This window comes from Pan paniscus, chromosome 1, assembly GCF_029289425.2.
Source record: "Pan paniscus chromosome 1, NHGRI_mPanPan1-v2.0_pri, whole genome shotgun sequence".
In the NCBI taxonomy this organism is placed as follows: Eukaryota; Metazoa; Chordata; class Mammalia; order Primates; family Hominidae; genus Pan; species Pan paniscus.
Window position 1 is genome coordinate 195,305,497 of NC_073249.2, and position 72,089 is coordinate 195,377,585.

The following is a 72,089-nucleotide window of genomic DNA, read 5'->3' on the forward strand; positions in this document are numbered from 1 at the left end:
TTTTAAATTTTTTCAATCCTAAAGTCCCAAGGTTTATAAAACACATCAAATGGCCTATTCTTCCTCCCACATCCTCAAGGCTCTTCAGCAATATGGTTGACCATGCAACACATCATCGCATCTGAGGAAGAGCCTAAGAAAATAATTCTAATTGCAATGATCACCTCTTTTCTCCATAACGTGAGGAGATATTAGCATGACAGGAGAGCCTCTCGCATTCTGAAAGGAAATATAGGAATTTTTGCATCCTCACTGACAAACCAAATGACAGAACTTCATATAGGAGTGAAAAATAGAACAAGGGCACTTAAAAATTGCAATTTGATTCCCCTATGCCCTATAATTCCAAGCAAAGGGGACCTGTCCTCTTCAAATCCATCAGATATATTATTTGGTTTTCAAAGTCCTCTTTTGGAGAATTTAACCAAAAGGGAAAGATTGTTAGAAAAAAGAAAATCTGAAAGAAAAAGTTTTAAAACACAGCCCAAGATGGCTGCAGGCTGGACAAATAGGTACTAATATAAGGCCTATGAACTAAAGCTGAAGTCTCGCCTGCTAGGGTGGAGTCTGTCAAATATTTCACTGGCATGACTGATTGTAATCTTGCCTATCAGATGAAGCACAAATGCAGGGTAGAATCAATCACCCCTCTCCAGACCTTAAGACCCCTACGTATTCCACAACTTTTTACTCTATATATGTTAACTGCATATTTCTTTATTTATGCATAATGTCACTAAGCACCAATCAGAATTGTAAGTGTCACCTTTCCTTCAATGCCCCTGTGGAGACAGGAAGTGACTCCATCTTGGATATGAATGTGCCATGTTGTATTCTAATTAACCCCAGTCCTGCAAATGCCTTCTGATTCTTACTTTATTTGCTATCCTTAGTGTAAGAAGATGACAATCTGGATGTCATCACACAAATCATAGGCTATGATGCATGTAACATTCTTGCCTGTTCTGGAGGCTGCCTTTTATTGTCTTGCTGGACACACACGGCCTTTCCCTATGGTACAGAAGCCCCGGGTCTGGGGAGTAGCAGTGTGGAGATCTATCTTCTGCCTTGCAGCTAAAATCCCAAGACTACGCTTCTGCCTGTAAGTTCTCCCCCAGTAAAACACTCTAGACCAAACTGAATTTATTTCCCTCCTTTTCTGGTTTCCAGCTCCCTTGGCATTTGGGGGTCATTTTGGATATAAGGCCCTTTCATGGAACAGCCCCCTTTTCCCATTTTCTTTCTTTTGTTTGTTTGTTTGTTTGTTTGTTTGCTCTGTTTTGAGACAGGGTCTCACACTGTCGCCCAGGCTGGAGTGCAGTGGCATGATTTTGGTTCACTGCAACCTCCGCCCTTGGGTTTTGTTGAGACAGAGTCTGGCTCTATCACCCAGGCTAGAGTGCAATGGCGCAATATTGGCTCACTGCAACCTCCACTTCCCGGTTCAAGCAATTCTCCTGCCTCAGCCTCCTGAGTAGCTGTGACTACAGGCGTATGCCACCATGCCCGGCTAATTTTTGTATTTTTGTAGGGAAGGGGTTTCACCATGTTGGCCAGGCTGCTCTCAAACTCCTGATCTCAGGTAATCTGCCTGCCCCGGCCTCCCAAAGGGCTAGGATTACAGGCGTGAGCCACTGTGTCCAGCCTAAATTTTTAAAACATATATTGAGAGAACTGAAAAGAGGAAGCAGGGAGATATAACAGAAACAAGGACCATCCCTCATATGGAAAGTCAATACATGACATTTGAAGCAAGGGTCGTGAAATCGCATCACGAGCTTGTTATTTGGAACTATTGAGATAAATGCTAGAAGAAATGCCTAACAGAATTCGAAGTATTGGCCTTGGAGGTCAGGAGTCCGGGAGTTGGGAGCTGAGGAGACACACTCGTGAGTCCATTTTTGATAAACTTCAACTGTGCCATGCATCCTTTAAATTTGAAATTTTTGAAAAGTTAAAGGTTAAAACAAATCAAAAGGGCCTTGCAGAGCTGTGTTCTCACCAGTCCCCATGGCAGTCCCTTGGCAATTCACAGATAGGGCTCCCACTACCCAGGTTAGCTCAGGCCACAAGCCCGGGTGCCTCCTCGTCCTTCTCATGTGGGAGGTTATGTAACCCATCCAAGGTCACAGAGGCAGTGGGTGTCAGTCCACAGTCACGGCTCAGGGCTTCTGTCAGAACAGGGACCTCCTCGGGGTGGGGCATGTGAGTGCCCTTGTGCTGTGACTCAACCCAGTTCCCCGTGTGACTCCACAGGGAGCTCAGAGAAAGTCAGCCCACACCCACTTTCACCTGAGGACACCCCAGTGGGGCAGAGCGGGCCTTCCCTGCTCCACCCCAAGCAGGACTCATGCCCCAGCCTTTCTGGGGCACATTGCTACATATTTCAAAATGAGCAAATAAGTACTTTCATGAACATGGCTAGTGGGGAAGAAAGGAGATTATTGCCCTCATTTTGTGGATGAGAAAATTGAAGTTAAAAGAGGGTAATGAGCCGGGTGTGGTGCTCACGCCTGTAATCCTAATGCTTTGGGAGGCAGAGGCAGGTGGATCACCTGAGCTCAGGAGTTCGAGACCAGCCTAGGCAACGTGGTGAACCCTGTCTCTACTAAAACACAAAAATTAGTTGAGTGTGGTGGCACGCACCTGTAGTCCCCAGCTACTTGGGAGGCTGAGACAGGAGAATCACTTGAACCCAGGAGAGAGAGGTTGCTGTGAGCTGAGACTGTACCACTGCACTCCAGCCTGGGTGACAGAGTGAGACTCTGTCTCCAAAAAAATAAAACAAAAAAGAGGATAATGATTTGTTCAGGGCACACCACTGATCCCACCCCTGATTTGGATGCAGGCCTGACTCTAGCACCTGGGTTCTTGGGTCACTGAGGTAAAGCACACTGACTTAGGTTTGTAAAACGTGGGCCAAATAGCAGCTGAGTCACTGGGTTGCTGTGAAGGTCAAATGAGGTCAGGTAGATATGGGACTCTTGGGAGGGTTGTTGGTACATCCCAACCACCTCACACATTTCAGCTGTTAATGGTGATGATGATGTCAGAGCTGGGAGGGCTGGAGAGATGCCCCAAACCTGGGGTTCAGGTGTAGCCTGTTGAGGCTCCCTTGAGAATCTAATGAAAGCAGATGACCCTCTGTTCTGCAGGCAGCCTCAAGACAGTGTTTTGCACGTTAAGACCCTCCTAGGTGCTCTAACATCTTGCATTTCCACAGATGATAAAATGAAGCCTCTGGCTGATATTTCCTTGGATCTGTTTCCCAGCTCAGGAAGGTGTTCTTGAATTCTGAAGCAGACATCTGGAGCCTGCGACTGAGCAGCTGCCATGATAGGAAAGGGGAAAGACCTCTGGTTACCTTCCAGAAAGACGAGAGAAGGTGTCTGTCTCCTCCACGACCTAACTGTACACAGCAGGATGCAATTACCTCTAGAACCACTGAGGAAGCAGACAGTAAACTGGACATCCATCTGTCCCGAGGCACAAAAATATTTGCAGGCATGAAAATATTTGCAGGCACCTCCCCTGTCCAGATTCAGACTAGGCCCTTCCACCACAGCAGTCCCCACAGCTGGGTGGAAGCCTGGAGGTCAGGAAGGAGGAGCACTAGTTGCTTTCAACACTTTAATGGTGAAACCATGCAGAGAAGCACTTCTCATGTTAATCCATCTCACACACATTCCAAGAGCACCTACTATGTGTAAGGCACACAGTGGGACAAGCAGATGAACAAACAGAATCTCTGTGGGAAGTGGTGAGTGATATTCTAGCAGTTCTCATACAATGCTGCGGGATGTAAAACACACTCTAGCTGGGGGAACTGACCAGGAAGGAACACGGGCTTGTTGAAACACATGATATTGGAAGTGACTATATCAAGATGCCCCAAAGTCAACTCATGACTTTTACCACCAACCTGACCTTTCACTGCCCAGTGAAAGTTGCCATCATCTGATTCAGTTACATGTCACACTTCCCACACTCTCACTCTCCATACACATCTAGGGTCTTGCTGACTTTTCCTCCTCTATGTCTCTGCTGTCCACTTCTCTCCATCTTTAACATCTACTTCAGCAGCTTCTCCTTTGGTCCACCCTCCAATCTAGCTTCCAATCTGAACGACCTCATCTAAGAACAGATGTGATCATGGTTAATCCCTTTTGAAAATCTTTCAATGGGCCGGGCACGGTGACTCACGCCTGTAATCCCAGCACTTTTGGAGGATGAGGTGGGCTGATCACCTGAGGTCAGGAATTCAAGACCAGCCTGGCCAACATGGTGAAACCCCGTCCGTACAAAAATACAAAAATTAGCTGGGTGTGTTGGCATGCACTTGTAATCCCAGCTACTCAGGAGGCTGAGGCAGGAGAATCGCTTGAGCCCAGGAGGCAGAGGTTGCAGTGAGCCAAGACCATGCTATTGCACTCCAGCCTGGGAGAGTGAGACTCCGTCTCAAAAAAAAAAAAAAAAAAAAAATATATATATATATATATATATATATATATATATATTTCAGTGGTACTTCTATTGTTATCTGTTTTTTTGTTTGTTTGTTTGTCTGTTTGAGACGGAGTCTCGCTCTATCACCAGGCTGGAGTGCAGTGGTGCAATCTTGGCTCACTGCAAGCTCCACCTCCTGGGTTCAAGCAATTCCCTTGCCTCAGCCTCCCAAGTAGCTGGGACTACAGGTGTGTGCCACCATGCCTGGCTAATTTTTTTTTTTTGAGTAGAGACGGGGTTTCACCATGTTAGCCAGGATGTTCTCGATCTCCTGACCTCGTGATCTGCCAGCCCTGGCCTCCCAAAGTGCTGAGATTACAGGCGTGAGCCACTGCGCCCAGCCTGTTATCTGTTTGAACAAGTCCCAGTCTTCCTTCCAGGTCTGGTTCAAATGGAACTTCTCCCCAGTTCGCCAGTAGGGTGTGTTCTCTCTCCCGCAGTATTTCATGAGAACGTCAAGAACAGGGCTTAGGAGCCCCCTCTTAGTCTGGCCCAGACCTTTCTTTCTGCCTCATCTTGCATTGTAGCCCTCCTCATTATCCACCCCTCCGCAGAGCTGCTCTGCTTGTAATAAGTCATATTACCTAGGCTCCCTCTCATCTCACCTTTTTGCGTACGTTCTTCCCCATCTCTGGCCAAGTCCATTTTTCTTCCCCTCTTTGCCTGGATGATTCATTATTTATTTTTTGGCTGCTCAGACACTCATTCGTAAGAGGTGCTAAAACCTGAGAAAATGAAGTGTTGGAAGGATTGTTTGATAAGCTGCTTGGAATGTCAGTGAGTTCTCTAAGAGGCATGCCTCAATCATAATGGCTGGGAGTTGATTGCCTTCCTAGAAGATTCCGTCTGGGTAAATATTAGGCTCTTGCTTTGCTAGTAATTAGGGTGAGCAAATGTGGGCCACAGCTGAATTGTTTAGGACAGGAAAGAGAAGCCAAGGACTGTCAAAAGAAACCTTCCTTTTTCTAAACCTTCCTCCACATAATGTTGTTCCTCCTCCAAATAAATGTTAAACTAGTTTTAGTTGAAATTGAGAGCAAAACCCACAAACAATAAAAAGGAAGTCGGGAGAGGCAGAAAAAAATGCACAGAACAGAAGAATGTGTCATTAAGAGTTAAACATCATCAGAAAAAGAAGAGATATGCATAAAACAAGAACACTATGCTATGGAAAAGAAACAATCAGAGAACAAGAAAGAGCTCTTAGAAATTAAAAATGTAGGCCAGGCGCAGTGGCTCACGCCTGTAATCCCAGCACTTTGGGACGCCAAGGCAGGTGGATCACCTGAGGCCAGAAGTTCAAGACCAGTCTGGACAACATGGTGAAACCGGTCTCTACTAAAAATACAAAAAATTAGTTGGGCCTGGTGGTGGGCACCTGTAATCTCAGCTACTTTGGAGGCTGAGGCAGAAGAATCTCTTGAACTTGGGAAGCGGAGGTTGTAGTGAGCCGAGATCATACCATTGCATTCCAGCCTGGGCAACAAGAGCTAAATTCTGTCTCAAAAAGAATTAAAAAATAAAAATAAAAAAGAATAAAAATGTAATAGCTGTTTGGTCAGGATAGGGTCAATGCTGTAATAAACCATCACAATCTCAGTGGGTTGTGACTATGAAAGCTCATTTCTTGTTCCCATCACAGTCCCATTCTTCCCCAAGTCACAGGAAGGAATTAGCTCCATGTAGTCATTCAGGGACCCAGGTAACTTCCTTCATGAGGTCTTGCCATCTCCTAGGGTATTGAAGTACCCTACTTCTAGCCAGCAGATGAAAAAGAGCAGGAGAAGAAAAGAAGATACAGAAAGAAAATAAAAGTTACTGGGCACCACTGGGGAAGTTGGGGCACCAACTTATTTCTCTAAAAATTGTTAATTAAAGGAAAAGAATTAAGCATTTTTTATGCCTAACTGCATTTTCTGGTAATTAAATAGCCAAAATGAATGAAGGAAAGCTCTTCTATGCAGAAGAATCTCAGCTACTACATGAAGAAAAAATTAGAATTAGAAAATTATCATTTTTTAAGCCCGTAAGAAAATAACTGATTCAAGCAATGGTTTTCAATGAATGCCAAAATCACTCAGTGAAAGGTTGATGGAGAACTTTTCAGTGAAGGGTAAGGATGCCATTGCCTGAACCTAAAGATAGATCTTAGCATCATTAAAAGCAAGACCAGCAGACATCATATGCCTCCAGGTGTGATGCACTGGAGACTTACAAGGTATCCCATGAAGTATAAAGAAACAAGTGACTGTATCCCTAGTGTAAAAACTCTACATGAGAATTGACCCACTTTCTTCAGGAAGTCAATAGCACTGAGAACAAATATAGGAAGAGGAATTAATTTATGTTAAAAGAGAGTTAGAGGCTGGGCACAGTGGCTCATGCCTGTAATCCCAGCAATTTGGGAGGCTAAGGCAGCCAGATCACTTGAGGTCAGGAGTTTGAGACCAGCCTGGCCAACATGGTGAAACCTTATCTCTATTAAAAACACAAAAATTAGCCAGGCGTGGTGGCCCACACCTGTAGTCCCAGCTACTCAGGAGGCTAAGGAGCGAGAATCGGCCGAACTGGGGAGATGGAGGTTGCAGTGAGCCAAGATCACATCACTGCACTCCAGTCTGGGTGACAGAGCGAGACTCCATCTCAAATAATAATAATGATTTTTAAAAAGTCAACTAATAACATAAGGTGATGAGTCTGGAAAGGATGGCAAGAAAGCACACTTCATAAATATGAAGGAAAATGAAGAAACCACTTGTGTTAGGGTTCTCTAGATGGACAGAACTAATAGGAGATATATATATATATATATATATATATATATATATATATATATATATATATATATAAAAGGGAGTTTATTAAGTATTAACTTACATGATCACAAGGTCCCACAATAGGCTGTCTGCAAGCTTGAGGAGCAAGGAGAGCCAGTCCGAGTCTCAAAACTGAAGAACTTGGAGTCCGATGTTCAAGGGCAGGAAGCATCCAGCATGGGAGAAAGATGTAGGCTGGGAGGCTAGGCCAGTCTTACCTTTTCACGTTTTTCTTCCTGCTGTATATTCGCTGGCAGCTGATTAGATGGTGCCCACCAGATTAAGGGTGGGTCTGCCTTCTCCAGCCCGCTGCCCCAAATGTTAATCTTCTTTGGCAACACCCTCACAGACACACCCAGGATCAATACTTTGCATCTTTAATCCAATCAAGTTGACACTCAGTATTAACCATGATAAGTCCACCCCTTGTCAAGCTGAACCCATACACATCTCCTGAGATCATACATAATCTTCAAATAAAGACAATAATAAGGTCATAATTATGCCTAAAATAATACAACTATCCTTGGTATAACTGGAAACCCACCAATCCCCAACCCAAATATTATTACATAAAGTTAATAATACTTAAATGTTGATATGAAGTCAGTAAATCTTATGTCACATGATAAAGGAAAAGGAAATAAAATGGATATATTTTCTTCGTACAAGTGTATACATGCACAAACATGTTTTTAGCCAAAGAAGGAGGAAATACTCATGATAGTTACAGTCCTCATTTCTGCAGCTGGTCACATGGTCATAGGTGGTATTGATGACTACCTTCTTCTACTACCCATTCTGTATTCCCTTTGCCTTCAGCAAGCACCTCAGCAGGTTGTGTTTTTTTTCCTGGTGGAGTGACCCAAACCTTCATTCCTGAGGGCTCTGGGCTATTTGTAGTCCTGCCTGGATTGGGCTATTGTAGTTTCCCATTGACCTTAATCAAAGGGCATGGTAATACTAAGAGATGCTCTAAAGGATGTCCTGTATTCCATGCATACTCTTCCTTACCTCTGTTATGGAGTAGTAGACTGATTTTATCTTGATAGTTCACCTTCCCACTCCATCTCCCTTCTGGCTCCCCCATCTGCTGAGAGCTACTTCCACTCAATAAAAACTTGCACTCGGTCCCTAAGCCCACTTGTGATCTGATTCTTCCAGTACACCAAGGCAAAAACCCTGGGATACAGAAAGCCCTCTGTCCTTGTGATAAGGCAGAGGGTCTAATTGAGCTGATTAACACAAGCTGCCTACAGATGGCAAAACTAAAAGAGCACTCTGTAACACACACCCATTGGGGCTTCAGGAGCTGTAAGCATTCACCCCTAGACGCTGCCTTGGGGTTGAAGCCCCACAACCTGCCCATCTGCATGCTCCCCCTAGAGGTTTGAGCAGCAGGGTACCAAATAAGCGAGCCACACCCCCATTGCAGGCCCTGCGAGGGGGATAAGGGAACTTTTCCCATTTCACTTGTGCTGTGATTCAGTTCCCTGGGTGACTCCGCAGGGAGGCTGGAGGGAGAGAGTTCTCCCAGAGGGACCATCCCACACCCACTTCCACGTAAGAACACCCCAGTGGGGCAGAGCAGGCCCTCCCTGCTCCACCCCAAGCAGGGCTTGTGCCCTGGCCTTTCTGGGGTGTGCTCCTGCATACTTCAAGCTCAGCCAACATGAGATACTCTGACTCAGGTGTAGGGTCAGGTGGGGAGAAATGAATGAGACTGGAACAAGCCAACCCAGGCCTATGCACCGAGTTAAGGGTGTACACACTCACTGGGCAATGGGGCAGGGTATTATCGTCCCCATTTTATGGATGAAGATATTAAAGTTCAAAAGTTTAGATGGCTTGCCCATGGTCTCACAACTGCTGTGGAGTGTGGTAGTGAAGTTCATGGACTCTGCAACCAGACTGCCAACCTTTGAGCCTGTTCTGCTGCTGATCTGGGCAAGTACTTGACCTTTCTGTGCCTCCATTTTCCTCTGCCAAATGGTGAGGCTAACACATGCTACTTGGTAGGGTTGTTATGAGGACTGAATAAGCCAATACACATGAAAAGCTGAGGATAACTTTTCCTTTGTAGTCACAACTATGCTGTTTGGTATAAGAGGCCTACCTTTCGGCCTATTTTGGCTTTCAATACACTTACCTCACTAAGTTTAATATTTCTAATTTTTGATTTAGAGCAAGAGATGTGTGACATTTTCACTTAAACATGTAGAGACCATTTTAAGGTTATTCATTGGCCTAATTTTAATATTGTTGGGTCTCAGGGAATTGAGAGGCCTGAGGAGAAGGAGAGAGGAGTAGAGGAACCACTGATTGATGTAGTAGTTAGAACACATGCAATATTTCTTAAGTTCTCTGTCTTATATGGGTGCAATTTGTGGCACCCCAAAACAATTACAATAGAAACATCAAACATGAGTGATCACAGATCACCATAACAGATACAGTAGAAATGAAAAAGTTTGGGCTGGGTGTGGTGGCGCACACATGTAATCCCAGCACTTTGGGAGACAGAAATGGGCAGATCGCTTGAGGTCAGGAGTTCGAGACCAGCCTGGCCAACATGGCGAAACCCCATCTCTAATAAAAATACAAAAAAAAAAAAATTACCTGGGCGTGGTGCCTTGCACCTGTTGTCCCAGCTACTTGGGAGGCAAAGACACGAGAATCAGTTGAACCTGGGCAGAGGTTGGGGTGAGCCAAGATTGCATCACCATACTCCAGCCTGGGTAACAAAGCTAGACCCGAAAGGGAAAGGAAAGGAAAGGAAAGGAAAGGAGAAAGGAGGAAGGAAGGAAGGAAAAGAAAGAAAGAGAGACAGAAAGAAAGAAAGAAAAGAGTGAGTTTGAAATATTGTAAGAATTACCAAAACATGACACAGAGACACAAAGTGAGCACATGCTTTAGGGAAAAAGGTGTCAGTACACTTGCTCAACAAGGGGTTGCCACAAACTTTTGCCACAAATATTCAATTTGTAAAACAAAACAAAACAAAAACACAAAAAATATCTGCAGGTGCAACAAAGCAAGTGCAATAAAATGAGGGGTGCCTGTACTGTAAATTGCTTTTGTAAAGATGCACAGCTCTACCAAGTGCCACGAACAATGAGCATAGCTTCCCTTCCTCCACTCCTGACCCTGAACACCCCTGCCCAAGGGTTCTTCTTTTTTGCCACTGTGATGAGCAACCAGCTCAAGCCAGCCCAAGTCAGCTCAAATGGCAAAAACTGGTCCAAACTTGCCAAGACCGTCCTTGGCCTCCCGAGTCCGTACTGTATTGGATCCAACCAGATAAAACCAGCTCAAACTGGCCCAAACCCAATCAGCCATGTCAGTCCAAGCTTACATATTCTTGCAACCTTTCCAACTTTTGTCCAAATCTCCTCCTGGCTTCCTGAGAGCCACCACTTGAACAAAAGCACACACTCCCCACAGTACGCAATGTCACTCAGGCCCTGGGCAGCCTAACTCACATGGGCTCTATTCAACACATGCTGCAGAGTCAAAAATCTACTAAAAGAGATAGTTGGGTTGTTTTGTTTTGGTTTGGTTTTGCCTTAGCCAAAGTTTGTTTGTTTGTTTGTTTTGATTGCACTTTGAACTTGCACTTTTTAATTTTGATTTGCACTTCACTCTGAACAGACTAAAGAGGAAATTTCTTGGCAGGAAAGTGAGGGATCTCAGAGAAAGCAGGCGAAGAATTCAGCCTCAGGAAAGACAGGAAACCAGGAACTGGAAAGCCCTCAGGAGTTTCAGGGACACTTCTCTCATTCATGTCTCCATCCTGAAGTGGAAACCGAGGCAGGAGAGCAGCTTGTTCAAGGCCAACAGCCCTTTAGAGCAGAGCCTTGTCAGGGGCACTGGGGCCCTCACCGCGGGGGCCTGGAGATCGGAGGCTGATGCTGGCTGGCTCAGTCTGTGACCAGGGACCTGACCCACCAGGAAGCCCTGGGTGCCCACTGACTCCACCACAGGCCCACAGCGACCTGGCTATCCTCCTCAGGACCCTGGAGCCCTGAGAGGTTGTGTGGGATCAGAAGCTATACAGATCGGGGGCTCTCTTTAAGATTTAAGGGACAGAATGCAAAATTATTAAAACAGAATTGCTGAGCCCATCCCTGGGTCTTGAAAGGGGTTGGAGAAGAATGAAGACCACCGGGGGTTCAGCCGCATTTGCTTTATGATGAATCCGCCCCTGTGAGAAGCAGCTAGAGGCAGAGCCCAAAGAAGAAGCCCTTGGCAGAGCCGCAAGCACGACACCGCATTCCTTGGACACTGCTCTCCCATGAAGGCCCAGAGGGCCTTGCTGAGGTCTGAGAGGGGCTGGCCACCAAGGGAATGAGAGACTTGGTGTTAGACAATCCTCCACTGTCACCAGCTGTGTGATGACAAGCACATTAGTTCAGTTCTGTGAGCCTCTCTTTCAGGAAGTGATCATAAAAGCACCCCCTTCCACCTCACAGGTGCTGAGAATGTAAGAGAAGAAGGTCAGCTCTCCCTCTGCTGGTGGGACAAAGGGCCCAGTGGTGGCCTGCAGGCTCAGGGGTGTCTGCTCCCGCTGCCTGGCCTCTATCTGCTCCTGGCACCTGCTCCCATCTCAGAGCGGGGTTGGGGCCAAGCCCTGGGGCCTTGAATGGCAGCGGGAGGCAGACAGAGTCCTGGGCAGAAGGGGGCAGGTCCCCAGTAAGACCCCACTTTCAGGTCAGGGAAGGCCTGAAGGCTGCGGGCCAGGCTGCCAGTCCCATGGACTGGAGTAGGGACTCATGGTGCCTCTTCCAGCCCACCCATGGCTGCCCGTGGACCAATTGGCATGGACTTCCTCCCCGATAAAAGGTCCATAAAAGCCCTAGGCTCAGCCAGAGCAGATCAGAGGATGGCCAGAGGATGAAAAGGGCAGAGAGACAATGGCATAACCAGCTGCAGAGAGGAGTACTCTCTGCTGATAGCTGGAGATGATGGGATGACTAGCTGCAGAGAGGATCTACCTTCTCCACTGAGAGCTACAGAGACAACCTGCTGGCAGGGAGGAGCCACCCTCTCCAAGGCCTCCTCTCTGCTGAGAACTGAACACTGGACAGATGACCTGCCTGCAGAGAGGAGCTACACACTGCCAGTCTCTGAGCTGTTGTAACACTAAATAAAACTCTTCTTCATCTTGTTCGCTCTTTGCTTGTCTGCATACCTCATTCTTCCTGGACACAGGACAAGAACTTGGGCAAAGGTGCTGTGGCCACAGATGTTTCCAGCCAAAAAATTGACACCCCAAAGATCCCATAACACTAGGGCACTTGGACTTTATCCTGCACGTATGGGCTGCCACAAATGGGATTACACAGTGGGCAGCAGGCTCAGGAGAGCACATTGGAAGGGGCTCTGTGGTGGCCAAGTGTGGTGGCAAATGCCTGTAATCCCAGCACTTTGGGAGGCCAAGGCAGGTGGATCACCTGAGGTCAGGAGTTCAAGACTAGCCTGGCTAACATGGTGAAACCCCATCTCTACTAAAAATACAAAAATTAGCCAGGCATGGTAGTGCATGCCTATAGTCCTTGCTACTCAGGAGGCTGAGGCATGAGAATCACTTGAACCCAGGAGGCAGAGGTTGCAGTGAGCCAAGATCATGCCATTGCACTCCAGCCTAGGGGATAGAGCGAGACTGTCTCCAAAAAAAAGAAAAAAGAAGGAGCTCTGTGGGGTCATGTGGTCAATGGATTAGAGAAAATGAGACCACAGCAGGGAGGCCACCAGGCTGTTATGCTGGCTCTGGAGAGAACTAGTGAGGGGCTGGAACCTGACAGTGACCTGGGAGAGAGGGGAGAAGGGAGGGGCTGTGTGCATGAGACATTCTGGGAGTAGAACAGGGAGGATTTAAAAAAAAAAAAAAAAAAAGCTGTTGGCACACAGTAGGCTTTCTCTACCACCTCCAGTGTGAATGACTTGGTGGCCCATTGATGAGGGAGGTGATGGAGAAGTTCAAAATGGAGGACAAAGCCCAGATTTCTAGCTGAGGAGTGAGGTACACTCTGGCTAAGGGAAGCAGCCCTTCTGCTAGATGGGGGCCCATAGCGGGCTCCCTTTGGCTTGTGTTGAATCTGAGTGAACTGTGGTACATCCTTGGGTCGGTGATCAAGAGGTTGTGAGATTTTCAGGTCTGGAGTGTGGGAGAGAGGTCACAGCTGGAGAGAGAACCTGGGAACCACCAGCAGAGGTGAATCCTGGTGCTATGGAAAGTAGACACAGACGACCCCAGGCTGAGAAGTGAGCTCCAGCCTCAAGACTTGGAGGCCATAAGGGCCAAAGGGTGACCTGCGGCAGGGGGTTGGAGGTTGAAGTTAAATCATGCCCCCACAAAATTTGTGTCCACTGGATGACTGGTGTCCTTATAAGAAGACGAGAGGTCGCAGAGACAAAGAGAAAAACGTTGTGAGGCAGAGACTAGAGTTATGCTGCCGGAAGCCAGAAAAGGCCTGGGGCTACTGGAAGATGCAAGAGGCAAGGAAATATTCTTCCCTGGAGGCTTCAGAGGGAGAGTGACCTTGCCAACCCTTGGCTTCAGACTTCGAACCTCCAAAACTATGAGAGAATACATTTCTGTCATTTTTATTTTATTTTATTTCATTTTTAAAAATAAGACACGGTCTTTCTATGTTGCCTAGGCTGGCCTTAAACTGCTGGGCTCACATGATCCTCCTGTTGGATACAATGAGTTCAAAATTTCTCTTCAAAGAATCAATATGTCAATATGTTCAGTTCTTTGTCCTCCATTTTAAAGTTTAACTTCCCCGTAGTTTCAGTAAACAACATTTCCCCCCAGTTTTAATCAACAGTTCACATCTGTTCCCCTGGTTACCTGCTCTGCGTCCTGACTCATCCCAGTCGCCTGCTTTGACCTGAATCACCCCTGGTCACCTGCTCTGACCTAAGTCACCTTTAGTTACCTGTTCCTAACTGTCCTTCCCACCAAACTACTCACCCCGCCACTGGTTGGTTAGACCTGGAGACCTGTGACTTACATACTCAGACCCACTCACCCTCTCCCACCCCCCAGGGGCAAAGAAAACTCACTGGAATGTCTTCCATCTGGAAAGAGTTCACATTTCCCAAAGCCTGCTCACACCCCTAAGTATCGTACCCATAATCCGTGCTTCTTATATCCTGAGTGTTTGGGCATAACCAAGACCATTTTGCAGGTGGGAAATTTGATGTTCTGGGATGCCCTCATGAGATGCACCTGACTGGATGGGCTGTTGAGCTCCTCTAGCTTCTCTGAGTGGCCTCTGTTACCCCAATCTGCTCTTTGCTTCCCACATGTCAGGGGAAGTTCCTCTTCAGCTCCAGGGACTCTGGGATCCCTGAGGACCTGGCTGAGTTGAGTGGTAGCAGAGAGGGTGGGAGAGGCCCTGCTGAAGGGAGGGGAGACACCTTCCTTGGCTGAGCTGAAAGCTGAGAAATCAATGGCTGTACCTGCTATAGCTACAGGAATGTGGCCTTGGGGTGTGACGAGCTCCTCCTCTCCCTCCTCTCCCTCCCCAACCATCTGGTTTGCCTGAGACTCAGGAGCTTCCTAGGACTCAGGATTTACAGTGCTAGCACCAGGAATGTTCCAGACAAATCCAGGCAAACTGGTCACCTTGTGTCCCCAGGCTCTGCAATCTCTGTTTCTCATCTCCAATCCTGGCCACTCACTGTTCTCTGAGCAGAGGCTCATTCCCATGCCTGAGCCAAGTTGTTCCCACACCTGAGCCACGCTTCCTACCCACTTTTACCTACTGAGTCTGCTCTGCCTCCAGGTCCCACCATTCTCCCTCCAAGAAGCCACCCACTCCTCCAAATGGATGGCTTCCACCTGAACTGTCCTCAAAGTATGTCCCATGTTCCTCCCTGTGCTGCAGCCAGCTGCGCCTGCCTTTAGCTTTCCACGGGCCTCAGGACAACTCGAAGACTGGGTCTGTACCTGCCTCCCCTGTCCCCCTAGCATTGGGCACACATCCTGGCTTGGCCTGAGTGGGACACCCTACCAACACTCTATGAAAAGACCCAGGATGCACGGTGGGGTCTCTGTGACATCTAGACTCCAGGAGGAGAGCCAGCAAGAACAGGGTGGCCGAAGGAAAGGCTGGCCCTAAATGATATATTCATCCCTCTCTTAATCCCAACAACCCTATGGGGAAGTTAAAGTTATTATTATTACCACTATTTTACAAGGAAAACTAGAGTTCAACTAAGTTAGTTAACCTGCCCAAATTCAAAGCTAGTAGCAGTGGTGCCTAAATTTGAGCCCAGTTCTTCCTTATTCCAGTGACATGCTCTTAACCACTATGATATGTTGATGAACTTTATAGAAACGCTTTCTGGGACAAGGCAAGGGCATGAGTAAATAAAAAGCGGGGAGGAGCGGCAGGATGAATTTAAGGATGTAAACTGACACCAGTTAGGTATGAATTGAGCAGGTGTGTGGGCTGCATTATTTAACATAAAAGATCAATAGCTCATTTTTTGTAGTCACTCTGTGAAGAAGTAGCTTCTAATGCATCCCCTTCAACCACCGTTCAAGAGAGTGGGAAAGGAGGGATGCAGAGGCAAATGACAAGGAGGGTGGGCAGGGCAGGCCGCTGCTGAGAAAAGTCAGTGTAAGACCTGACCAAAGACACAGGCATGCGGTGGCTCACACCTGTAATGCCAGCACTTTGGGAGGTTGAGGCAGGCGGATTGCTTGAGCCCAGAAGTTCGAGACCAGCCTGGGCAACATGGCAAAACTCCATCGCTACCAAAAATATAAAAATTAGCCGGGTGTGGTGGTACACACCTATAGTCCCAGCTATTCAGGAGGCTGAGGTGGGAGGATCACCTGAGCCCTGAGGGGTCGAGGCTGCAGTGACCCGAGATCATGCCACAGCACTCCAGCCTGGGCGACAGAGTAAGACTCTGTCTCAAAAGGAGAGGAAAGAAAGAGAAAGGGAATGGAGGAAGGGAGGGAGGAAAGAAAGAAAAGAAAGAAAAAAGGAAAGGAATGGAAAGGAAAGGAAAATGAAAGAAAGAAAAGAAAAAAGAAAAGAAAAGAAATGAAAAGAGAAAAGGAAATAACTGACCCAAAATGACAGCAAGATGTTTTTGGAAGGTCTGCATAGGATTTCATAGTTACCCAAACCTCTGCATCCTCCCTGCCATCCCAACTCCCAACTGTTCCCAGGGGCCTACCTACCAGAGTGTCTTAAAGCCCTCCAGCCTAGCTGGCTCTGGGTTAAGCCTCTGCCTCCAGAAGGCTCATGGGGAAAGGACATGGGGTACAGGGTGGGTGTCAAGGCCTTTGCCTACAGCCCTGAGGCTGCACACACAGCAGCAGAGCTGGGGCCTGGAGGCAGAGCTGGGGCAGTGGGCGTCTGAAGCAGGAGTAGGGCCAGCCAGTGGCTAGAGAGCCTGGGGATCTCTTTGCAATTCTCCACCTCCCTGGGAGGGGGGCCAGAGGCAGATCAGAGTCCAAAGGTCAGATGGACACTTTGACTTCAGTGAGTCAACAGGGGAAGGGAGATTCCCTGGGGCCAGTTCCCACCCCAAGCTCAAATGAGTGTGAGGTTTCCTGCTTCCTCTTCAACCCCAACTCCTAGGCACCTGAGCTGGGGGCCCATGGTGTAGCAGATGGTGGCGGGCAGGAAGCCATTGAAGCTGGAGCTCATGGAGGACATGTAGGCGCCCATGGAGGGGAAGACCAGCCAATCACCTACGTCCAGCTCAGGCAGCCGCCCATCCTCCAAGAAGAGCCTGTCAAAGGCATCGCACATGGGACATAGAGGGTGCAGGGGAAGAGGGGCGGCTCTGAGCAGAACTCCTGTGTGACATAGGAAAGGGGGTCAGAAAAGACAGCAGGCTGGGCTATCCCACCCCCTTATCTGGAAGGCACTCAAAGACCCGGAAGGACACTCCCAGGGGCACACGGGTGTATACTGGCTGGGACCCATCCTCCATGGCCCCTGCCCAGCCTGGCCAGGTCTGATGTGCCTACAAGTAAGGGCTCAGATTCCTCCTCTGCAAGTGGGGCTGTTGTCTTCAATAATTGCTATAAGGCAGCAGTTGAAAACTCAATTACCTAGAGGTCAAGCAGGTAACACAAATGAGTGAAATGGGCCAGGTAAGTCTTACAACAAACTGGAAAGTCAATGTCTGTCCAAAGGGGAAAGCCACTGCTGGAAGTCCCGTTCCAGCAGATCACAGTGCCTGACATGCTAGACTAATTTGTTGAATTATTTGTTGCCTTGTTGTTCTGCAGGCCATGTATCATCAGATCTCTCAAATGTTTGAGAGGAGCTAAGAAAATCCAGGCTTTTATGAAATATGTCTAGGTTTTTTAATATGGGCAACTAAAATTGAAAACTATTGTGGGAACCAAACACAGGGTCTCCTACTGGTTCCTCCACATCCAGAACTCACTCCTTCCGATGAGAAGAGAGGCAAATACACACACGAAGACACACACCCAGAAACACTTCACACACGTACACACTCGCACATGCATGCAGACACATGTCATATACATGACCAAATGTGTGCACACACCAAGACGTTCACTGTCTGGGAGAAACAGTCAAGATATTTACAAAGCAGTGTGGCCCGGACACCAACCCATCACATTAGGAGACAACTGCTGTAGAGCTGGAGGAAGATCCTGTTGGCCCTACAGGGTCAGGTATTGAAGCTTTGTTGCCAGATCATGGGAGGGACTGAGCAGCAAGGGTGTCGGCAGGGAGGCCCCTGGTGGACTCGGGGGAATAGCTCTTTAACCACTAGGGAGAAGGAATGGCTCTTAAGCCACCAGGGAGAAGAACTTCAATATTTTGGAAAACAGCCCACGCCTTTGTGTTCTGGTGATCGCCCCTTTGCCTGAGGAGGCCCACATATCCAGCTGCTGCACATGCTTTGATCTGTGAGCACACATCATGTACGTGTCCACGTGTGCTCTAAGCAGCAGGCCAGGACCTGCCTCTGGGGTCCAGCACAGCCACTGTTCCCAGTGGGGGAGGCACAAGGCACCTCAAGGTAAGGGAATAGACTTGGGGCTGGAGTGGCCCCCTTACCTTCACCACGATGGAAACCCTTGGGACAGGCTCTCGGTGGCAGAGGCGGAAGGAGCCATAGTGGCCATCGTTGAGATAATACATCAGCTTCTGGCTGCCTCCTGGGGAATACTCAGTCACTACTCTGACCCCCAGCTCCTGGGACAGAGCTCAACCCTCTGCCCTTCCTCTCCTCCAGGGCCTGGGGACACCTGGACAATGGCCTCCCCACCCAGTGCCATCCTGGCCCACCCACCGGGCTCCAGCACAGCCCTCTTGGCACTGATGTTGACAACGGCCGTGCAGACAGACTCCACATAGAAGCAGCCAGGCTCTGCGATGACCTTGACACCACGCTCCTCAGGGAGGTCCTGGGCCAGGGCAGCACTGATCACTCTCACCAACCGGAATGGGGTGGAGGGACAGCAGGAAGAGGTTAACTCATCCAGCACATGTTGATGTGCCAGCACCTGTGCCAACGCCTTACCTGCATCAGTCCTTTCATCCCCGAGGCACCCTGCAGGGTAGGCATTAGAATTATCCCTGTTTACCAAAGAGGAAACAGAAGTTGAGAGACAGGAGGTCACTTGTGTGGGGTTGCTGGCCACCAGGCTCCCTGAGAAGTCCAAAGGTGCAGCAATTTAATCTGATGCACCGTAAGAAGGCGAGTGTCTTGTGGACCCGGGGAATGTAAACTCCCAACTGTAACTGTAACTGTATTGGTGATGCTAACAAGAATTCTACATTCTACAGGAAAACATATACATATACAGACACACAGACACACAGAGAGGCACAGCCCCCAGACACCTTGCTGCAGCTGCAGTAGACACCCTGTGCCACCTCCCCTCAGCCTACCTGAGCTCATCTGCCCGTGCAAAATGATTTCCAGCCTCCAGCGCCTGCCTCCCTTTGCTTCTCATTCTGTGGGCTTTCTCCAGCACCCTCGGAAACTAGCTGGAATGTGAGGAAATTAACACCCCCAGACCACAGCCTTCAACCAAAGAGGGACAGGAGTTGGTGAATAAAGGACCAGCCCCATGTCCTCTAGTGGGATGATTCTGAGGTTCTACATTGTCCCCAGGGGGACTGGTGCAGCGGCCCACAGTGGTAACCAGCTCATAGATGAATTTTCTTTTGACTTTTCTCCCTTCTATCTGTCTTTCCTGACTTCCTCATTGGCGCTTCCACAGATCATCTCCAAAAAAACTACTTGTATCCAAGTGTTTGTCTCAGAGTCTGCTTTTGGGGGACATCAAAGCCAAGACATGCACATACACACATACCCACCTGTGCACACAGAGCACAGAGATACACCAGAGAGGCCTAAACACACAGAGGTACATGCATGAACACAGACTCCCCACACACACCCATGCCTGGGCACACATGCGGACCTCCCTGAACACCCCCAGCGCCCGTGCCAGCTCACCTCCTCAAACTTGGGCCTGGAGCCCTTCATTCTGGGGAAGCCCCCTCCAATGTCCAGGCAGCTCATATCATGCCCAGCCCTGTGGCCCATTTCCAACATGCACCGGCAGTCAGCGATAGCTTGTGTGAAGCTCTGGGGGCGTCTGGCAGTTGGAGCCCAGGTGGAAGCTAGCACAGCCAGTGCATGTGACATGGTGAGAGATATGTACTGAAACACATGTTCCAAACCACAAAGCCACACAGACTGTGGATAACCGCAACAGAGACAGAGAGGCACAGTCACACATAAGGCATGAAGCCACTGGGGCCAAATGCAGAAACAAACAGTGGAAACATAACTGATTACACTGGCATAAGTGTGTGCTTTCAGATAGCTGCACACTCAGGCCAACGAGGCACCTACGAAGGGGCACTCACCCTGAGTATTCACACGTACACACACTTAGACACACACTGCCATGGAGCCCATGATCCCAGCACTGCCACATGGGCTGCCCTTCGCCTCATGGACACTTCACAACAAGACCCCAAACCCCAGGGCCTCAGAGCAGGGAGGCCTTGAGTAACCTTCACATCATATCCTGCCCCTTTAGACAGATGGGGTCTCACAGGCCCAGAGAGGGGCCACAGCTTGCCATGGGCCCCAACTGATTACACTTATGCCAGTGTAATCAGTTATATTTCCAGCTGTTTGTTTCTGCATTTGGCCCCAGTGGTTTCGTGCCTTATGTGTGACTGTGTCTCTCTGTCTCTGTCGCAGTTATCCACAGCAAGGGAAGGACCAGAACCCAGGGCTCCTGGAGTCCTCAGGCGTCACTCACCTGGCTCCGACCACAGCCAACCCCAGGTCTCTGGCAGACGTGAGCAGGTGCCCACATGCTTCCAGGCTGGCCCCGAACTTGGTGCTCAGAGGGAAGGTGTTCTGACTGTCCTGGGTCCTCAGCCGGAGGAGAAGTCCGGAGGAGGGACACCGAGGATAGGGAGGAGGGAGAGAGCACTTAGCTAGAGATGGCAAAGGGCCCAGGGCTTCTTATACCACCCCCACCCGGGCCCAGCTGATCCCCACATCTGGGAGGTTTTCCAATGCCACCAATTCCATGTGGCCATCACACCAGCCCAACACACGTGTGTGTACATCTACTTTTCCCCAGGTACACCCAGAGAAGGGAGGGTAGAAAAATGATAGTATTGGTAAGCACCTACTATGTGCCAGACAACATGCCCCCATGTTGTAAATGAAGGAACCGAGTGTTAAAAATGTTAAAAGAGACTTGCCCAGGCGGGGCACGGTGGCTCAAGCCTGTAATTCCAGAACATTTGGAGGCTGAGGCGGGTGGATCACCTGAGGTCAGGAGTTCGAGACCAGCCTGGCCAACATAGTGAAACCCCATCTCTACTAAAAATACAAAAAATTAGCCAGATGTGGTGGCAGGCACCTGTAATCCCAGCTACTCCGGAGGCAGAGGCAGGAGAATCACTTGAACCCAGGAGGTGGAGGTTGTGGTGGGCTGAGATTGCACCACGCACTCCAGCCTGAGCAACAAGAGAAAAACTCTGTCTCAAAAAAAAAGAAACTTGGCTGGGCACGGTGGCTCACACCTGTAATCCCAGTACTTTGGGAGGCCAAGGCAGGCGGATCACAAGGTTAGGAGTTCAAGACTAGCCTGACTAACATGGTGAAGCCCTGTCTCTACTAAATATACAAAAATTAGCCAGGCATGGTGGCACGCGCCAGTAATCCCAGCTACTCAGGAGGCTGAGGCAGGAGAATGGCATGAACACAGGAGGCAGAGGTTGCAGTGAGCCGAGATCGCACCACTGCACTCCAGCCCGGGCAACAGAGAGAGACTCTGTCTCAAAAAAAAAAAAAAAAAAAAAAAAAGGCTTGCCCAATGCATACATCAGGTAAGCAACAATGCCAGGATTTGAACCTGGGCTGTCTCACTCCAAAGGCAGCTGCCAGACCCTCTTAAAATGGCTGGGCCTTGAGGGTCCTCCCCTTCACTTGTCTCAGACCAGCATTTGTCAGGGGTGTGCTGTGTTGGGTGATTCGTTCTTTACTGCTGACCCTCACCTAGCTGCCTGCACCCCTGCTGGTCTCACCTGGCCCTGGGGTGGTGCTGGGCCACCTTGGTGAGCTCCTCCTCGCTGTCGAAGGTCAGGAGCTGCACCCCGTGCTGGGCAGCATACCGGATGTGGGAGGCAGGCTTGCAGGGGTTGGCATAGATGATGCGCGAGGGGGCCACACCCAGGCCCAGCACCTGCTCCAGTTCCACCTGGGGTGGCCAAGAGCCAGGGTTGGGGGCTGCCTCACTGCCCCCACCCCAACTATGTGGGGACAGAAACACTGTGCGTGAGCCAAAGAGGCTGCCCTGATAAAACCCCGGGTTGGGTCTCACCCCCTGCTCCCTCACTTTCAGGCAGGAGCCCTGCATGGGGCTGACGGGGTGCTCATTATGGAGTCCCTGCAGGGCAGGGAAGGGCAGGGCAGGGCTCATAGTCTCAATGTGCCGGGCACTCCAGGTGCTCATAGTCTCAGTTTAGAACCAACCCCCCTCCCATCAATTTCAGCTGCAGAGAGAGGAGATGGCCTGGCTTCCTAGAGGCAGCAGGTGCGCTTAATCCTGCTTAATGGAGGGCTCCTCAGAAAGGGAGGAAGGGCTGGTCCGAAGGCAGTGAGTTATCTCAATTGACTGTTAACAGTCAGTTACAGATGAACTCCTTGTTCTACTCTTCTTCCCCACTTCTCACTACTACACTTGACTAGTCTTAAAAAGAAAGGAAGGAAGGAGAGAGGCTCAGCAAAATACTCCCATCCTGAGTTCTCCCCCTTCCCACCCTTGGGCTTCGGCTCTACCCTTCCTCAACATTGCTGAATCCCTTTCTGCTAAGAACCCCTTGGAATGTTTCACCCCTGGCGTAAGAAAAAAATGCCAACTTTGGATCGGTCATCTCTGTCTCTTACCATATGTTGGCCCATGGGCAAGTGATCTCCCTAAGGCTGTCTCCACCTCTATGAAATGTGGATCCCCTGACTACCTTGCAGAGCCGATGGGAGGATCAAGGAGAATGCATGTTAGGCCCCCTGCAGTGTGCTTAGCATATTTCAAGTGCTGTGCGGGACAGGGGACGCTTATTCATGACCTCAGCAGCAGCAGCATGGGATTCACCCCCTTCCAGCTGGCCTGGCCTAATCCTCGGTGGGCACAGGCTTACCTGGCTGGCGCAGTCAAAGCCGGTGCCCAGGGCGGCCAGGACACGCAGCACCCAAGGGCTACTGTTGCACTTCACTGCATAGAAGGGCGAGACCTGTGGCAGGGCTTGGCAGAAGGCCTGATGGCGGCTGGCCAGTATGTCCAGGTCAGCCAGTATGAAGGGGTCTTACTGGTCCTACGGGGCAGGGAGACAGGGAGGAAAGGCTGAGGGGCTGGATTATCTCACTTAATCCTCATAACAGCTCTATGAAGTAAAGGCTGCTGTTATCCCCATTTTGCAGATGGGGAAGCAAAGGCTCAAAAAGGTGGTCACTGGCTCAAGGTCCTATAGCAAAAGCATGGCAAAGACAGGGTCTGAACCCAGGTCTCCTAAGCCTAGGGAGACCGCCCTTGACACTGTTCCATTCTGCCTTGCCACGGTCCTGGGTAGGAGAGAGGAGCCTGCTGGGCTGGGGCAGCTCCAGGCTATTTGTTCTACAGTCATTCAACAGGGTTATCCAGCACCTACTCTGTGCCAGGCTCTAGTCTGGGTACTGGGGAAAGAGCAGTGAAGAAAACAGATCAAAAATCCTCGTCTTTGTGGAGCTTCCATCCAACTGAGCCACAGAGAAAAAGGCGTGGACTCAGGCAGCATGAGCTGATTAATCAACTATCATGAGCCACACACTGTGCTGGGGGAAGGGATGGAGATACTATATAAATCATTCCCATTGCACAGATGCAGTCACTGAGGTGCAGAGGGCTGGAGTGCCTCACCCAAGTTCTTACTGCTGGACAGCAGCACAGTTGACATTCAATCCCAAAAAGAAATGGCTTCAGGAACACCTGTAGGCCAGGATATTTTTGAGATATCTATTTTTTTCTTCTAATTTTCTCTCTTCTTCTCCCCCTTATTGATGCCAGTGTCTGGCTCTATAATGTCCCTGGGGAGAGATGTGGCCAGGCAGGAGGCAGATGTGGCCAGGCAGGAGGCGGACTTCTTAGGGAAGCTTAGCCCTTGGGAGAAGAGGATGCCAGGGTACAAGAAGAATGTCATGGTGACACCGATAGAAGGCCCTCCCTGACCAGGAAGAGGGTCCCCTGACTGGCGGGGATGGGGTGGTGAAGATGGTAAGAGAGCTGAGACTTTGTGCCCTAAGGGAATCTGAGGGGTGGTAGGATGGAGCCCCTGGAAGCCAGTGGGGAAATGGTAAGTCACCGGGTGAGTATAGAGCAGGCCTTCCCAGCCTTCATGTGCAGGCAAATCCCCCAGGATCCTGTCAACTGTGTGCTCCATGCAGTCGGTCTAGGGTGGACAAAGAGTCTGCACTGCCAACAGGTTCTCCAGTGATGGTGACAATCAGGTCCAGACGAGAATATGCCCAGAGGCAGCACAGCCCTAAAAACCCAGGGAGCCGGGGAAGCCAGGAGGACAAGCAGACAATCATCTTTGTAGACCAAAGCTGGAGGACCCCACAGCTTGGCACTGGGTAAAACCCCCAGTGGTGGAAGCAGGCAGGGCAGGAAGAACAAAAGTCAAGCTTTCCCATTAGCCCCAGCACAAGAGAGCCTTGAGAGAGACGGCCTAATGGCGTTACAGAACGGTGAAACAGAAAGCCTTATTTCTTGCCACTAAGGAAGACCTGAGGCTCACAACTCCCTGTCTCTCACCTCCCTCCATACTCAATCAGAAAGCTCCTGGATCCTCCGCAGGACCATCTGCTGGGCAGATTCTTCTGGCCCCAGGGCGATGAGCTTCTTTGGCCATGGCCTTCCATGGGCTTCCTTCAGGCCCCCGAGGCGGGTGCTCATCCCTGAAACTCCAACTGAGCCCTCTACCGGGCATGGTCCTGGCATCCTGGAAAAGACTTGCTCTCATGACCCAGCCTCCTCCCAGCCCCCAGCTCCCCACTTCCCACAGGCCCTGGGAGCCAGAGCTCCCAAATAAGTTTTTTGTGTGTTTTTGTTTGTTTGTTTTGTTTTTAAGATGGAGTCTTGCTCTGTCGCCCAGGCTGGAGTGCAGTGGCGCAATCTCGGCTCACTGCAACCTCCACCTCCCAGGTTCAAGAAATTCTTCTGCCTCAGCCTCCCTAGTAGCTGGGACTACAGGCACCTGCCACCGCACCTGGCTAGTTTTTGTATTTTTAGTAGGCACAGGGTTTTGCCATGTTGGCCAGGCTGGTCTCCAACTCCTGACCTCAAGTGATCTGCCCACCTTGGCCTCCCAAAATGCTGGGATTACAGGCATGAGCCACTGTGCCCAGCCTGGAGGCCAGTATTCTAAGTGAGGTAACACAGGAGTGGAAAACCCAAAACCGTATGTTCTCACTTACTAGTGGGAGCTAAGCTATGAATATACACAGACAAACAGAGTAATATAATGGATTTCAAAGACTCAGAAGGGGGAGGCTGGAGGGGTGCTAGGGATTAAAAAAAAACTACACGTTAGGTACAATTAACCCTACTCAGATGATGGGTGCACTAAAATCTCAGAATTCACCACTGTATAATTCATCCATGTAACAAAAAACAAAAACAAAACAAAACAAAACAAAAAAACACTTGTACACCAAAAGCTAATTTTTTTTAAAAAAAGCAGCAATATGGAGTCAGCTGTGTTAGATTTCTCTCGGTGTTTTAATTTTGCAAAGGCAGTTTCAGGAGTCAGATCTCCGGTGTTCCTGGGCTTCAGGTAAATCCCTATGGGAAGAGCAGAGTCCAGCCCAGATCTTAAGGGATAGGGGAAGTACTTCCTAGCTGTCCCCTCTAAACCTCGGCCACCCTGGACTGCTCAACCCAAATCTCCCAGCCAGAAAAATGTACCTTCCTAGGTCTGCCCGCAGGACAGGTGCACAGAGAGGAGTCCGACCCCTGTTATAAGCGAATGCCGGCAATGATGAGAAATGGAGGGAACCTAGAAACTTCCCATCCACTCTTTCCACTCTGCAGATGGAAAGCCGTGGGGCCCAGAGATCTCCAGATCATTCAGCAAACCAGGAGTGAAACTGGGAGTAGGACCAAGGCCTCAGACTCCAACAGGGAGCTGTTTCCACCGCCTCAGAGACCAGTTGCTGTCTCCTGGGGTCGTGTCTCTTGCCCTCCACTGCAGATTTAAGCATCTCACTGGAAGTGTCTTCGAATGGAAGTGGGAGCCTGTGTGCGTCACTCAGGGTCTAGTCATCTCCCCACTCTCTCCCCACCCTCCCTCCCCACGTGGACTGCTGAGGTCTCACCTGAGCTCTTCTGGCCCTCCCAGGCTGAAGCCACCACCTTGGGGCAGCCCCACCGCAGGGATCAGCTGTAATCTCCTGCAGGCTTACACCCCACCTCTGTGCTGTGACCCAGAACCTCCTCTGCCTGTTCCAGTGAAGGACAATCAACAGGGAGTGGGCTGCTCTCCAGGTTTTTGTCTGCCAGCCATGCCCAGGGCAGGAGGTGGGGAGGAGGGCAGAGATGACAGGGCTGTGAACCCCAAATATCTGAGACAGATCTCAGTCAATGTAGAAAGTTTATTTTGTCAAGCTTAAGGATGCACCCATCACACAGCCTCAGGAGGTCCTGACATGTGCCTAAGGTGGTCGGGGTACAGCTTGCTTTGATTCATAGGGAGCCAGGAGACATCAATCAATATGTGTAAGATGTACATTGGTTCAGTCTGGCAATGTGGGACAGCTTGAAGGCGGCAGGGGTGCTTCCAGGTCATAAGAGACAAAAGGTTGATAAGCGATGAAAGATTGCATTGAGTCCTTGATCAGCCTTCCACTGAATACACAATTTAATCTGACTCAGTGAATCTGCATTTTTACATAAACAATAGGGCAGAGGAAACAATCAGATATGCATTTGTCTCAGGTGAGCAGAAGGATGACTTTCTGTCTGCACCTCTGAAGATCAGCTATTAGTTTACATTGCCAGGGTGAAATTCAACAGAACTGTTTTAGGATAAAGACCTTGAGGCCCACAACGAATTTTCTTGTGGGCAGTTTGTGAGGGAGGTATGTAGCTATCTTATTTAGGAATAAAATGGGAGGTGGGTTTGCCTGACATAGTTTCCAGCTTGATTTTTCCCTTGGCTTAGTGATTTGGGGATCCTGAGGCTTTATTTTCCTTTCAAAGGGCCCAAGTCTTCTTCTGCCTGGGGCAGCAGAGATAGGGGTCTTTCCCCAGAAACGAACCTGTTCTGAGACCTTGGACCAGCTGTTCTTCCTTTCTCCCGGCCTGCCTCTCGCTCACTGGCCCTCTATGGCCCTTTCTCCTTGGTATAGCAGAGGGCTTAATCCCAAGGGCTCGACATCAGCCTTGTTTACCACTTACCAAGCCTGGTGTGCCACTCGCAATGAATTTGCAACGGGCAAGTTAGTTGACTGCTCTGAACCTCAGTTTTTTCATCTGGAAAATGGGGCCTTAAGGCCAGTTATGAAGATTAAGATATAAAAAGAAAATATATACAAACTTCCTCACTCTCACTGCTGCTGTTTGTGTCTGTGTTTCTATCCATAGGAACTTTCCCTGCCAGATTGTATTGGTCCCTCTGCTTAAAACAGGGACCAAATCTGCATTGCTGGGTCCCCAGTGCCTAGGATAAGACTTGGGCCGGGGCGTGGTGACTCATGCCTGTAATCTCAACACTTCGGGAGGCCAAGGTGGGTGGATAGATTGAGCCCAGTAGTTGGAGACCAGCCTGGGCAACATGGCAAAACCCTGTCTCTACAAAAAAATACAAAAATTAGCTGGCTGTGGTGGCACACGCCTGTGGTCCCAGCTACTTGGGAGACTGAGCAGGAGGATGGCTTGAGCCCAGGAGGTTGGGGCTGCAGTGAGCTGTGATCATGCCACTTCACTCCAGCACTCCAGCCTGGGCAATAGATACCATGTCTCAAAAAAAAAAAAAAAAAAAAAAAAAGGCTTGGCACAGAATTCAGTAAATATTTGTAGGATAAATTAATAAATGGATGTCACAGCTAACACATGAGATCTGGGATTTAGATCAACTCCTATCTGACTTCACACCCTATAGGTATCCTGAACAGAAACATCAATGGGGCAGAATTGAGGGCCCAGAAGCAGAGCTGATAGCAAAAATCGGAACATATCACCAATCACCAAAGAAGGTGAAGGGGACAGAGAAGTGGTGCTGGGACAATAGGTAAACGGTTTGGAAAGTAAAGTCTGTTCGGAACCTCACTTCTCAATAGAATAAAAGTGAAATGGTTTAAAAAGTTAAATAAATAAATATATATATGATCATATGATTCCATTCATATAAAATATCCAGAATATACAAATCCACAGAGACAAAGAGTACATTTGTGGTTGCCTATGACTGGGGAAAGGGGAGAGAGGAATGGGGAGGGCCTGCTAATGGGGACAGGGTTTCCTTTTGCGGTGGTGAAAATATTCTGCAATTAGATAGAGATGATGGCTGCTCAACTTGGCAAACATGCTAAAAACCACTGAATTGTATGCTTTGAAATGTCAAATTTTATGGTATATGAATCATATCTCAACAAAGTTGTTTAAAAAAACAGATTGTGTGCTCGCTTCGGCAGCACATACACTAAAATTGGAACGATACAGAGAAGATTATCATGGCCCCTGCACAGGGATGACACGCAAATTCGTGAAGCGTTCCATATTTTTAATGATCAAGTGGGCTTCATCCCTCGGATGCAAGGCTGGTTCAACATATGCAAATCAATAAAAGTAATCCAGCATATAAACAGAACAAAAGACAAAAACCACATGATTATCTCAATAGATGCAGAAAAGGCCTTTGACAAAATTCAACAGCCTTTCATGCTAAAAACTCTCAATAAATTAGGTATTGATGGGACATATCTCAAAATAATAAGAGCTATTTATGACAAACCCACAGCCAATATCATACTGAATGGGCAAAAACTGGAAGCATTCCCTTTGAAAACTGGCACAAGACAGGGATGCCCTCTCTCACCACTCCTATTCAACATAGTGTTGGAAGTTCTGGCCAGGGCAATCGGGCAGGAGGAAGAAATAAAGGGTATTCAATTAGGAAAAGAGGAAGTCAAATTGTCCCTGTTTGCACATGACATGATTGTATATTTAGAAAACTCCATCGTCTCAGCCCAAAATCTCCTTAAGCTGATACGCAACTTCAGCAAAGTCTCAGGATACAAAATCAATGTGCAAAAATCACAAGCATTCTTATACACCAATAACAGACAAACAGAGAGCCAAATCATGAGTGAACTCCCATTTACAATTGCTTCAAAGAGAATAAAATACCTAGGAATCCAACTTACAAGGGATGTGAAGGACCTCTTCAAGGAGAACTACAAACAACTGCTCAATGAAATAAAAGAGGATACAAACAAATGGAAGAACATTCCATGTTCATGGATAGGAAAAATCAATATCGTGAAAATGGCCATACTGCCCAAGGTAATTTATAGATTCAATGCCATCCCCATCAAGCTACCAATGACTTTCTTCACAGAATTGGAAAAAACTACTTTAAAGTTCATATGGAACCAAAAAAGAGCCCGCATTGCCAAGACAATCCTAAGCCAAAAGAACAAAGCTGGAGGCATCACGCTACCTGACTTCAAACTATGCTACAAGGCTACAGTAACCAAAATAGCATGGTACTGGTACCAAAACAGAGATATAGACCAATGAAACAGAACAGAGTCCTCAGAAATAATACCACACATCTACAACCATCTGATCTTTGACAAACCTGACAAAAACAAGAAATGGGGAAAGGATTCCCTATTTAATAAATGGTGCTGGGAAAACTGGCTAGCCATATGTAGAAAGCTGAAACTGGATCCCTTCCTTACACCTGATACAAAAATTAATTCAAGATGGATTAAAGACTTAAACGTTAGACCTAAAACCATAAAAACCCTAGAAGAAAACCTAGGCAATATCATTCAGGACATAGGCATGGGCAAGGACTTCATGTCTAAAACACCAAAAGCAATGGCAACAAAAGCCAAAATTGACAAATGGGATCTAATTAAACTAAAGAGCTTCTACACAGCAAAAGAAACTACCATCAGAATGAACAGGCAACCTACAGAATGGGAGAAAATTTTTGCAATCTACTCGTCTGACAAAGGGCTAATATCCAGGATCTACAAAGAACTCGAACAAATTTACAAGAAAAAAACAAACAACCCCATCAACAAGTGGGCAAAGGATATGAACAGATACTTCTCAAAAGAACACATTTATGCAGCCAACAGACACATGAAAAAATGCTCATCATCACTGGCCATCAGAGAAATGCAAATCAAAACCACAATGAGATACTATCTCACACCAGTTAGAATGGTGATCATTAAAAAGTCAGGAAACAACAGGTGCTGGAGAGGATGTGGAGTAATAGGAACACTTTTACACTGTTGGGGGGACTGTAAACTAGTTCAACCATTGTAGAAGACAGTGTGGCGATTCCTCAAGGATCTAGAACTAGAAATATGGTTTGACCCAGCCATCCCATTACTGGGTATATACCCAAAGTATTATAAATCATGCTGCTATAAAGACACATGCACACGTATGTTTATTGTGGCACTATTCACAATAGCAAAGACTTGGAACCAACCTAAATGTCCATCAGTGATAGACTGGATTAAGAAAATGTGGGACATATACACCATGGAATACTATGTAGCCATAAAAAAGGATGAGTTCATGTCCTTTGTAGGGACATGGATGAAGCTGGAAACCATCATTCTCAGCAAACTATTGCAAAGACAAAAAACCAAGCACCGCATGTTCTCACTCATAGGTGGGAATTGAACAATGAGAGCACTTGGACACAGGGTGGGGAACATCACAAACCGGAGCCTGTTGTGTGGTGGGGGGAGGGGGGAGGGATAGCATTAGGAGATATACCTAATGTAAATGATGAGTTAATGGGTGTAGCACACCAACATGGCACATGTATGCATATGTAACAAACCTGCACGTTATGCACATGTACCCTAGAACTTAAAGTGTAATAATAAAAAAAATTAAATTAAAAAAACCAAAACAAAACAAAAAACAGATTGTACAATCTCTGCATCCATCCAGGGGGGTCCAGGATCACCAGTTATTCTCTTATTAAAAAGTTAAATATATATATAAAATATAAAATATATATTATATATGTATTATATATAAAATATATATAATACATGTATTATATATAAAATATATATAATACATGTATTATATATAAAATATATATAATACATGTATTATATATAAAATATATAATACATGTATTATATATATAAAATATATATAATATATGTATTATATATAAAATATATATAATATATGTATTATATATATAAAAATATATAATATATGTATTATATATATAAAATATATACAATATATGTATTATATATAAAATATATGATATATGTATTATATATAAAATATATATGTATTATATATATAAAATATATATGTATTATATATATATAATATATATGTATTATATATAAAATATATAATATATGTATTATATATAAAATATATAATATATGTATTATATATATAAAATATATAATATATGTATTATATATAATATATAATACATGTATTATATATAATATATAATACATGTATTATATATTATATATAATACATGTATTATATATTATATATAATATATGTATTATACATTATATATAATACATGTATTATACATTATATATAATATATGTATTATACATATAAAATATATATAATATATGTATTATATATTATATATAATACATGTATTATATATAAAATATATAATACATGTATTGTATATATAAAATATATGTCATACATGTATTATATATAATATATAATACATGTATTGTATATATAAAATATACATAATACATGTATTGTATATATAAAATATACATAATATATAATACATGTATACATAAAATATACATAATATATAATACATGTATTGTATATATAAAATATACATAATATATAATACATGTATTGTGTATATAAAATATACATAATATATAATACATGTATTGTGTATATAAAATATACATAATATATAATACATGTATTGTGTATATAAAATATACATAATATATAATACATGTATTATATATAAAATATATATAATATATAATACATGTATTATATATAAAATATATATAATATATAATACATGTATTATATATAAAATATATATAATATATAATACATGTATTATATATATAAAATATATAATATATAATACATGTATTATATATATAAAATATATAATATATAATACATGTATTATATATATAAAATATATAATATATAATACATGTATTATATATATAAAATATATAATATATAATACATGTATTATACATATAAAATATATATAATATATAATACATGTATTATATGTAATATATAATATATAATACATGTATTATGTAATATATAATATATAATACATGTATTATGCAATATATAATATATAATACATGTATTATATATTATATATAATACATGTATTATATATAATATATAATACATGTGTTATATATAATATATAATATATAATACATGTATTATATATAATATATATAAAATATATATTTTATATATATATATATATATTTTTTTTTTGAGACAGAGTCTCACTCAGTCTCCCAGGCTGGAGTGCAATGGCATGATCTCGGCTCACTGCAATCTCTGCCTCCTGGGTTCAAGCTATTCTCCTGTCTCAGCCTCCTGAGTACCTGGGATTACAGGGATCCGCCAGCACATCCAGCAAATTTTTTGTATTTTAGTAGAGACAGGGTTTCACCGTGTTGCCCAGGCTGATCTCGAACTCCTGAGCTCAGGCAATCCACCTGCCTTGGTCTCCCAAAGTGCTAGGATTCCAGGCCTCCCAAAGTGCCGGGATTTAAAAAATCAGCCAGGTGCAGTGGCACATGCCTGTAATCCCAGCACCTTGGGAGGCCGAGGAGGGCAGATCACTTGAGGCCAGGAGTTTGAGACCAACCTGGCCAACATGGCAAAATCCTGTCTCTACTAAAAATACAAAAAAATTAGCCAGGCGTGGTGGCGCACACCTGTAGTCCCCGCTACTTGAGGAGCTAAGGCAGGAGAATTGCTTGAACCCAGGGAACAGAGGTTGCAGTGAGCAGAGATCACGCCACTGCACTCCAGCCTGGGTGACAGAGCAAGACTCCACCTCAAAAAAAAAAAAAAAAAAGAGAGAGAGAGAATTGACTAAAGTATCTTTAAAAGAATTACTTTCTAAGCTTGGATGTGACACAAGAGATCACACTTGTGAAAGATCATCAGGTTTGGTGGCACCTGATTTATAACTTGTGTATATTCACAAATATAAAACTCAGCTCTTCCTGGGAGTTAGGACACCTGGGGATTAACTAAAAGGATATTGTGGCCTGAATAAGTCACTCAGGTTTCAGTTCCCTTGACTATAAAACCTTAATAAGTAATTTAATGCAGTGATTGTGTTCTTCTTCTGAATCCCAGCTTCTAATAAAATTATGTCACCTTTCCTGATCCTCCGTTTCCTCATCTGAAAAATGGAATTAATATGTTAGTATTTGATACCAGCATTGTTTTAAGGATTAAATGAGATAATCTAAGTAAAGATCTTAGTTTAAACCGTGTTAATTGAAATCCCTGGGGTTAGAGGACTGTTCCTGGCCTCATCTGCCTGATACACATGTTAGCAGAAAGTTCTTAGCAAATGGCTCTGACAGCTCTGTCTTTCTCAGAGGGCTGTGACTGGCTTGTGCAGAGCTCTGGTGGGTAAATAGTTTTCAGCTCAATCTGCCTGATTATATCCTCATTTCTTCTGGAACATCACTACAAACAAAGCAACAAGTTTGATCCTATGAACTAAGCATGGAGTTGGAATTCAAGGGTGACTAGCCAACAATGGGGGTTAGACCCTTTAGGCCCTGGGATGGCCATGTGAATAAAGTAAAAAATACTTCAGTTTTTCTTAACTATGCTATTAAAGGTCTTCTTTATGTGCAATATCTGAAGCTTCACCTTAAGGGAGATATTTCACATAAATAAGATGCCAATATTATTTTGCCTTAAATGTATAAAAACTATCATCTGTTTTGTAGCAAGGATCAGAAGAAAAATAAACCAGGTCCAACTTTTCTATGACTCCCATGTTGGATTAATGAATATGGAATCTTTATAAATTATGCATTGCATAATTTCACTATTTCTTATCATCCTCGTAACAACCCCATGAAGCACTAATCATCATCTCCATTTTACAGATGAAAAATCAGAGGCTTACAGATGTTTAAAATGAAGAATTTCCATGGTTGTCAGTAAGTGGCAGAGCCAGGATTCAAACATGGGTCTGTCTGATTCCAGACCCCAGGCTTCTTCCACCAGTGCTTAACTCATTGAATAGTATTCACAACTGTTGGGAACAGGCCCCACAAAATCTGGCCATAAACTGGCCCCAAAACTGGCCATGAACAAAATCTCTGCAGCACTGTGACTTGTTCATGATGGCCATGATGCCCATGCTGGAAGGTTGTGGGTTTACCAGAATGAGGGCAAGGAACACCTGGCCCACCCAGGGTGGAAAACTGCTTAAAGGCATTCTTAAACCACAAACAATTGCATAAGCGATCTGTGCCTTAAGGACATGCTCCTGCTGCAGATAACTAGCCCAACCCATCCCTTTATTTTGGCCCATTCCTTTGTTTCCCATAAGGGATACTTTTAGTTAATCTAATATCTATAGAAACAATGCTAATGACTGGCTTGCTGTTAATGAATACGTGGGTAAATCTCTGTTCGAGGCTCTCAGCTCTGAAGGCTGTGAGACCCCTGATTTCCCACTTCACACCTCTATATTTCTGTGTGTGTGTCTTTAATTCCTCTAGAGCCACTGGGTTAGGGTCTCCCCGACCGAACTGGTCTCAGCACACAACAACATTGAGAAGTGACTATTATTATGCCTGTTTAAGAGAGGCATCTGTAAGGTCAGAGAGGGGTAAGACCTCATCCAAATCAAATTACTACCAGAATTGACAAAAGTCATCTCAAAGGTGACCTTAGATCTGGGTCTGATGCAGGCCAAACCTAACAGTCAATCTCAAGAGAACAGATGGCATCTGTCCCTGCCAGTCTACCCTTCCTATCATATACCCACCACTTACTGCATCCCTCTCTGTTCCAAACCTCTGCAATCATGCGTCCTTCTTTCAGAAACCCTTTCCCTCCAGCCTAGCCAGCTGCTATTCTCTCCAGTTTTCAATTCAAATGGCACTATGTGCTCGTCATGAGTGCTGCCCATCAGCCGTTTCCAAGTCTCCTCTTGATCACAGGGTAAAATTATACTTCCCCACTGAGGCCATCAGTGTAAGTTAAGTTATACTGCAGTAACAATCCCCAAATCATAGGAGCTTATAACTACAAAGATTTCTTTCTCACTCATGCAGTGTTCCCATGTGGGTCAGTTTTGCTCTGTTCCATCATCTCCAGGACTCAGGCTAAGGGAGCAGTCAGTCCCTCATGGCACATTTCTACTTGAAGACCAGTAGCCAAAGCAAGTCATGTGGCTAGGCCAGATGTTAATGAGGAAAGAATTATAATCCTTCCACAGGTGGGGACAGCAAACATTCTGGCAATAATAAGGTCTATTATATTCCTCCCCCTTGAAATGGGATATGGCCATGTGGCTTGCTTTGGCTAATGAAACATGAGTAAAGTGATGTTACCGCCAGTAGGAAACTTTAAGAGCCAGTGTTAATTCACCATGCACTCTGTCCCTTTGCAGAAGCAGTCAGCAGCCAGTGGTTACTCTATCAGCCCAGTTCCTAGGGTGGGGACAGCAGAGAGCAGGGCCCCCAGCTCTCTCCCTTCATAGGGATATAGTTTGAGGCAATCACAACCTTATTAGTTTAAGTACTGAAATGTGAGGGTTGTTTGTTACTGCAGCATCAGTTAACCCATTCCGCTCAATACATGCTTCCTTTGGAAAAGTTTACTTTACTTACAGGGAACAGTGGGAGGTGATCAGAACTAGACCCAGTAGCCAAGTGTGGTAGCGCACACCTGTAATCCCAGCTACTCTGGAGGATGAGGCAGGAGAATCGCTTGAACCTGGGAGGTGGAGATTGCAGTGAGCCAAGATCACACCACTACACTCCAGCCTGGGAAACAGAGCGAGACTCCATCTCAAAATAAATAAATAAAATAACTGGACCCAGGCATTGGTCAGTCAGGAAGCTTCCTGGAGCACTGAGTTTTAAGGAGGATTAAAATATCATAGGATGGGGAAAATCTTCAGGATATTATTATGGCCAAAATTTCTTGAGCAATATCCCACAAGCACAGGCAACCAAAGCAAAAATGGGCAAATGGGATAACAAGTTAAAAAGCTTCTGCACAGCAAAGGATACAATCAGCAAAGTGAAGAGACAACCCACAGAATGGGAAAAAATATTTGCAAACTATCCATCTGACAAGAGATTCATAACCAGAATATATAAGGATCTCAAACAACTCTATAGGAAAAAAAATCAAATAATCCAGTCAAAAGAGCAAAAGATCTGAATACACATTTCTCAGAAGATGACATACAAATGACAAACAGACATATGAAAAGGTGCTCAACGTCTTTAGTCATCAGAGAAATGCAAATCAAAACTACAATGAGATATCCTCTCACCCCAGTTAAAATGGCTTATATCCAAAAGACAGGCAATAACAAATGCTGACAAGGATGTAGAGAAAAGAGAACCCTGGTACACTGTTGGTGGGAATGTAAATTAGTGCAACTACTATGAAGAACAGTTTGGAGGTTCCTCAAAAAACTAAAAATCGAGCTATCACATGATCCAGCAATCCCACTGCAGGATATATACCCAAAAGAAAGGAAATCAGTATATGGTAGAGATATCTGCACTCCCATGTTTATTGCAGCATTGTTCACAACAGCCAAGATTTGGAAACAACCTAAGTGTCCATCAACAGATGAAAGGAAAAAGAAAATGTGGTACATATGCCCAATGGAGTACTATTCAGCTGTAAAAAAGAATGAGATCCTGTCATTTGCAACAACATAGATGGAACTGAAGATCATTATGTTAAGTGAAATAAGCTAGGCACAGAAAGACAAACTCCTCATGTTCTCACTTATTTGTGAGATCTAAACAAAAATCAAAAACAATTGAACTCACGGACATAGAGAGTAAAAGGATGGTTACCAGAGGCTGGTAAGGGTAATGGAGGGCTGGTGGGGGAGGTGGGTATGGTTGATGGGTGTAAAAAAATAGTTAGACAAACAACCCCATCAAAAAGTGGGCAAAGGATATGAACAGACACTTCTCAAAAGAAGACATCTATCGGCCAAGAAACATGAAAAAAAGCTCAACATCATTGATCGTTAGAGAAATGCAAATCAAAACCACAATGAGATACCATCTCACACCAGTCAGAATGGCAATTATTAAAAAGTCAAGAAACAACAGATGCTAGTGAGGCTGTGGAGAAATAGGAATGCTTGTACACTGTTGGTAGGAATGTAAGTTAGTTCAACCATTGCGGGAGATGAATGAGGAGCAAAGTCACGTCTTACATGGCAGCAGGCAAGACAGCATGTGCAGGGGAACTCCCCTTTATGAAACCATCAGATCTCACGAGACTTATTTACTATCATGAGAACAGCATAGGAAAGACCTACCCCCATGATTCAATTACCTCCCACTGGATCCCTTCCATGACACATGGGAATTATGGGATCTACAATTCAAGATGACATTTGGGTGAGGACACAGCCAAACCGTATCACAAAGGAAACATTGAAAAGTCACTTGGAGGCAGAGTGGGTCCCTTGAGGGCCTACTTGAGTGATGGCAATGCAGGCTTTCACTCTACTAAATGGGATGTGCAAGGGTGGGGAGGAGCTGGACTGTTCTGAACAGGTGAGGAAGGGCTTCCAGGAACCCCAGAGAAGGCAGAGAACAAGAGCACCTAGTGTCACAAATAGTCTCCATTCATTAGATATGTAGAGAACAATGATAAAAGGAAAAAATAAAGACAAAGATCTGCTTCTAAAGTTTTCTCTAAAAGTTTCCTTCAGTTCTAGCCCCATGGAGGGGCTGAACATACGCATCTAGCTTTCTTTATCTCAATCCCACTATTTGAACTACTTGAACCTCATGTTTATAAATTTCCTTTTAATAATGCCATTATTTATTCTTTTGTTATAAGTCATTTCAGGGGTGAAATCTAGTCTTCTAGAGGCTTCAGAAACACATAATATGCATCACCTCAGTGTAATAAAGCCCTACCCGCCTCAAACCACTCAAGAATGTCAGAAAAGAGCTTTCTTGGAATGGGTGTGCTGCCAGAACACAGGTATCATGAAAACCACTCCAAAAAGCCAAAATGGGAAAGGAAAAATATTCTTGTCAACATTGTCATCATTGGACACATAGATTCAGGCAAGTCCACCACTACTGGCCATCTGATCTCCAAATGTGGTGGAGTTGATAAAAGAATGGTAGAAAAACTTGTGTCTTCTTTTGGTCACAGAGGAGGCTGCTGAGATGGGAAAAGGCTCCTTAAAGTAAGCCTGGGTCTTGGACACACTGAAAGCTCAGCAAGAGTGTGATGTCACCATTGACGTCACCATCTCCCCATGGAAAGTTGAGACCAGCGAGTACTACGTGACTAACATTGATGCCCCAAGACACAGAGACTTTATCGAAAATGTCATTACAGGCACATCTTAGGCTGACTGTGCTGTCCTGATTATTGCTGCTGGTGTTGGTGAATTTGAAGCTGGTGTCTCCAAGAATGAGCAGACTCATGAGTGTGCCCTTCTAACTTACACCCTGGGTGTGAAACAACTAATCGTTGGTGTTAAAATGGATTCCACCGAGCCACCCTACAGCCAGAAAAGACACAAGGAAGTCATTGAGAAAATCAGCACTCACATTAAGAAAATTGACTACAACCCCTATCCCCTGGATAGTAGCATTTGTGCCAATTTCTGTTTGGAACTGTGACAGCATGCTGGTGCCAAGGGTTCACATGCCTGGGTTAAAGGGATGGAAAGTCACCCGTAATGATGGCAATGACAGTGGAACCATGCTGCCTGAAGCTCTGAATTACATCCTGCCACCAGCTCGTCCAACTGACAAGTCCTTGCGTCTGCCTCTCCAGGATGTCTACAACATTGGTGATATTGGTACTGTCTCTATGGGCTGGGCAGAGACTGGTGTTCTCAAGCCCGGCACAGTAGTCACCTTTGCTCCAGTCAGCGTTACAACTGAAGGAAAGTCTGTTGAAATGCATCATGAAGCTTTGAGTGAAGCTCTTCCTGGGGACAATGTGGGCTTCGATGTCAAGAATGTCTGTCAAAGATGTTCGTTGTGGCAATGTTGCTGGTAACAGCATAAATGACCCACCTGTGGAAGCAGTTGACTTCACTGCTCAGGTGATTATCCTGAACCACCCAGGCCATATCAGTACTGATTGTGGCCCTGTGCTGAATTGTCAGACAGCTCACGTTGCTTGTAAGTTTGCTGGGCTGAAGAAAAAGACTGATTGCTGTTCTGGTAAGAAGCTGGAAGATTTAAATTCTTAAAATCAGGTGATGCTTCCACCATGGATATGGTTTCTAGCAACCCCATGTGTGTTGAGAGCTTTTCTGACGAGCTCCCCTGAGTCCTTTTGCTGTTTGTTGGTTTCATCAAAGCAGTGGACAAGAAGGGTGCTGGAGCTGGCAAGGTCACCAAGCCTGCCCAGAAGGCTCGGAAGGCTAAATGAACATTATCCCTAGTACCTGCCACCCCAGTCTTAATCAGTCATGGAAGAACTGTCTAGAACAGTTTGTTTCAATTGGCCATTTAAGTTTAATAGTAAAAGACTGGTTAATGATAATAATGCATCATAAAAGATTCAGAAGGAAAGGAGAATATTTTATGAATCATATTTGTTTTGTTTTCATGTAGCAATTTTCAGTAATCAGATTTTTTGGTTTTGGCTTTGGTTTTGTTTTGTTTTGTTTTTTGAGACACAGTTTCACTCTGTTGCCCAGGTTGGAGTACAGTGGCACCATCTCAGCTCACTGCAACCTCCGCCTCCTGGGTTCAAGCAATTCTCCCACCTCAACCTTCTGAGTACCTGGAATTACAGACATGCCACTGCACCTGGCAAGTCATTAGTTTTCAAAATCAGTAATTTTTAATGGAAACAACTTGACCAAAAATCTGTCACAGAATTTTGAGACCCATCAAGACAAAGTTTAATGAGAAAACTGTGTCTTCTTTTGGTCAACACTGAAACTTTTATAGACGTGCTTAGGCAAAAGACTTCATAATCTATTTCTGGTGTTGAGCAGCTGTGAAACCTTAGGAGAATATAATTCTGAGCTACCATTTTTTTTTTCTGGGTTAATTTGAGGGTGTCTTCCCCCACCTATTTTTTTTTGAAATGGAATCTTGTTGTCATCCAGGCTGGAGTGCAGTGGCGTGATCTCGGCTCACTGCAACCTCTGCCCCCAAGGTTCAATCTATTCTCCTCCCTCAGGCTCCCGAGTAGCTGGGACTACAGGCGCACACCAACATGCCTGACTAATTTTTGTATTTTTAGTAGAGACAGGGTTTCACCATGTTAGCCAAGCTTGTCTCAAACTCCTGACCTCAGGTAATCGGCCCACCTCGACTTCCCAAAGTGCTGGAATTACAGGCATGAGCCACCATGCCCAGCCTCCACCTATTCTAAGCAGGAGGAATCTTGCTTCAGGTACCTAGTGAAAAGCTATGGGAGGGCTCTGTTGAATTGTGTATTAGTTCATTCTTACATTGCTATAAAGATAATACTCTGAGACTGGGTAATTTATAAACAAAGGAGGTTTAATTGACTCACAGTTCTGCATGGCTGAGAAGGCCTCAGGAAACTTACAATTATGGTAGAAGGGGAAGCAGGCACCTTCTTTACAAGACGGCAGGAGAGAGTCTGAGCAGAGAGGGAAGAGCCCCTTATGAAACCATCAGATCTCGTGCAAACTCACTCACTATCATGAGAACAGCATGGGGGAAACTTTCTCCATGATCCAATCACCTCCCTCCCTCGACACATGGGGATTACAATTCAAGATGAGATTTGGGTGGGAACACAGAGCCAAGCCATATTAGATTGCAACACTGTTGGTTAGTTTAGAAATGCAAAATGCTTTTGTTTACCTGTGATTTACTTTAGAAGGCCAAATCCTATGATACTAAAGGCCATGCATTACATATGAAATTTCATGTATTTACATCAATATTGAGTAAATTTGTTGAAATCTCAAAAAAAGGAAATGACAGAAAAGATAGCCAATATTCAAAATTATTTTTAAAATATTGTTATAATGTGGTTAAATTCTAACATAACACATATATAACACATATCGCATTGATTTATGTAATATGATATCAAATTCCACGTTGAAAATTTATGTGAAACTCTTTCTATAGTTTGTCATTTTCACAATACTATTTGGATGTTACTTAAATATACAATTTTAAACTCTCCTAGAACGCTTCTCCCTTTTCTTTTTCAAGCTTTCCACATTCTCTAATAACAATTGTCCTTAGTGTTTTCACTGAAGCGTCTCTCATTTTATTTTAGTTTTTGGTGTTGACATGCCAGCTCTAGCCCTTCAAGAAAAAACTTTTTCTGAAGAAGAACTGCATAACACAATTCTTACAATACAAAACGTGTGATTTTAAAACACTTGCATTTCTAATAAGATGAATTATTTGGAGTCGTTTTGCATTGTCCTACTTGGGAACCCCCGCCCAGGGTACACAGAGGTGCCACATTCAGCTTTGCCAAGGAGTAGTCATGTTTCAAGGTGAAGTTCATCGCCACCCATGAAGTATTTACTCTTGCCAAGGCTGTTCTGCTTAAATCAAATCAAGCTTACAGACATTTATCTCAGTTTATAGAAGATACGGGAGATGAAGGAACATCAAGTGGAAATAATTAGGCCCATTCAGAAAGCGGGATGTTATGCAATTTAACCCTCCCAGCCTCGTAGAAACAAGCAGAAGGGGAAACCATTCAAGAGAATTCAGACATACAACAATTAACTACAATGTGTGGTTAGTGATTAGAGCATAGTTTGAAAACATCAGCTATACAAGACATTTGGAGGGAAATTGAGGAAATTTGCATTGGAATTTACATGACATTAGGGAATTGCTGTTACTTTTTTAGGTGGGATAATAACCATGCGGTTATGTAGGAGAGTGTCCTTTTTTTTAAAGAGATGCTTGCTGAAATAATTAGAGGTTATGTGACAGGATGTCCTTACTTTGAAATGTTCTTTTTATTTATTTATTTGAGACGGAGTTCCCCCCTCCCCCATCCCCACCTCCATCACCCAGGCTGGAGTGCAATGGCACCATCTCAGCTCATTGCAACCTCCGCCTTCCGGGTTCAAGTGATTCTCCTGCTTCATCCTCCAGAGTAGCTGGGATTACAGGTGCCCACCACCACACCCGGCTAATTTTTAGTAGAGACGGGGTTGCGCCATGTTGGCGAGGCTGGTCTCAAACTCCTGTCCTCACGTGATCCACCCACCTCAGCCTCCCAAAGTGCTGGAATTACAGGCATGAGCCACCACGCCCAAAAAAATTCAGACCAGGCGTGGTGGCTCACACCTGTAATCCCAGCACTTTGGCAGGCTGAGGTGGGCTGATCACGAGGTCAGGAGATAGAGACCATCCTGGCTAACACGGTGAAACCCCGTCTTTACTAAAAATACAAAAAAATTAGCCAGGCATGGTGGCAGGCGCCTGTAGTCCCAGCTACTCAGGAAGCTGAGGCAGGAGAATGACGTGAACCCAGGAGGCAGAGCTTGCAGTGAGCCGAGATCCTGCCACTGCACTCCAGCCTGGGCGACAGAGTGAGACTCCTTCCCAAAAAAAAAAAAAAATCTGTTGATGGGTGGTGGTGATGGGTGCATAACAACATGAATGTACTTAATACCACCTAGTAATATACTCAAAAAGGGTTAAAATGGTAATTTTTATGTTATGTATATTTTGCCACAATAAAAAACAAAATACTCATCCACTTGGGGCTGCTGAGCAGAGACAAGATCTTACTGAGGACAGCCTACCAGTGACTTGCTGCCTCTGCCTGCTGGACTCTTGGGTTCTTCTTCCCCAACACCAGCCTCAGCTGTTGGTGGCAGCAGAAAGGGGTTGGGGGAGCCCCATTCCCCATGGATCAAGCCCATCATGCCATCAAGAATTTGAGTTTGGTGGCTTCCCACCCCATGATTCAAAATCTCTTGGGATCCCAGATCCAGCAAATCTAATTGCAAATGTTTTGGGGTCAACCAAATAGGGACTGACTCTCCCTCAGTACCAGACCTTACTTTGTTTTCAATTCCAATGAACCAGAAATCATGAGGCACTTAGAGCCTTTTATTCCCTACTAATTACAATGCAAACTGCTACCCACATTTTCTTGCTTTTGTCTGAGGGTGGGATCCGTCAGTTATCAGAGCTGATGTGTAGTCAGTCTGTTTGGCAATAGGAGCCAACAGGGATTCATTACCCACCACCCACAGCCAACCCCGTACACTGCAGCAACCAGGAAGCTGGGGAAGATGAGAGTATGGTCACCCCCTTTTCATTGTTTCACTCAGGATAGAAATTCAGGGCCTACGGGGACATTGCAAATTCCTTTAACTTGAACAGCGATGCTGATGTGCACGTTCCTAGAAAGCAGCATGGACATTAACAGAACATTAAGCAAGCATGATGACTAAACCAAAGGGAGTTGACGCAGAGCATTTCAACACCACATAATTAATTACCCAGCAGAAAAACATTTCAGCAAAGGGCCTGGAGACCACATGATTCTACTTCCTCATCATAGATCTGCAACTGACTTCACAGATGGTGTGTAGCAGCCGTTGCATGAGGTGTTTAAGAATAATCACAATGTTTTAATTCCATCTGCTTCCCCTGGGGAGAGAAATTCTTACTTGACAGTGAAGCTGAGGGAAGAGAGAGACCCTCTCATATTGTTTTATACTCAGTACCTGTTTTAAGAAAAAACAACAAGGAAGTAAAACCAAAGACAGGCAGCCCGGTGCCAGGCCCAAAACCAGGCCTGGGCCTGCCTGGCCTAAACCCAGTAGTTAAAAATCAACTAATAACTTAGAAACCGATGTTATTCATAGATTCTAGACATTGTATAGAAGAACATTGTGAAACTCCCTGCCCTGTTCTGTTTCTCTCTGACCACCGGTGCATGCAGCCCCTGTTACGTACCGCCTGCTTGCTCAAATCAATCACGACCCTTTCATGTGAAATCTTTAGTGTTGTGAGCCCTTAAAAGGGACAGAAATTGTGCATTCGGGGAGCTCAGATTTTAAGGCAGTAGCTTGCCGTTGCTCCCAGCTGAATAAAGCCCTTCCTTCTACAGCTCGGTGTCTGAGAGGCTTTGTCTGCAGCTCGTGCTGCTACAAAGCCACACAGTACAAGGCAGTCTAGATTATCTTCCCCATTTGCTTCTGACAATGTGAAGGTTGACACTGAGTTTGCCACTCTCCAGGGCAAATATCTTTAGTTCGTTTCACAGATGGGTTGACTGAGGTCCAGAGATTGTGGGTTGTGCCCAAGATCACAAGCTCAAATTCATGTGTGACGGACAGCAGAGCAAGGGTTGCCTTAGAATCTGATTAACACCCTGTGGCTACTCCCAACTGGGGTGAGGGAATCTCCCCACACTCAGTACCCAGTCCTGATTAGGGTTAGAGTGGCATTAGTGGTCCTATGGGCAGGAGTCCTTCCTTTCTCCCTTATTCCCCACAGGAAAAATTTTTAATTGATAAGTATCATTGCCATGCATGCATTTGTATTTCTACCACCTATGTATGTATCCATAGACAATATAAAGTATTATTTTGTGTGTTTTTAAAAATTTGAAATAAATAGTATCATACCATATCATTTTGCAACCTGCTTGTTTTTTCAGTCTTTAGTGTGTTTTAAGTTTATCCTTATTGGTTCATGTAACTCTACTTAAATTATTTCAAATACTATAAAGTAGTCCACTGTTTGAATAAACCTCAGGTTATCTACCCATTTTTTTGTACATTATATGTATTATATAGTGAATTCTTACAATAACATAAGCTAGAGAAAAGAAAATGTTATTAAGAAAATCACAAGGAAGAGAATATATATTTACTGTTTATTAAGAGGAAGTGGGGTCATCATAAATGCCTTCATCCTCATTGTGTTCATGCTGAGTAGGCTGAGGAGGAGGAAGAGGGAGAAAGAGAGAAGGGTTGATATTGTCATATCAGGGGTAGCAGAGGCAGCAGAAAAGTAACATATAAGCGAACCAACAGAGTTCAAACACAAACCCGTGTTGTTCAAAGGTCAATTTTTCTTTTCTTGTATAATTTATTGGGTGCAGTGTTCTAAAGATGTATTTTAGGTATAGTTGGTTTATATTGTAGTTTAAGTTTTTGGTTTATAGTGTAGTTTAAGTTTTCTATTGCATTGTTGGTCTTCTGCCAAGATATTGTATTCATTATTGAAAGTATTCAACTACTATTGTTGAATTGCCTAGTTCTCCCTTCATTTGTCAGTTTTTACTTCATGTATATTTGGCTTCTGTTGTTAAGTGCATATATGTTTATGATTGTTATATCTTCCTGACACATTGACCCTTTTATGATTATAAAATATCTCTCTTTAAAAGGGTATCATCTTTTTGTTTTCAAGTCTATTCTGTAATATTAGTAGAGCGACACCAGCTTTCTTGTGATTTCTGTTTGCATGATACATTTCTCCGTTCTTTTACTTTCTTCTTCTTCTTCTCTTCCTTCTCCTCTTCCTCCTCCTCCTCTTCTTCTTCTTCTCCTTCTTCCTCTTCCTCTTCTCCTCCTCTTCCTCTTCTCCTCCTCTTCCTCTTCTCCTCCTCTTCCTCTTCTCCTCCTCTTCCTCTTCTCCTCCTCTTCCTCTTCCTCCATCATCGTCACTGTCGTCATTTCACTATATCACCCAGGCTGGTCTCAAACTCCTGGGCTCAAGGAATTCTCCTGCCTCGGCCTCTGGAGTAGCTGGGACTGCAAGTGCACATCACTGCACCCGGCTCAAATTACCCATCCTTAATTGAGCACTGATTAGGCTTTTGGACTTTTTGCTATTATGAACAGAGCTGCAATGTCTCCTTGTGCACATGGGTGAGTTTTGTCCCCAATAAACATCTATTAGTGGAATTGCTGAATCATAGATGTGCTCATCTTAAAATTTCCCAGATATTGCCACATTTCCTTTCAAAATAATAGCCCTAGATAGTTATGAATTCCTGTTTTCCCAGGAATCTTGCCAGCACAAAATGTCATTAGCCTTACTCATTTTTTTTTTTTTAAGTAGAGATGGGGTTTCACCATATTGGCCAGGCTGGTCTCAAACTCCTGACCTCGTGATCCGCCTGCCTCGGCCTCCCAAAGTGCTGGGATTACAGGTGTGAGCCACCACGTCCTACTAGCCTTACTAATTTTTAAGTTTTCTTGCTGAGACCGGCTCAGTCTGGGAGACCCTAACTCACTGGCACTAGAGGAATTAAAGACACACACACAGAAATATAGAGGTGTGAAGTGGGAAATCAGGGGTCTCACAGCCTTCAGAGCTGAGACCCCCGAACAGAGATTTACCCATGTATTTATTAACAGCAAGTCAGTCATTAGCATTGTTTCTATAGATATTAAATTAACTAAAAGTATCCCTTATGGGAAACAAAGGGATGGGCCGAAATAAAGGGATGGTTAGTTTACTAGTTGGGCTAGTTAACTGCAGCAGGAGCATGTCCTTAAGGCACAGATCGCTCATGCTATTGTTTGTGGCTTAAGAATGCCTTTAAGCAGTTTTCTGCCCTGGGTGGGCCAGGTGTTCCTTGCCCTCATTCCGGTAAACCCACAACCTTCCAGTGTGGGCTTCATGGCCATCATGAGCATATCACAGTCCTGCAGAGATTTTGTTTATGGCCAGTTTTGGGGCCAGTTTATGGCCAGATTTTGGGGGGCTTGCTCCCAACACTTTCTATTTCCCTGCTTTTCTATATGTCATTCACTGTTGAAAATGTCATTCAAATTTCTCTATTGTTACCCATTTTGTCTGTTTGATATCATTTACTGAGAGAGGCACGTCTAAATTTCTCAAATTGTAGATTTATTTACTTCTCCTTGTGCGTCTGTCAATTTTTGCTCTGTATAATTTATAACCAGGGTAAGTGGAAGTTCACATGGATAAAGCAAAATTCATGAACTCACAGATGCCCAGAGATCACAGAGAAGGCTGTATGACTAGGGAGATGAACTTTCCTGGTTTGCTCAAGACAGATGGGTTTCCCAGGATGTGGGACTTTCAATGGTAAAGCAAGGGAAGTACAAATGACCAATTCTAACACTTTCATGAATGACCCACAGAAGTGGAATGTGGGGGAGGAATCCTGCTTTGGAGCCTCCCCAGCATCCAACCTCTATGTCATCTTTTCTTCTCATGCCAGAATTTTCCAGCCATTAGAAGTTAGGTAACACTGATCTCACCTTTGGGTGGGCTGGTGATGAATGACTTATATTCTTGACCTGCAGACCACTGGCAGAATTCAAAGGGGTACATGAACTCATACAAGAAAGTAATTGCATCTTTATTTTCACCAGGGTCCCACTGAAATTTGTCATTTTATTTGATTATGAATACAAGAAGCATCCACAGTCACATTAGCAATATGTGTGTGTTTGTGACCCAGAGGAAATCACGGATATTCATATTACATGACAGTTGTTGCAGACATCTCAAAAGTAAGGTAATTATTACATTTCCTGCTGCATACAGGTGATCAAAGTCTTTTCATCTGATGCCCCTGCAATGTTGCTAGCCAATATCAGACAACTCCTTGCCATGGGACAATGATGTCTCACATTCTCACACTGGTGACCCAGACACATTAATTGCTTTCCAGGATCCCCTATTCACATTAGTTTATCAATCAGTGGAAGGAGGTGAGCCAAAGAGCACTTCACAGTTTAACACTCGTATTAAAGCGTAGCAACCACCCTCACTGATGTGTCATTTTTAAATCAAATTAAAACTTTGACTTGCCCATATTTATAATATACTGTCTTATTAAGTAATGTATTAATTCAAAAATGTATATTACTCTATTGGAAGTTTGTTTATTCATTATTTTGGTAGCTATATTTTAATATACTTTGTTTCCTCTGTGATTTTTTTCTGAGACAGAGTCTCTCTCTGTCACCCAGGTTGGAGTGCAGTGGCGCAATCTCTGTCACTGCAACCTCCACCTCCTGAGTTCAAGTGATTCTCCTGCCTCAGCCTCCCGAGTAGCTGGGACTACAGGTGTGTGCCACCATGCTTGGCTAATTTTTGTATTTTGGGTAGAGACAAGGTTTTGCCATGTTGGCCAGGCTGGTCTTGAACTCCTGGCCTCAAGTGATTCACCCACCTCGGCCTCCCAAAGTGCTGGGATTACAGGTATGAGCCACCATACCCAGCCTCCTCTGTGATTTTATACATTTTACTTTGTGCATTTAAACACATTCTGAGGCCTGGTGTGGTGGCTTATGCCTGTCATCCCAGTACTTTAAGAGGCCAAGATGGGAGGATCACTTGAGGCCAGAGGTTCAAGACCAGCCTGGGCAATATAGTGAGAACCTATCTCTAATAATAATAATAATAATAATAATAATAATAATAATAAATTTTTATTTAATTTAATTCAAAAATAAAAACACTCTGAGAAGGGATCCTTTGGCTTCCCCAGGTGGCCAGAGGCCTACGGCACTGAAAAGATGAAGAACCACTGGCTCGTTCCATCCCCCAGGTTGTTTTATTTTTATTATTTTTATTTTATTATTTATTATTTTATTCTGTTTTTATATTTCATAGTGTTTTTCACCTTTTAATACACTATATAGTCTACATTTAAAAATTATCTGTGCATCTCTACTAGAAAATGAAACCAATGGAAACAGAAATTTTGGTCTGTTTTGCTTGCTGCCATACCTCAGACATGGGAAAATGACATACAGCATTTAAGAAGCACTTGTTGGTTTTCAAGAACATCATGGCGGACGGCAGCCAGGACCAGATTGCAGCTCCCACTTGGACAGACAGAACAGTGTGTGGAGACCCACATCATGAACTTTTGCTCCAGAACTACTGCAGGAATAAACCAGAAAAGCTGAGATAACCCACAGACCCTCTGAAGGAAGCAGATTGCTCCCACAGGACCCAGGAGACACTTCAAATACTGTGAGTGCACAAGCTGTGGAAGTGGGAACGGGGGATCATCTGGCCTGAACACACACCCTCACTGGGGAACCTGAAGGTCTAGATCACGGGAGAAGATTCTGACCTTACCCGGGGCTAAGTCAACTTGGAAAGCCCAGCAAAATACAGGGGTAAAGGAAGCAGTGGAAAAGCCCTGTGGGCTCTCTGGGTCTCCTGGGAAGCCATTTCTGCATTTCTCCCACGGGGTCCTTGGGGAGGGCTGTCAGAGGTACTAGGAAAAGACCACAGGAAGAAGGAAACCTTCAGTTGAACTTTGCAGCAATTCCAACCAAATGCAAAGTCTCCTGGCCAGAACTTGGGGGAGGACATGAATCCGGTGGGCAGACTGCACAGGTCGGGGAGGCCTGAAAGCCTTGTTTGCTTTCGCAGATGGGAAGCTGGTAGCCTGGGGCAAATTCTCAGCACTGCTTGCCCACTGCCTGGAAACAGACTCAGTGCCGTTGGGGGTGGAGCATGGTGTGAGTGAGACTGGCCTTTTGGGTTGTGTGGGAGCTGAGTAAGGCCTGTGACTGCTGGCTTTCCCCCACTTCCCTGACAACCTGCAAGACACAGCAGAGGCAGCCATAATCCTCCTGGGAACATAACTCCATTGACCTGGGAACCACTCTCCCAACCGCCACAGCAGTCACAGCAAGAGCCATCCAAGAAGAGTCTGAGCTCAGACATGCCTAGCCCTGCCCCTACCTGATGGTCCTTCCATACCCACCCTGGCAGTTAAAGACAAAGGGCATATACTCTTGGGAGTTCTCGGGCCCTGCCCACCACCTGATCCTTCCTGTACTACCACATCTGGTGCTCTCTTGAAAGTACTACCTCCTGGCAGGAGGCCAAACAGCAAAAAAATTGTGCATTAAACAACCAAAACTAAGGAACCTCACAGAGTCCATTTCACCCCCTGCCACCTCCACTGGAGCAGGTGCTGGTATCCACAGCTGACAGAACTGCAGATGGTTCACATCACAGGACTCTGTGCAGACAACCCCCAGTACCAGCCTGGAGCCTGGTAGACCTGCTGGGTGGTTAGATCCAAAAGAGAGATAACAATCACTACATCTCAGCTCTCAGGAAGCCACATCCCTAGGAAAAGGGGGAGTACTACATTAAGGGAACACCCCGTGGTACAAAAGAATCTGAACAGCAGCCTTGAGCCCCAGATCTTCCCTCTGACATAGCCTACTTAAATGAGAAGGAACCAGAAAAACAACTCTGGTAACATGACAAAGCAAAGTTCTTTAATATCCCCCCAAAAATCACACTTGCTCACCAGCAATGGATCCAAACCAAGAAGAAATCCCTGATTTACCTGAAAAAGAATTCAGAAGGTCAGTTACTAAGCTAACCAAGGAGGCACCAGAGAAAGGTGAAGTCCAATTTAAGGAAATCAAAAAAATGATACAAGAAACGAGGGGAGAAATCTTCAGTGAAATAGATAGCATAAATAAAAAACAATCAAAACTTCAGGAAATAATAAATGCAGTTAGAGAATACAAAATGTTCTGGAAAGTCTCAGGGATAGAATCAAACAAGCAGAAGAAAGAACTTCAGAGCTCAAAGACAAGGTTTTCAAATTAACCCAATCCAACAAAGACAAAGAAAAAAGAATAAGAAAAAATAAACAAAGCCTCCGAGAGTTTGGGGTTGTGTTAAACAACCAAATCTAAGAATAATTGGCATTCCTGAGGAAGAAGAGAAATCTAAAAGTTTGAAAAACATATTTGGGGGAATAATCGAGGAAAATCCCCAGTCTTGCTACAGACCTAGACATCCATATACAAGAAGCTCAAAGAACACATGGGAAATTAATCACAAAAAGATCATCACCTAGGCACATTATCATCAGGTTATCTAAAGTCAAGACAAAGTAAAGAATCTTAAGGGCTGTGAGGCAAAAGCACCAGGTAACCTATAAAGGAAAACCTAACAAATTAACAGCAGATTTCTCAGCAGAAACCCTACAATCCCAATAAGAGATTGGGGGCCTATATTCAGCCTCTTAAACAAAATAATTATTGGTCATATCTAGCAAAACTAAGCTTCATACATAAAGGAAATATACAGTCTTTTTCAGACAAACAAATGCTGAGAGAATTCACCACAACCAAGCCAGCACTACAAGAACTGCTCAAAGGAGCTCTAATTCTTGAAACAAATCCTGGAAACACATCAAAACAGAACTCTTTTACAGCATAAATCTCACAGGACCTATAAAACAAAAATACAACTAAAAAAAAGTGTACAGGCAACAAATAGCACGATGAATGGAATAGTGCCTCACCTCGCAATACTAACGTTGAATGTAAATGTCCTAAATGCTCCACTTAAAAGACAAAGAATTGCAGAATGGGTAAGAATCCACCAGCCAACTATCTGCTGCCTTCAAGAGACTCCCCTAACACATAAGGACTCAAATAAACTTAAGTTAAAGGGGTGGAAAAGACATTCCATGCAAATGGACACCAAAAGGGAGCAGGAGTAGCTATTCTTTTATCAGACAAAACAAACTTTAAGACAACAGCTATTTAAAAAGACAAAGAGGGACATTATGTAATGATAAAACGTCTTGTCCAACAGGAAAATATTACAATCCTAAATATACATGCACCTAACACTGGAGGTTCCAAATTTATAAAACAATTACTACTATACCTAAGAAATCAGATTGACAGCAACACAATAGTAGTAGGGGACTTCAATACTCCACTGACAGCACTAGATAGGTCACCAAGACAGAAAGTCAACAAAGAAACAATGGATTTAAATTATATCCTGGAACAAATGGACTTAACAAATATTTACAGAACATTCTACCCAACAACCACAGAATATACATTCTATTCATCAGTGCATGGAACTTTCTCCAAATAGACCCTATGACAGGCCACAAAACAAGTCTCAATAAATTTAAGAAAATTGAAATTATATCAAGTGCTCTCTCAGACCACAGTAGAATAAAACTGGAAACCAACTCCAAAAGGAACCTTCAAAACCATGTGAATACATGGAAATTAAATAACCTGCTCCTGAATAATCATTGAGTCAACAATGATATCAAAATGGAAATTTAAAAATTCTTCAAACTGAACAATAACAGTGACACAACCTATCAACACCTCTGGGATACAGCAAAGGCGGTTGATATGGTTTGGCTGTGACCCCACCCAAATCTCAACTTGAATTTTATCTCCCAGAATTCTCACGTGTTTTGGGAGGGGCCCAGGGTTAGGTAATCGAATCATGGGGGCCAGTCTTTCCCGTGCTATTCTCATGATAGCGAATAAGTCTCACAAGATCTGATGGGTTTATCAGGGGCTCCTGCGTTTGCTTCTTCCTCATTTTTCTCTTGCCACTGCCATGTAAGAAGTGCCTTTCACCTCCCAAGGCCTCCCCAGCCATGTGGAACTGTGTAAGTCCAATTAAACCTCTTTTTGTTCCCAGTTTCAGGTGTGTCCTTTTTTTTTTTTTTTTTTCTTTTTCTCGAGGCAGAGTCTTGCTCCATCCCTCAGGCTGGAGTGCAATGCCACAATCTCGGCTCACTGCAACCTCTGCCTCCTGCATTCAAGTGATTCTCCTGCCTCAGTCTCCCAAGTAGCTGGGATTACAGGTGCATGCCACAATGCCTAGCTAATTTTTTGTATTTTTAGTAGAAACAGGGTTTCACCACGTTGGCCAGGCTGGTCTCAAACTCCTGACCTCGTGATCCACCTGCTTTGGCCTCCCAAAGTGCTGGGATTACAGGCATAAGCCACCACACCTGGCTCAGGTGTGTCTTTATCAGCAGCATGAAAATGAACTTATACAGTAAATTGGTACCAGTAGAGTGGGCATTGTTGAAAAGATACCTGAAAATGTGGAAGCAACTTTGGAACTGGGTAACAGGCAGACGTTGGAACAGTTTTGAGAGCTCAGAAGACAGGAAAATGTGGGAGAGTTTGGAACTTCCTAGAGACTTGTTGAATGACTTTGCCCAAAATGCTGACAGTGATATGGACAATAAAATCCAGGCTGAGATTGTCTCAGATGAAAAACTTGTTGGGAACTGGAGTAAATGTGATGTTACTAAGTTTTAGTGAAAAGTCCAGTGGTATTTTGCCCCTGCTTTAGAGATTTTTGGAACTTTGAACTTAAGAAAGATGACTTAGGGTATCTGACAGAAGAAACTTATAAGCAGTAAAGCATTCAAGAGGTGACTTGGGTACTGTTAAAGGCATTCAGCTTTATAAGGGAAGCAGAGCATAGAAGTTTGGAAATTTTGCAGCCTGACTATGCAATAGAAAAGAAAAATCCATTTTCTGGGGAGAAATTCAAGCCAGCTGCAGAAATTTGCATAAGTAACAAGAAGCACAATGTTAATCCCTAAGACCATGGGGAAAATGTCTCCAGGCCATGTCAGAGATGGCCCCTCCCATCACAGGCCCAGAGGCCCAGGAAGAAAAAGTGGTTTCATGGGCCAGGCCCAGGGTCCCCATACTGTGTGAAGCATGGGGACTTGGTGCCTTGTGTCCTACCCACTCCAGCCATGGCTGAAAGGGGCCAATGTAGAGCTTGGGCTGTGGCTTCAGAGGGTGGAAGCCCCCCAAGTCTTGGCAGCTTCCATGTGGTGTTGAGCCTGTGGGTACACAGAAGTCAAGAATTGAGGTTTGGGAACCTCTGCCTAGATTTCAGAAGATGTATTGAAACGCCTGGATGCCCAGGCACAAGTTTGCAGCAGGGGCAGGGCCCTCATGGAGAACGTCTACTAGAGCAGTGCCAAAGGGAAATGTGGGGTCGGAGCCCCCACACAGAGTTCCTACTGGGACACTGCCTAGTGGAGCTGTGAGAAGAGGGCCACTGTCCTCCAGACCCCAGAATGGTACATCCACCAACAGCTTACACTATGTGCCTGGAAAAGCTGCAGACACTCAATGCTAGCCCATGAAAGCAGCTGGGAGGGAGGTTGTAATTTACAAAGCCACAGGGGTGGAGCTGCCCAAGACAATGGGAACCCATCTTGTGCATCACTATGACCTGGATGTGAGACCTGAAGTCAAAGGAGATCATTTTGGAGCTTTAAAATTTGACTGGCCCACTGGATTTCAGATTTGCATGGGCCCTGTAACCCCTTTGTTTTGGCCAATTTCTCCCATTTGGAACAGTTATATTTACCCAATACCTATACCCACATTGTATCTAGGAAGCGACTAGCTTGTTTTTTATTTTACAGGCTCATAGGCAGAAGGCACTTGCCTTGTCTCAGATGAGACTTTGTACCATGGACTTTTGGGTTAACGCTGAAATGAGCTAAGGCTTTGGGGGACTGTTGGGAAGGCATGATTGGTTTTGAAATGTAAGGACATGAGATTTGGAGGGGCCAGAAGCAGAATGATATGGTTTGGCTGTGACTCTACCCAAATCTAAACTTGAATTGCATCTCCCAGAATTCTCACGTTTTGGGAGGGACCCTGGGGGAGGTAATCAAATCACGGGGGCCGGTCTTTCCTGTGCTGTTCTCATGAAAGTGAATAAGTCTCACGAGATCTGATGGGTTTATCAGGGGTTTCCATTTTTGCTTCTTCCTCATTTTTTCTCTTGCCATCACCATGTAAGAAGTGCTTTTTGCCACCACCCATGATTCTGAGGCCTCCCCAGTCATGTGGAACTGTGTAAGTCCAATTAAACCTCTCTTTATTCCCAGTTTCAGGTGTGTTTTCAGCAGCATGAAAACAAACTAATACAGCAGTGCTAAGAGAAAAGTTCATAGCCCTAAATGCCTACATCAAAAAGCCTGAAAGAGCACAAACAGACAATCTAGGGTCACACCTCAAGGAACTAGAGAAACAAGAACAAACCAAATCCAAATCCAGCAGAAGAAAGGAAATAACCAAGATCAGAGCAGAACTAAATGAAATTTAAATAACAACAACAAAATACAAAAGATAAAACAAAAACTGGTTCTTTGAAAATATAAATAAAATTGATAGACCATTAGCAAGATTAACCAAGAAAAGAAGAGAAAAATCCAAATAAGCTCAATTAGAAACAAAACAGGAGGTATTACAACCGACACCACAGAAATACAAAAACTCATTCAAGGCTACTATGAACACCTTTACACACATAAACTAGAAAACCTAGCAGAGATGCATAAGTTCCTGGAAAGATACAACCCTCCTGGCTTAAATCAGGAAGAACGAGATATTCTTGTTAAAGATCGTGAACTCCAAGTTTCTTTTCAAAGAATCAGTATGTCAGTATGTTCAGCTCTCTTATTCTTTTTTTTTTGTTTTGTTTCTCTTTATTTCTCAATTACATTTATTTATAAGTAAGCTGCCCTCTCAGTTCTCTTAAATGGGTAAATCATCTTTTCAGCTGAGTGTTTACTTTTGTCACTTTACTCCCCAGCTTACTCTCTTTATGAAGAAGAAAGACAAATTTTCCTAGCTGCAGTCCAGTTCATAGAGAGTTAGACTTAATGACTTCTAAGGGCCCTCCTAACACTGAGACACTGTAGGTACGGTGCAGCAAAAATTAATGAATTTCTACTGGTACTCACAATCTGAGTTAAAACATTCTTCCGTATTCGCTATGACTAAACATTTCTTCAGCACCTATTTGTGCCCTTTAGAGCAAAGATTGGGAAACTTTTAAAAGTTGTTAAAGCAAACTAAATATGGCCTGAGAAAGACTCTGTACTTCTATATTTGATGCCTTGTGGATGAACTGCAACCTAACTTAACAAGTAGACAAGACTGAAAACCTAACTTAGGAGTATGTGCCTGTAACAATAGTGGAGTCTTGGCCAATCCCAGCAGCGGTACTTCAACCACTGATACACTGCTGAGTGTTGAAACTATGTTCAAATAAGCCAAATGCCAACTTCTGACCAATCCAGCTGTTCCTGCACCTCACTTCCGAGTTCTGTATGTCACTTCCCTTTTTTTGTCCATAAATTTGTTCTGACCACAAGGCATCCCTGGAGTCTCTCTGAATCTGCTGTAATTCTGGGGGCTACCTGATTCGCGAATCGTTCACTGCTCCATTAAACTCCTTTAAATTTAATTGGGCTGAATTAACTTTTCTTTTGCAAGGCCCAGAGAGTAAATATTTTTGGCTTTGTGTGCCATATAGTCTCTGCACAACCACTCAACTCTGGTTGGAGATCTGTTGCCCTTTTATACACTGTACTTTACCTGGAAAAGTCTAACTTCCTGGTTCTATTGCCCCGCTTGCCTCTAGTTTCAGCAAACAAGTTTCCTGCCAGTTCTAATCAGTAGTTCACATCTGTTCCCCTGGTCACCTGCTTTGTCCTGAGTCACCCCTGGTCACCTGCTCCATCTTGAGTCACCCCTGTCACCTGCTCTGACCTGAATCATCCTGAGTCAACTGTTCTGTAACCACCCCTCCCGCCAAACTTCTCACCCTGTCACTCCAGCTCGTACCCCTGCTCTCTTTAAAATAGCCCATTGGAATTAGCTTAGACTGTGTGGTCCAATCCTAGCCAATAGGGGAATGACACAACAGCAGGGACTACCTGCATCAGGAATAAGAACCGCTTCCCTTCCCTTGTTCAGGTGTGCTTTCGCCATTACTCCAACCACGAGTCGCACCCTTCTATAGAAGTAAAAATTTCCTGGCTGAGAAAATTAAATTTATGTTCAAGTGCTATTTCTCTGCAGCACCAAGGAACAGGCATTTGTTTCTAACAATCTCGTGGCCCATATGGGGAGCTATTCTCCTCTAGGGGTGGCCTCTATTCCTCTCTCGAGAGGAGGCACGCCCCGCTGCCTTGTTGCGGTGGCCTCAAGAGTAAGGAATCGAGACTCACCTGGTGTGACGAATAAACCTGGACTCAGCAATGTCGAAAGAAACCAGCCGGTGACCTAGGGGAAAGGATCCTCACACACCACAGTGACCAGGCAACTCTGTGCACAGACCAAGGAAGGAAACGCCTGGGAGCCAGCAAAGTATTTCCTTGGTGGTTGGAACAGACCAAGGTAAGAAAAGCCACAGCGGGTGATGGTATTCCTTGATCAGGACATATCAAGGTAAGAAAAGCCACGGGGGAGGTGGGGCGGTGAAGTATTCCCTGGTTGGGGTATCTTGGGGGTTAAAAAGAGGCAAGACATTTCTAGCAAGGGGAATTGAGCCTCACACTAAAAATGGGAAATACCCCAAGTAAGGTAAGGGATAAAAAGGATACACTAGCAATGATAATATTCCCCCTAATAATCCACTCAGCCTAATGATAAAATATTAGAAGGGTAATGAAAGGACCAAAAACAAGAAAAACAGCTGCTGTCCCAGACCCTTCTCCTATCCCTGTTGTCCTTCTCCTTATAATTCTGCCTCTTGGGAATGTTCCCAAGAGCCCACTCACAACCAGCCTGAGTACCCTTCCCTAAAAGGACTTCACACAAGATAGAGCAATGTAAAAAGGATATTCAGAACTTCCCTTTCCCCTCTTCTCAGGGGAAGAAAGAGGCATGATCCATAGAGCTGCAATGGGAGCCTAGGAACCATGAACACCCCGCCCCCAGCTCCCGGCCAAAACGTTCCTACAGCGGATCAAAAATTTCCCACCCAAGACCCCTGGTGGGACAATAACAATGCAGCCTACCAAGAAAATATGCAAGACCTTAAGGAATTGATAATAAAGGGGATTAAAGAATCAGTACCCCGAACCCAGAATCTTACCCAAACATTTGATATACAGCAAGGGAAAGATTAAGGGCCTATAGAATTGTTAGACAGATTAAAGGAACAAATGAGAAAATATACTGGTCCAGGTCTCCAGGATCCCCTTGGACCGGGAATGTTAAAACTTCATTTTGTCACTAACAGTTGGCCAGATATTAACAAGAAATTACAAAAGATAGGGAACTAGAAAGATAAACCTATAGAAGAGCTTCTAAGAGAAGCCCAAAAAGTATATGTAGGAAGAGATGAAGAAAAACAAAAGCAGAGGGCAAAAATTCTGCTGTCCACCATACAACAAAGTACCCAGGGGGCAAGAACCTATAAAGAACCTAGACCCCCACTCTCCAGGCAACATAAAGGGTACAAAAGAGTAAAGCCAGGAGACTCAAAGGTAGAGAAAAAAATCTTAGAGGCGAAAGACTGACAGAGGGGACAGAGGAAGTCAGAGAGAGAGAGAGGGAAAGAGACAGAGGAAGTCAGAGAGAGAGGGAAAGAGACAGAGGAAGTCAGAGAGAGAGAGAAAGAGACAGAGGAAGTCAGAGAGAGAGAGGGAGAGGAAAAGGGAGAGAAAGAGGACAAAACAAATGTTTCAAATTAAAAATAGGTCACTTCAAAAAAGAATGTCCCAAGTGGGAAAAAGAATAAAGTCATATGTAAAAGCAAATCAGCTAATATTAACTTTCTGCTAATTCTGGAAGCAGGGACAAATCTATAAGGAAGAGATTTAATGCTAAAATTAGGCTTAGGCCTCGAAATCAATCATAGAAAATTCCTCCTTTCCCTAAACTTACCACCACAGCAAAAGATGGGAACCAAGGAAAGTTACAGATTCCTCCAATTCATGTTAAATTAAAAAAAAAAAACTATTAAAAACACCTGGGGAAGTAGTAAAGAGAAAGCAATGTACCCTATTTCTTTGAAAACTAGGGTAAATTTAAGACCTATAATTGATAATTGAAGGTCGTCTTGGTGTTGTGCTTCTTAAACCCTGTGTGTCTCCCTATAACACTCCAATATTGCCTGTAAAGAAGCCAGATGGGGGCCAGGCGCAGTGGCTCACACCTGTAATCCCAGCACTTTTGGAGGCCAAGGCACGTGGATTACAAGGTCAGGAGATTGAGACCATCCTGGCTAACACAGTGAAACCCCGTCTCTACTAAAAATACAAAAAACGCGCTGGGCGTGGTGGCAGGTGCCTGTGGTCCCAGCTACTCGGGAGGCTGAGGCAGGAGAATGGTGTGAACCTGGGAAGTGGAGCTTGCAGTGAGCTGAGATTGCGCCACTGCACTCCAGCCTGGGTGACAGAGTGAGACTCTGTCTCAAAAAAAAAGAAGCCAGACGTGTCATACCCGTTAGTGCAAGACCTTGGAGCTATTAATCAAATAATCCAAACTACCCACCCTATTGTTCCCAATCCTTATACTATTACAGTCACCAGTGGTTTACGGTAATAGATTTAAAAGATGCTTTCTGGGCTTGTCCATTAGCAGAGACAGCTGGGACCTATTTGCCTTTGAATAAGAAGACCCTCACTCTGGTTGAAAATAGCAATACTGATAGACAGTCTTACCCCAAGGGTTTACGGAGTCTCCAAATTTATTTAGTCAAATATTAGAAAAAGTCACTTAATTAGCAAAGGTAAACAGAAAATTGAGCTTGAACGGATTGAAGGCATAATATCCTTCCCTCTGCTAGAGACTAAACAAGAACTTAAAACATTTTAGGATTAGTTGGGTACTGTCATCTATGGATAGACTCTTACGCCCTAAAAACAAAACCCTATACAAAAAGCTCATGCAAGATGGGCCAAACCCTCTCATTTGGCAATTACCAGAAATCCAACAGGTGGAAAGGTTAAAACATCTATTAGTGGCCGGGCACGGTGGCTCATGCCTGTAATCTCAGCACTTTGGGAGGCCAAGGCGGGCAGATCATGAGGTCAGGAGATTGAGATCATCCTGTCTAACACGATGAAACCCCGTCTCTACCAAAAATACAAAAAATTAGCCATGCGTGGTGGCGGGCACCTGTAGTCCCAGCTACTCAGGAGGTTGAGGCAGGAGAATGGTGTGAACCTGGGAGGCAGAGCTTGCAGTGAGCCAAGATCACGCCACTGCACTCCAGCCTGTGCGACAGAGCAAGACTCTGTCTCAAAAACAAAACAAAACAAAAACATCTATTAGTAACTGCCCCATCCTAGCTTTACCCTCCTTAAGCAGCCATTCCATCTTTTTGTCAGTGTAAACAAGGGCATAGCCTTAGAAATACCCAAAAGCACAGAGGCCACTGACAACCTGTACCCTTCCTATGAAAAATCCTTAACCCAGTAAACTGTGGATGGCCCAAATGCATTCAGTCTGTAGCAGCAACTGCTTTGCTAACAGAATAAAGTAGAAAACTAACTTTTAGAGGAAACCTCATTGTGAGCACACCTCACCAGGTCAGAACTATGCTAAGTCAAAAAGCAAAAATGTAGCTTACTGACTCAAGAATCTTAAAGTATGAGGCTATTCTGTAAGAAAAAGATGATTTAACATTCACCACTGATAATTTGCTTAACCCAGCAGGTTTCCTAACAGGGGATCTAAATCTTAATTAATTACCATACAAAGGTCTGACCAGACCTAGGAGAAACTCCCTTCAGGACAGGACGACACTTATTTATAGATGGTTCCTCCTGGGTAATTGAGGGAAAAAGACACAATGGGTATTCGGTAATTAACAGAGAAACTCTCATAGAAATAGAGCTAGGAAAATTGCCTAATAATTGGTCTGCTCCAATGTTTGAGCTGTTTGCACTCAGCCAAGCCTTAAAGTACTTACAGAACCAGGAAGGACCATCTATACTGATTCTAAGTATGCCTTTGGAGTGACTCATACATTTGGAAACAGCTGGACTGAACGAGGTCTTATTAATAGCAAAGGTGAAGACCTGGTCCACAAGGAATTAATCACCCAAGTATTAAATAACCTTAAGTTGTCAAAAGAAATAGCTGTTGTCCATGTCCCTGGACACCAGAAAAGCCTTTCTTTAATTAAAATCCCAAATTTACAAGATTTTCCACAAAAGTAAAGTTTGCTGTTAGAAGTAAATGCTTATTTCTCAGTGCCGCAAGGAAAACCAGCATTCAGACAAAAAAAAATTCTCAGCAAGGCAATTTTACTTTCTCCAGAAAGGGTGCTACTCATCAGCAATCTCACCATGAAAGCACACTGAACAAAGAAAGGCAGGAATATTTATCCCTTATTGGGTCCTTACTGCTGTGTCCTATCTCCATTGGTTGGAGCTGGACCTCACAGTCTAAGCTAAACCTGATTGGCTAAAAACTTAAAACTTTCCTAAATTGGTAAAGGCAATGGAGAACAAAAAAAAAAAAAGAGAGAGAGAGAGGAAGTTGCTTGCAAAGGACTTAGAGAAGTAATAACATTTCCAAATAAGAAAGGGGCATAGGCTGTGAGCTGGGACATGCCTGAGCATGTCCAGAATAAATATCTTGGTTAAAGTACAAGGACATAGAATGTACTTATTCCCTTATATCTAACATCCACATAGGATAGGGCTTAACAAAGAGTTATCAGCAAAAAGCAAGAAGGCTTTGAAGGAAGTCAGTCTTTAAAAGAAACGATTATTTCTAACATTTATTATTTATTATTTAACAAGAAGGGAAACTTTGAAGAGGAACTTTTTACTTTCCACAATTTCCCCCTCTTGATTTTATAGTTTTTCCTCTTCAAACTTTCTTAATATGTCTTGGCTTAGTTGTTCTGCCTGAGTCTCTAAAAAAAAAAAAAAAAAAAAAAAAAGCTTCTCTGAATAAGGTGGAGTAGAGTTAAGGGAGGTTTTAGTAAGAGCCATTTTCATTAACCTTTGCACCAACTCTCAGATGCATGGTATAACACAGCACCCAAAAAGAAGGAGTATACTTATTACAGTTGCTAAAGAGGTAAGAATTGAGGCTACAGTCTCTTTTCATTGGCCAAACCACCCTTCTAGCCATTTTAAAACAGGGTTATTAATTCCAGAATTTTTAGCTAGTTCTTCAGGTAAAGTAGTAAGGCCTTGTAGGGCCGTCATTATGCTTCCATTGGGAGCAGTGTTGTTTGGGATGAAGGTACAACATTGGATTTTAATCATAACACAAATACCACCTTTTTCAACTAATATCATATCCAAAGCCATTCTGTTTTCCCAGGCCATTTGGCTAGTGGACCCTAACTGTTCCACTCTTCCATTGACAGCATCTTTAGTGTAATTAATAAACCGTTGTTGATTGTAAAAAATATAGTTTTTCCAATCTTTGTTTTTATTAACTGTTATCCATGGGAGGATAGATTCAAACCCTGCAGCTATTTGGAATCCCTAGCTTTATATTCATCTGGTACACCCTGTGGAATGCTAATTGCATCTAAATAGACGTGGGGGTTGAAAGACCAGTAAGGGGCTTCTCTTGTTTTACGATGTCATGTTTTTTCTTTTTCTGGTTGATGAAATGTCAGGGTAAAAGGGACAGCCAATTGAACTAGAGCACAAGTACCACTCCAATTATTTGGCAGAGTGTCCAGTAAAGGTTCTCCACAATACCACCAGACATCTGCTCCGGGATGAATAAGGACGGACTGATGGGTCAGCTCTTGGCAGTGCCTGACCTCACTGCATCCTGTTAAGTCTCCAAGGAACACCAAATTTTCCCCTTGTCGTTGGAGACATGAGGTAAAGTTGCTCTTGGAAGATGGAGGCTGGATGGCCTGCGGGGGCTGACCCGCAGGATGCTGCACTTCAGGAAATAGCAGAGAGACAGTTTGGCACAGTTCATTATCCCAGGCTGTAGGATTTTGAAAAACAGCTACCATGCAGTCCATGTCTTGTCGATTAGAGGGCCATCTGAGTGGAAAGGGGACAATCTGGGCCTCTGGTCTACCATGTGTAGGAGCGTAACAATCGCTTTTATTTAAAGTGCAGATGGAATATTTAATCCATTCTAGCCAGGCATTTACATCCTGATACCCTGTCTCAATTGCTATGGTTTGCCTTAGGTTTTCTACTTTTACTACGGAGATTTTGGTTTTGTCATTGTGTCTGGGAGAAGTGATTGATAGAGGTTGAAGAAGCAATAAAGCATATTTCAAAAATTCCCTTACTATCTTTCCTGAAATGTCAGCTCCCATACCATAAATATGACTTAATGAAGGGGAAGAGTTTTCAGATGTTGCAATAGTAATAGTAAGCTGTATAGGATTACATTGGTTGTATTGACAGCTAGAAGGAGTAATTCTTTTGGTGAAATGAATATATGGTTTTAAGGACTGAAAAAGACCCGTGGAAGCAGTCTATCTTAGACCTTTAGTGTTCCATAGGACATTAGACCAAGCAGAACATAGAGATTCTGTTTTAGAGGGACAAGAGTCTGATTCCCACCACTTAATACAACTAGTATTCTCTGGATTACTAGTATCCTTGCAGGAACTCAATATGTCTTCCCAATCTGAGGAAGTCCAAGAGGGACAGAGATATTTTTCCGAAGTAGTAAACTGTCTTTGGTTATGCAAATCTCCACAGGGTATAACTAAACAGGCATCAAAAGTAATAACTTGAGGTGAGTTAGATCTAGTTACGTTAATAATAAGATGGGGAGTAGTTAAAGGGAAGAAAAGAAAAATAAAAGATAGATAGATTAAGCTTTTCTTAACTTTAATTTGGTAGGGCTTGATCCTGGAACAATGGCCCACAATTCCGAAGGTGATGACATTTTCTTGACTTGGGTGTGATGTGTTCATCCTTTTTCTGCTGTGCCAATGGCAGTCTCGGTGGTTAGCAGCACGAGGTAGGGTCCTTCCCAGGCTGGCTCGAGTTTTGCTTCTTTCCGTCCTTTGATGGTCCCCAGGCTGGTGCTGGTGTACTGGAAATTCTAGGGGTGGTGCCTGTGCTAGAAGACCTCTGGTTTTAAGCGAAAAAAAGGTAGAGGAGAGACCAAGTATATAATTTCTGAGAAACTGATCCTTTGATTCAAATGTGGGGGCATGAGCAGTGGAATGTAAGTAAGGCAACCCATATAACATTTCATAAAGGGACAGGCCAACATCTTTCCAAGGGGAGGTTCTAATCCTTAATAAAACAATAGGAAGGCATTTAGTCTATGGCAACCGGGTCTCTAGGACTAATTTAGTTAGGTGGCTTTTAAGGGTTTGGTTCATCCTTTCTACTCTCCCTGAGGAGGATGGGTGCCAAGGAATGTGATATTCCCACTTTATGTCTAGTACTTGAGCCAACTTTTTAATGATATGTGCAGTAAAATGGGTTCCATTGTCTGAATCAATGTTTTCTATTAGTCCGAACCTGGGTGTAATATGTTCAATTATTGCTTTAACTACATTACTAGCGGTTGCACTTGAAAAAGGGATAGCCTCTACCCAATGGGTGAAATGATCTACTATTACCAATAAATACTTTAGCTGACCAGTTGGGGGCATTTCAGCGTAATCAACTTGGACACTTTGAAATGGTCTTAGTCCTGGATTTCTTCCTCCAAGTGGTAATTTTCTTAGGGCTTGTTTATTTGTTTTCTTACAAATTAGACAACTGTCTGTAACTTGTTTTGCTAAAGTATAAATCTCAATATACCCATAAACCCTGAGAACTGCATCACACATAACTTGGGGCTCCAGTTAACTACTTTGATGTAGTTAAGATAAAACCTCCCTCAAAAGAGGCTTAGATAATATTTCTTTCTGGTCTGGGAGTATCTATTTCCCTTCTGAATTCCTTTGAGCTCCTATTTTTACTAATTTTTCCTTCTCAGTATGACAGAAAATAGGAACTACAGTGGGAGAAGGAAGACAAGGAGTTAAGTGAAAGATGGTGTCTCAGAGGAAACAGCAGCTTGCTTGGCTCTTTGATCCACGAGAGTATTTCCTCAACTTTCAAAATAAAAGTTGTGTTGGTGTCCTGGAACATGGACAATGTCTATTTCCTCTGGTAACTGAAGATTATTCAGGACACAATTAATGTTTCATGAGCAAGATCTTGACCTTTACTATTAATAAGGCCCCGTTCGGCCCAAATTTTTCCAAATGTGTGAGACACCCCAAAAGCATACTTAGAGTCAGTAGAGATGGTTCCTACCTGGTTCTATAAGTATTTTAGGGCCTGGCTAAGTGCAAATAGCTCACAGGCTTGGGGAGACCAACTATTGGGTTATCTTCCTGATTCTACTTCTTTGAGAGTTTCCCCATCGATTACTGCATACCCATTATGTCGTTTTCCCTCAATCACCTAGGAGGAACCATCTGTAAATAAAGCTGCCCTGTCTTAAAGGGGGTTTCTACTAAATCTGGGCTGACTTTCGTATGGTAGTCAATTAAATCTAGACATAGGTGTTCCCTTTTTAGCAGTGGGTTCCCTGTCAAGAAACCCACTGGGTTAAGTGAATTGTCTGTAGTTAAGGTTAAATCATCTTTTTCTAATAGGATAGCTTCATATTTTAAAATTCTGGAGTCAGTGAGCCATCTTCCTGCCTTTTGGCTTAGGATAGCTTGACTTGTTGAGGTGTACTCCCTGTCCGATATCCTCCAAAAGTTAATTTTCTGCTTTCTTCAACCAATATCACCGTGGCCACAACGGATTGAATACACTGAGGCCATCTGCAGGCGACTGGATCTAGAACTTTTGACAGGAAGGCCACTGGCTGTCGGCAGCCCCCATGTTCTTGGGTAAGCACTCCTAGAGCCACTCCATTATCTACGTTAACAAAAAGATGAAATGGTTTTTCTAGAGAGAGTAGGGCCAGGACAGGAGCAGTTATGAGTCTTTCCTTTTACTCCCCAACCTGATCAACCTCTTCAGAAGTCCATATGAAGGGATCAGGTTCTCCTTTAGTTAGCTTCTCATATGGAAGTTTACTTTTTAATGCATATGAGTCAATCCATAAATGGCAATATCCAACTAACCCTAGAAATTTCCTGAGTTCTTGCTTGGTTTGAGGCAAGGGCAAAGACACAATTCCTTTGACCCATTTGGGTCCTATTCTTCCTTTGTCTGCATTTATTAAATGGCCTAAGTATTTAACTTCAGGTTCTACATATTGAAGCTTTCCCTTTGAGACCCATACCCTTCAAACTGTAAGTGGTTAAGAACATGTGTAGAAAACCCAGCTACCTTCTCTATGTCTTCTCCAGATATAAGAATATCATCCACATATTGGAGCAAACGTAGCTGCTTTGGGACAACAACTTTTTCTAATACTTGCTCTAAGATTTGACCAAAAAGACTGAGTGAATCTGTAAATCCTTGGGGTAAAACTGTCCATCTATACTGTTGTTTCCATCTTGAATGGGGACCTTCCCATTCAAAAGTAAATATATCCTGGCTGTCTTCAGCCAAGGGACCTGCCCAGAACGCATCCTTTAAGTCTATTACTGTGAACCACTGATGACTGTGTGAAATTTTACTAAGAATGGTGTAAGGGTTGGGTACAACAGAATGAGTGGTCTGGACTATTTGATTGATAGCTGTAAAGTCCTGCACTAGTTGGTATGACCCATCTGATTTTTTGACTGGTAAAATTGGAGTGTTATATGAGGACATACAAGGTTCAAGTAGTCCATCTTTAATAAGACTCTCAATTACAGGCTTTAACCCTACCCTTCTTCTAAAGGGATAGGGTATTGCTTTCTTCTCACTACCTCCCCTGGAGTCCTTAATCTGATATGTATTGGAGGAATTCGTAGCTTTCCTCGGTTTCCTTCCCTTGACCAGACATCGAGATGAATGGACTTCTCATCTGCTGTGGTAAGCAAATTTAAGGAAGTTAGAAAACCCTTTGGGCCAACTTGCAGACCTATACCTAGTTTTAACATTAAATCTCTCCCTAACAGATTGGTTCCTGCTTCAGGAATTAATAAAAGTTGAATACAAGTTGACTGATCTTGGTATTTTGCTTCTGTATTTTCTAAAACTTTCTCCTTAAATTCTTCTCCTTTTACCCCAGAAACTAGCAATTCCTCTGTAGAACAAGTTAGATCAGCTGGGGGAAAACAAACAGACAAGCGAGCAGCTCCTGAGTCAATTAAAAAGGTGATTAATTCATGTTTGGGTCTCACCTCTAAATGTATCAAGTGTTCCTGGTGGGACTCAAAATAGAAAAGACAGAGCCCCTGACCCCCCTATTCCTCTTCAAAGGTAGTCATGAGTGGAAGAGCTTCTTCTACTTTTTCTAATTCCGGACATTACCTATTAAAATGGTCTGGTCTTCCACATTTGTAACATCTGTCTTGTCCTTCTTCTCTCCCAAGCCCAGGGCCCCTTTGTCTTTCCTCCTTACCTTCACATCCACAGCCCTTACAGCACTTACTTTGACCTTCTCCCTTAACGTACTGATCTTGCCTTCTTTCTCTTTGCATTCCTGAGTTCCCTGACTTTCTTCTTTCACCTTCTCCAGAAAACTTTGCAGGTGTGTGTCTAAACTTAGCCCCTGGTATCATTTGTCCTGGTGAACTCTGTCAAAAGATTTTTGCTTTCTGTCTCTGCCTTTCTTCATCTCTACTTACATATACTTTTTGGCCTTCTCTCAAAAGCTCTTCTATTAACCGATTCTTCCAATTTTCCAGTTTTTGCAATTTTCTTGCAATATCTGGCCAACTGTTAATAATAAAGTGCAACTTTAACAATCCTTGCCCAAGGGGGCTTTCTGGGTCTAAACCAGCATATTTTCTCATCTGTTCCCTCAGTCTGTCTAGAAACTTCATAGGCCCTTCATCTTTTTCTTGCTGTGTATCAAAATCCTTAGAGAGATTTTGAGGTCGGGACACTGATTCCCGAATTCCTCTAACTATCATTTCCCTTAAATCTCTCATGTTATCCCCGTGGGCTGCAATATTGTTATCCCACTCCAGGTCTTGGCTGGAAATTTTGGTCTGCTGCCAGAACATTTTGGCCCAGAGGATGGTCACACTCCCAGACCACCACAGCAGCTCTGCGGATCATGTTCTGCTCTTCCCCTGAAAAGACGATACCTAGGATGGACATTAATTCAGCCCAGGTATATAACTGCGGGCCTAAAAACTGATCAATTTGATCTGCCACTCCATAAGGATCATCTAATAATGGCTGGAGTTTTTTTTTTTTAAGACTTCGGACTTCGGAACCAGTTAAGGGAGCATTTACAAAGCAAATTGCCCCCCCTTGTGGTACCTCCCTTAAAAGAAAGAACTTTGAAGATGAATCCTTAGAAGTGGGGAGGGGGAAAGGAAGACTCTGAATATCCTTTCTACATTGTTCTATTTCCCGTTGAAGTCCTTTCTTTAAAGAAGGATATTCAGACTGACAAAACTTGGGTCCCTGGGACAATAACTTCCATGAGTCCGGGTTGTATGGGGGAGGAATAACCTGAGTATGAGGATCCAGAGGAGAGTCTGGAACTGGGTTTGGGGGAACTGGATGGGGTTTGGGGCAGCGGCAATTGCTTGAGGAGGGAGTGGTGGGTTTTTGAGAAATGGGGCAAGGTGGTCTAGAGGGTCCCACTTACTCGTGGATGTCTTAGAAGTAGAAACTTTGTTCTCAGATGAGACAGCCTCTGAGTCCTTTTTACCTTCTACTTCCTTCCCATCTATTCTTAGCGAGTAGAGAAGAATGGCCCCTGCCGCCAGCACAGAGCATAGTCTATTTCTTCTTGTGAGAGAGGACTCTTGTCATTAACATACATTATTAGGAGTTGACAAACCCAGTCCTCATCCAACCCAAACTTTGGCCAGAAAACTGTGGGCTTGAGGATTGGCTCTTTAGTCCAAATAAAGCAGCAATACTTTATCATTTGCTGCTTTCCCTTGAGTTTAGTCCTCTCATTGTCTTTCCAATACTTTAACATAAGCCCTAAAGGACTATCAGTGGGGGGGATTTGACCATCTGCATTCTTTCCCTTCCCTGTTTTACTAGAAACATTCCCCATACTGAGTACCAGTTAGACTCAACCTCTCGACCCAGAGTTTTCTTGCTTATCCCGTTTTCCAGAGGCTTACTTAAAACAACCTCATGTGTGGCTGGGTGCAGTGGCTCACACCTGTAATCCCAGCACTTTGGGAGGCCGAAGCGGGTGGGCCACGAGGTCCAGAGATCGAGACCATCCTGGCTAACATGGTGAAACCCCATCTCTACTAAAAATACAAAAAATTAGCCAGGAATGGTGGTGGGCACCTGTAGTCCCAGCTACTTGGGAGGCTGAGGCAGGAGAATGGCATGAACCCGGGAGGCAGAGCTTGCAGTGAGTGGAGATCGCACCACTGCACTCTAGCCTGGGTGACAGAACAAGACTCCATCTCAAACAACAACAACAACAACAACAAAATAACAAACAAACAAACAACCTCATGTGCTTGAGGTTTTTCACCCTTCTTTTCCCAGGGAGGATTCTAACTATTCCCCCCCACCTTTTGGAGGTCTCTTTCACTCCTTTCCTTTTGTTTTGCCCTCTCTTACCTCTAAGCCATATGAAATGATTACAGAATTTGCAGAGAGGACCCACTCACACCATACTCACGCATGCACACTCACACTCAACCTCCAGAATTTTGACCACCAAGGAAATACTTTGTCACCCCCTTGTGATGTTTCTTACCTTGGTATGTGCACAGAATTACCTGGTCACTGCAGTGTTGCAAGCCCTTCTTTCCCCGTGTTGCTAAGAGCCCGGGTTTATTCATTACAAAGGGTGGGTTTTGATCTCCAGCCCTTAAGGCCACCACAACAAGGCAGTGGGGTATGCCTCCCTGAGGGGGTGACCAAAGACCCCTTCCCAAAGGAGAATGGGAACCCCAGAGGAGCCTCCAGAATTGTTAGAAGTAAATGCTTATTCCTCAGTGCCACGAGGAAAAACTAGCATTCAGACAAAAAGTTTTCTCAGCAAGGCAATTTTACTTTCTGCAGAAAGGGTGCTACTTATCAGCAATCTCGCCATGAGAGCACACTGAACAAACAAATCAGGAATATTTATCCCTTACACATTGGATCCTTACTGCTGTGTCCTATCTCCATTGGTTGGAGTCTAAGTCTAAGCTAAATCCAATTGGCTAACAGTCACAGTCTAAGCTAAACCCGATTGGCTAACAAAACTTTCCTAAATAGGTAAAGGCAATGAAGAACAAAAGGAAAAGAGGAAGTTGCTTGCAAAAGGACTTAGAGAAGTAATAACATTTCCAAATAAGAAAGGGGCATAGGCTGTGAACTGGGACATGCCAATATCTTGGTTAAAGTACAAGGACACAGGATGTACTTATTCCCTTATATCTAACATCTGCATAGGATAGGGCTTAATAAAGGGTTATTAGCAAAAAGCAAGAAGGCTTTGAAGGAAGTTAGTCTTTAAAAGAAACTATTATTTCTAACATTTATTATTTATTCTTTAACAAGAAGGGAAACTTTGAAGAGGAACTTTTTACTTTCCACATTTGCTAAAAGTTAGCAGTATAACATGTATTATCCTAACTTCTAATCTTGTGGCCTTAGGCAGTCTAGGCCACAGACATGAAGGAAGTTTGCTTTGGAGAAAACCGGTTATCATCTCTGACATTTAAAAAAGGAGAATTTATATAAAAAGAATCTTATATGGTAAATTCTTGTCCTAAAATAAATTAACTGGTTGTTTAAAGAAAGGGATGTTTGCAACAAGTCAGAAAGTTGAGGCATGTTGAAGATTATCTGTGAAAGTTGTGAAAAATGTTATAAAGGGGAATTTATGCAAGAAATGTTGTATAATTTAAAAGTAATTAGGCCTCCTGAATGTAAAACTATTGAAGAAACAGTTTATATGCAAGGTGTGTAAGGAAAGTAAAATATACTTTTGGTAAAAGGAGTATAAGAAAGCATAATAATGTGGATTTTTACCTACATTAAAAGCTTAAAAAATGTGTTTTGAAGGTTTAAGCAAGCTTTGAAACGTTAATTGTAAAGGAAATTCTGTGTGTAAACATATTGGCTAAAGTGAAGGGGGTATCATCCAGTTTTTCTGTGAACTGGACATTAAAATAAAAGCACAACAGGTTTTTCTTAAAGCACTAAACTGCTCTTTAACAAAAATCATAAAGGGTTAAAAAGAGTAAAAATTTTACCTTATGGTCAGACATTAAAATTGGATAAATAATGTCTACAAGATTTTATTAAAATTGAGCTTAACATTAATAGCACACTAATATAAAGGTAAAATTTAGCTTATCTGGTATAAAATCATACAGGAAGCATTGTCAAATATAAAGTGGTGTTTGGCTTTCTTTGGTTTAAAAACGAACAAAAATGGTGCTAAAGAAAATTCAGAAGGAAAATGGATATTGCTAGACCAGAGAGAAATGTTATCCAAACCCCTTATGAGGGAAATCTTGTCCCAACTACATCAAGAGACCCACTGGGGGCCCCAAGCCATGTGTAACACAGTCCTCAGAGTTTATAAGTGCATAGAAATGTGTACCCCGGCCAAACAGGTTACAGACAATTGCTTAGTAAAAGATTACCACTTGGGGGAAGGAGTCCAGGCTTAAGCCCATTCCAAAGTATCCAAATCGATTACACAGAGAAGCCTCCAACTGGTCGTCTAAAGTATTTATTAGTAATAGTAGATCACCTTACTCACTGGGTAGAAGCTATTCCCTTTTCAAGTACAAATGCTAATAATATAATCAAGGCATTAGTTAAAAATATTATACCCAGGTTTAGATTAATAGAAAACAGTGATTCAGATAATAGGACTCATTTCACAGCACATGTCACTAAGAAATTAGCGCAGATACTGGATATAACATGGGGATATCATACTCCCTGGCATCCACCTTCATCAGGAAAAGTAGGAAGGCATATTACCCTGTGAAGAGTCCAAACTGCTCCCCCAAAAGACAGGCCTGTCCCCTTATGAGATGCTCTATGGATTGCCTTATCTACATTCTACTACTGATCTCTCTACATTTAAAACAAAAGAACAATTTCTCAGAAATTATATACTTGGTTTATCATCTACTTTCCCTTCCCTCAGAACTAAAGGTCTTTTAGCACAGGTGCCACCCCTAGAGTTTCCAGCACACCAA

At 44.0% G+C, this 72,089-nt stretch overlaps 1 long non-coding RNA gene, 1 other non-coding gene and 2 pseudogenes across 2 annotated transcripts; 2 read left to right on the top strand and 2 right to left on the bottom strand.

Moving 5' to 3' along the window:
- Nucleotides 1–1,913: 1,913 nt before the first annotated feature.
- Nucleotides 1,914–7,785, bottom strand: LOC130541002 (uncharacterized). The gene is made up of 3 exons (XR_008955040.2): nt 7,384–7,785; nt 5,112–5,231; nt 1,914–4,134 (listed from the first exon to the last, which is right to left on the bottom strand). It is a non-coding gene; the product is annotated as an uncharacterized LOC130541002 (long non-coding RNA).
- Nucleotides 7,786–15,513: 7,728 nt separating this feature from the next.
- Nucleotides 15,514–26,524, bottom strand: LOC100986634 (antizyme inhibitor 2-like; annotated as a pseudogene).
- A 2,010-nt stretch (nt 26,525–28,534) lies between these two features.
- On the top strand, nt 28,535–28,641 carry LOC112438261 (U6 spliceosomal RNA). Its single transcript, XR_003026713.2, has one exon. It is a non-coding gene; the product is annotated as a U6 spliceosomal RNA (small nuclear RNA).
- Nucleotides 28,642–38,329: 9,688 nt separating this feature from the next.
- On the top strand, nt 38,330–41,248 carry LOC100986295 (elongation factor 1-alpha 1-like; annotated as a pseudogene).
- Nucleotides 41,249–72,089: the final 30,841 nt, after the last annotated feature.